We start from the raw sequence: 72,089 nt of genomic DNA, 5'->3' as shown, positions 1-72,089 counted from the left end.
TACTTGTGATTTTTTGAGTGAAAATACTCAAGGAGAGAATGGTTAAATACTCAGCCTCTGATCACACAGCTAATAAACAGTCCTGGGATTTGAACTCCAGTCTGACTCAACAGCCTGCAGTGTTGACTCTGTTATTGCCACCACATCAGAGAAGGAGGGCTGCTTATCCCTGTGTGTGCTGAGTGACAAGGTCTCAAGGGCAGTGGTGTGAGGAGGGTAAGAAAGAGTGAGGGAGCTAGAACCAGGGAGATAACATGTGTGGGCTCAGTGTGGGATCCAACCATTTAAAATCTATGTCTCAAACCCACTACTTGGTGAAAGTTATTTAATGCTAAAGGGTTTCATTTGCCTGGAACCCGGGGAGTACCGTTTTCCTAAAAAGAAGGTTGTAAAGGGATCATTGAATGCACCACACCTCGAAGGCCCAACATGTGTGTCATATGATATACTTTAAAATTTCTTCCTTAACATCTTTGAAGCTGATATTTAAACTCTGCACAAGAATCACTTAATCCATCACTGTATCCATGCTACATTTTGTATAGAACTCAAAAATTATTTTAAGTCACCTGACAATTCAATTTAAAGAGAGGGAAATTAAAGTTAATACTTACAAAAAAGATTCAAAAGTAATAACATATCCCCCTCAAAATGGACCTATTTACATTGTGTTCACAAGAGTACAGTAGAAAGCCCTGGGTAGTTTCTTAATATTTAAAGTTACCACTGAAATAAAATGATAAATTTAGTGCAAATCTTTTTAAACTTTTAAGAAATTTTTAAGACCAAAGAAAACTTGGTATTGGAGATGTTTTTGTTACCAGCAGAGGTATCCATTACATTGATCTAAGGACATGAAAATTATATCTAGATTTTTCTCTATGTCATAGAAAGTTCTTAAACGATTAACACATATATTATAGTAGATCCAAGGTTATAACTTAAACAGATTGTGATACTGTAGCACATTTATGAAAATTTAGAATCCATATAGTGGCTAAAAGATCTGAAATTCCTAGGGGGTATCAGAAATTCATTTGCTGTTTCACAAATCCAATGCTGGGTTTTACATTGGGATCTCTGGATTACCATAGTTGGAGAATATTCAGAGCATTCAATGACAAAAGTCTCTGTGTTGTCTCTATAGTTGCCTGGTGTATGTTCAATAGCTGAGATAGTGTTAGATGAGGTGGTATATTATGATGGTTGGAAGTGCAGACTCCGTGTTCTCACATACCTTAGATCATATGTAAGACTTAATACTTGTTAATTATGTGACTCTGAGCAAGTTCTTTATTCTATGCTGTAGTTTCTCCATATGTTCAAAGTGAATGGTTATAGGACCTACTCATTTGATTGTAAGGATGAAATAAAATAATCAACAGCAGCACTTGGTGCTGTGTGTAACTAACAGCACTCAATGGAGAGAAACCATTATTATTTCAAGGAGTATCATAGTGAGTGTTGCCAGACTAAGCAAATAAAAATAAAGGATTCCCGGCTAAACTTGAATTTCAAATAAACCACAGATAAATTTTAGTGTAATTCTGCCCTATGCAATATTGAAAACATACACTAAAATATTATTTATGGTTGAAATTTTATCTGGCAATTCTAATCATAATGCTGATGATAGTAGCTTTCAGTGGTTTTATTTAAACATTTTTGTTTGAATATGGGAATGAAACTATTGACTGAAATTTTTTGAAGTGGCCAAATATTGATACATTTAAATTTATTAATTTTGCTACATAGACTAACCTTCAATCTGAGTGTATTCTTATTCAAGAATAACTAGAAATCATTTATTCAACTAATAGTATAGAAGCTACTAGGTACCTGGTTTTGTTGGTATATTGATGAGACATGCAAACAAGAAGGAAAGAGTCATAGAGATCTAAATTACAAGTCAATAAAAGACTACAAATCAATATGGAACAGATACAGAGAGAAGGTCCATGTACCATGGGCTACAGGTCTTTGAGAAACATCCAGCAAATAATGTTCCAGATATAATTGTTCCATGGGTGGGATGGGTCCACAATGCTGAAGCCCAAACAGGTAGATGATGTGATAATCATACAGATAAATGTAAATTACAACTGTAATAAGTACACTGAAGGTGGGGTAAGTATATGATGCTATAAAAGCATATATTAAGAAGTTTGACTGTGCTTAGAAAAATGAGGAAAGTCTTCTCTGAGGAAGCAATAATAGGATTGAGATCTAAAGAATAAAAAGGAGTTAAGTAGGGAAAGAGAGATAAAAGAATAACATTTTAGGCAGAGAGAATAGCAAGCACAGAGATCCCATGTCAGGAGGGAGCATGATGTTCCAGTGAACCAAAAAGAGGACGACTGTGGCCGGAGTGCTAGAGAGGGAAGGGAAGAGGCTGAAAGGGTAAATAGTGGCTAACCCATCGGGCTTCAAGATGTTAGTATTTATCCTAAGTGCCAATGAAATAATTTAAGTAGACAGAAGGGATGATGGATATGTGTTTTTAAAGGTCATTTGGGCCACTTTGTGGAGAACGGCTTGGAGGAGCCAATGGGAACCCTGAGTGGAATTAGTAAAAAGTTTTCTAAAATAATAGAGTTTAAGATATGTCTTGGAGGGCTTCCCTGGTGGCGCAGTGGTTGAGAGTCCGCCCGCCAATGCAGGGGACACGGGTTCGTGCCCCGGTCCGGGAAGATCCTACATGCCACGGAGCGGCTGGGCCCATGAGCCATGGCTGCTGAGCCTGTGTGTCTGGAGCCTGTGCTCCGTAATGGGAGAGGCCACAACAGTGAGAGGCCCGGGTATTGCAAAAAAAAAAAAAAAAAAAAAAAAAAGATATGTCTTGGAGGATTTAAAATGAAGAGAAAAATGGGGTGCAAAGGAGAAAGAAATATCTGTTGTCAATTCTGGATCAAGGAGTATACCCATGTGATTGGAAGAGAGTGTCCATTCAGTGGAGTATGGTAGGTGTTTGTAATGGCAGAAGTGGCAGAGGAGGGAATTCAAGAGCCAGCAGAAGAACCTTGTGAACAAAGTTGAGTTGGTTAGATTAGCCCTTGAGTAATGAGTTGTTACTGAAGGTTTTTAGTAGAAACATAATATGAGTGTATTGTTATTTTTTTTAAAAAGTCATACAGGATCAAGAATACATAATTTAGGCTAGGGGGTATAAATTGGACACTGTGAGTCTAGTTAAACGTCTACTGTAGTACAATTACTGTGAAGAGGAAGACGTGTGATTTAAAGACTTAGTTTTGGAGAGAATGGCAGTAGGAAGATGATCCAATGATGAAGGATCAAAGAAGAGGTTGGGAATGAAAGGCAGTCATATATCAAGCCCAAGGGAGTAAAGAAAGACGTTCAAAGAAGTGACTTTCAAATGTAACCTGAAGTTAAGTAGTTTCTGAGGTTTATCAGTCAGTTTTGCTCGTTTATGCTGAGGTCACAAACTCAAAGCCTCCATTTTGTACAACAGCAAATGTTGATTTCTCACTCAGGTTATATGCAGGCTGCGGGGTGACTGTGGCTCTGTGCTAGGCATCCTCTTCCCTAGATCCTGGCTTTAGGAGCAGCCCTCCTGAGGACATGTGGTTCTCCTGATAGAGGGAAAAGCATGAGGAAGAATCATGCATTGTTCCTTCAAACTTCTACTCAGAAGCTGTACAGGTGCTTTTGCTCACATTTTATTGACTAAAGAAGTCACACGGAGAACCCTGATATCGAAGGGTGGGTATAATCTACTTACAGTGAGAGGCAGTAAAGAAATGTTTAAATGAAATTAAACATTCATTAGCATTGTGACTCAGCAATCCCACTCCTAGTTACTTACCCAAGAGAAACGCAGACATAAAGCCACACAAATCTGTATGCTAATGTTTATAGCAACTTTATTCCTGATTATCAAGAATGGAAACAATCCAAATAGGTATCAACTAGTGAATGGAGAAACACTCCGGTACATCCATACAACAGAGTAATGAAAACTTTTTATTGCTGGATAGCAATAACAAATCAGCAAACTATTAATGATACATGTAACAACATGGGTGAATATCAAAGGCATTATGCTAAGTGAAAGAAGCCAGATTTAAATGGTTACATACCATATTACTTCATTTACATGACATTCTGGAAAGGACAAAACTGTGGAAAAAGAAAACAGACCAGTGGTTGGCAGAGCCTGGTGGTGGGGGGAGGACACTGACGATAATTAGGAACAAGGACATTTTTGGAGGGATGAAGGGAGTATTCTATATTTTAACTGTGATGGTGGTTACACAACTGTATGTTTGTCAAAACTCAAGAAACTATACTCCTAAAGGGAGAAATTTTATTGTATGCAAATTATGCCTCAATATATGTTAGTTAATAGGAAATCATATTTACTTCCATGAGTTACTTCATACTTAAATTACTTAATACATAATTTAAAAACTAATAGATACCTAAAAATATGTAATCAAATTAACAGAGGCAAAGCAAGCAAAGCATTCATTTATATACAGGTTTTTTTGGAGGGGTATAGTAATTCATGAATTTAGATATAGTTTCTAATAACTGTAACTTAAATATTAAATTTTACAATTAAGAAATGTAATTTTTATTTTCCTTTTAAGGAAATGACTCTCAGCATGTAATGCATATCATGGAGTTTATGGCCTGTGAGCTTTACAAGAGAAGCGGGCTTCGGTAAATAATTATAAAATGCTTTTGAGTCATTTCCATTCCCTAAGAAATACTGCATAATCTAAATAAGAAATGCTGAATTTTAATGGACATAATATTTTAATTTGGTAGTTACACAAAACTGTATTCTGGCAGCTTATAAATTATATGAACATGTGCACATTCAACTGACATGCATTATTCAAGAATGAATAATTGTCCAGAAAGATGAGCAGAGAAAACAGAATGAAATATAATCTCTCTCTCTCTTTCTCATTTCAAGATAGCATAGTAAATAAAGAAAAATAGGTAAAAGATTACGTTGTTATTTCCACTAACGATCCAGTAAACAGTAAAAAATTAGCTATGATAGTATTGGGGGAAAATAGTTCAAATCTTTGTTTCTGTTCAAAAGAGTCTTACATGATTTAAGTAATTCAGTTGAAGAACGGCTAAATTAAGATAAATATCCAGATTAATTTTTAACTAAGTATTTTAAAACAAAACCAAACCAAATCACGTTGATTGCATATAGGTGTTTTCTGGGAGGGGGAGGAGGTTAAGACACTTGTACTGCAATGTATTGGACACTCCCATGTGGTCTGATCTACAAAGGATCTTTTTACATAAAGAGCTTATTGATAATCAAAATTCTTGATCTCCTTTTGTGAATCCCAAGATAGCAGAGTAATGCTATAGTTCTGCATCTTTTGATTGCTAAGGACTGGAGACAGTCAGAGGGGATGCACTTTATGCTGTCTTTATCTTGATTCTGTAATCCTGTGTAGAATTTTGGTGGGAAGAGTCTTATTCTGTTGGAAATCTGAATTGAAATGAGATTCCCTATTGGTGCAGCGTCATGACCCTTCCTGTCTAACCATTCAACATTCCCTAGGCATCTTTAATAAGGAGCATTGCCAACTATTTCATGCCTAATTGTGTGTGCATTACAAAGGCACTGTAGCCTTTTGTCCCCTCACTTTCACTTCTTTAGTCACAAACCTGTTGAGAACCAAAGAAGTTGATAAGAAAGGTATTTAGAGTAATCAAAAATCTACTTTTATCCAAGTACTCAGCTATTCTCTCAGAAAAAAATGATAGCAAAAAACAAGATCAATTTTTATATTCTTTTCAGATTCTTTTCCACTACAGGTTATTATGAGATATTCAATATAGTTTCCTGTGCTATACAGTAGGTCCTTGTTTATCTATTTTATATATAGTAGTGTGTTTATGTTAATCCCAAACTCCTAATGTATCCCCCCATTCTGCTATCCCCTTTGGTAACCATAAGTTGTTTTCTATATCTGTGAGTCTATTTCTGTTTTGTAAAGAAGTTAATTTGTATCATTTTTAAATTCCACATATAAGTGATATCATATGATATTTATCTTTCTCTCTGACTGACTTACTTCACCTAGTATGATAATCTCTAGGTCCATCCATGTTCTGCAAATGGCATTATTTCATTCATTTTTATGGTTGAGTAATATTCCATTGTATAGCTATATACCATATCTTCTTTACCCATTCATCTGTCGATAGACATTTAGTTGTTTCTGCGTCTTACCTATTGTAAATAATGCTGCAGAGAACATTGGGGTGCATGTAAAAAAAATCATTTTTAAAAATAGTGAGCAATTGTATATATTTAAGTGTCTCCAGTCCTGTTTGGCATATTTTGTATATATAGGTTTCATCCTGCCCCCAATTATAGATTCACATTTCTTCCCAATAATAAGTGATGTGTAATCCATCAGCATACAAATATCCTGGCAATTTTTGAGCAATCAACCTCATGGAGTAACCAAATAATGTTCCCTGGGAAGACAGGAATGATGTGTGCAGGTCGTTGCTCTCAGTTACCCCAAGCCTAAGTCAGTAGCAGGCAAGGGAGATATTTCCATCATGTAGTGACTGGACAGTTGGCTGAAGTTGGGTTTCTTGTCCAGTGCAGCTCCTGGACATTAGAATTGTGCTTCTTATAAGATCTTTGTTCCCACCTCCTTGGCCTTGGAGTTTCTAAAAGCAGATCCACAATAAGACCATGCTTAGAGGCATTTGGCCTTTGGTTTCTACAGGGCTCTAACTTTTCCCAACTTCCCAATTTCCCCAAGAATTTTCACCCACACCGTTTTGCTCTCTCATAAATAAATGCACAAATTGTTTTTCTACCTCTTCTTCTCTCATAATAGGTCTTTCAGACTCTTGGAGAGGAACATAGTCATCTGTTAGAACAGACCCTTAAATCCATTAGCAAGTAAAAAGAAATTATTTAGCCTTCCTTAAGAATTGAGGGAACTTTGTCTTAAGAAACCCAATGTTCATGGCTGGCTCAACTCCCACAGGGAAAAGGGGATGCTTCACTTTGTCCTGGGAAGCAGGACCCCCAAAGAAGAGATTGAATGGCTTCATCTAATGTAATGAAAAGGAAGCTTTAATTTTCATATCAAAAACACAAGTTTAAGCTTTATATATTGTTACAAATTAAAGAAGAAAATCTTAATTCACTCAATTTCCTTTTAAATTGTTATTTCATTCTATTTTCCTTTTTTTTTTTCTTCTTTTCCCTTCCCATTGCACATTTACATAGAGTATGTGCTGTAAAGCAGTTCAGAAAAATTATTAAGATCCCAGGTCAAAGGAAAAAATAAAATTAAAGAAAAGCATCTACTGGTTTCCTCTTTCCTCCAAAAAGATGAAAGACTTTTAGAGTTTTTCAAAGGTTGCTATAAAATGTCCAAATACTCACCAAGGTGAGTAGGCAGTAAACTATAGCTGAAAGAATACCTGAATGGAAATATTATACTATTTTAATGATTTGGTCAAGTTTTTCAATTTTTTTTCGTTCTCAGCTTCTTTATCTGAAAATGAAATAAGTCTACTAGATCTTACAATTATAGCAATCTATGAACCTACCCCATCCCCAGCTTTTTCTTACCCTTAGGCATTATAACAGTTTAATGACGTATAAAAATCACTCCTATTTATTGACTCCAGACAAATAAAATGTTTTACTAACAAGATTCAAACCTGCTACCTCTACCCAGCCAACTACACACATGCTTGCACTTGGACAGAATTCTTTAATGTCAGATAATCCCATACCAGGTATTTCACAGTAATGATAAAACAAGGAATAACATATGTAGAGAGAGGGAAATGTACTTGCCTTCATTTATGCATAGGGTACAGTGGTCACCCCTGGCCTCCTGGTTTCTTCTTTTCTCACTATCAAGTCTGCTCTTTTCTTATTTGTTCTTATAAAGATGTGGATGATTGTAGATATGCGAGATATTAGTATTGCAGTGGTATGTACATTTTAAAAGAGAACAGAGATGGAACTCTAACCTCGATATTTCAACTATCAGTTACGGATGAAGGAGATTGCGAGGTCATCACTCTTTGAGACCTGTGAAATCATTCAGTGATGATTCTGCTGGCAGAAAATTCAGTGTGTTGAATGAGACTCTTGGACAAAACAAGAACAGAATGGTGTCCAAAGGTGGCACAAGTCCACGGGAAATATAAGCTGAAAGAATATACTTGTATAAAACATGGAGGAAAAATCAATCTGTCGAGATGTTCATTATGGGGTTATTTGCTAAACAGCCAAAACATGAAAACAACAAATATAGCAACCACAGAAAAGTAGTTTAAATCATTAGCTATTCAGGTAAGAGAATTCAGTCCTTAAAAGTGATGGTTATAAAAGCCAAAGAGTAACATGAGAAAATGTTTTTATATTTAAAAAGTAGTTTTCAAAATTTGATATATACTACCTAAAAATCCATCTCTAGAATGATACAGCAGGAATATTTGTCTGTTTCATTTTGGGCACCCCTATATCCCAGGCCTCTAAAACAGTATCTGGCACATAGTAGGTGCTCAATAAATATGTGTTGTGTGACTTTATTGATGAATCATTTAAAGTAAATATTGGAAGATAATACACAAATTAATGCAACAATGGATTTATATTGGGGTGTGGCATTATGAGTACATATTTTTCCTGATTTTCTGAACTTCTTCCTCTCTTCTCCCACCTTGCTCTCCATATATATTCTATTTATATGCAGTAATACATGTTTTTCAGTCTCCTTCTACCTCAGTACATATCAATTTATGTTTACAATCTGGGCAAAAGAGATAATTTTATGAAGAGGGAAATTAGAAATTTAACAAAAGACAGATTACATTTTTTTTTTAAAAAAATCAAGACATAATATGGTATGTACTTTGTGTAGCTATATTCCTGTCTACACCCAGGGACAGTACATAGCACAGAAATGACTTCTCTCTGTTTCAGTCATGAGCTAGTTTTTCCATTGTACATTTATTCCACAGTTAATAAAACAGCAATTCTACTTGTCTTTAATGTTCTGCCAATGAACATACTGCTAAGAACAATAAGTATAAAATAAATTCTCCTAGTTTTTCAGAGAGAAATTGTCTTTTACCATGAAGTTTGGCCAAGTCAGGCAAATTAAATCTAGACAATAAACCTTCAATTAGACATGTTATAGCACAGACTTATGTGTAGAATCTCTGAGCAGATTGCAGTTACAGAAATCAACAGATATATAACAATATGCATTAGCCTCTGATTTTAGTTGAGTTTTAGTAGCATGTGAAGCCTGGGACAAACTGCACTGTATTCAAACTCAAAATTGCAACCCAGTACATAGCTTGATATATATCATTGCAGATGCTTCTTTTCTGTTTCAAAGTTATTTTTCCATCCATTCACTCAGTTTACTTCCTTAAGAAATGCACTTGCTAGCCATATGATCTTAGATGAGTTGCTAAACTCTTTTGGCTTCAGTTTCCTCATATGTAAAGTGCAGGTAATATTTGTCACTGTCTTATAGTTGCTGGGATTGAGTTAACACGTGCAACGTTTAAAAAGTCCTGTTATATGATAAGACCTCAACAAGTGTTAGCTCCTTTTACTGTGCCCCAGGCACTCTGCTAGTTATTGAAGGTATGGTGATGAAAAAGGATGGGCTTAGTTCTGGTTCATGGCAGCTTGTAATCTAGTGGGTATGTTTATTGGAAGACAATTTTCTATGGACCTCTAGAGTTTCTTCATGGCTTGTCAGCAGAAGCACTGACATCCTTTTGTCCTGATTATCTTTTCAGGGATGTTTATATGGAGAACAACCTTGGAAGATATAGTGTATCCCCCTAGAGCAGAGAGCTGTTCATTTGTTATCCATCATAAAAAGAAAAACAATAAAATAATGCCTCTCTTTGGGACAAAGTGTGGGCAGGCTTGCTTGCAGCCAGTTCTGAACGACTGACATTTCCTAAATTTGAGATTCCTTTTCTGCAACCCATTTCATGTGCATGTGTCACCTAGGTCTTGTCATTCCTCCTTGTAGGAATTGGGGACTCAGTGCAAATTCTGCTATTTTAGATACAGCCATGCTGTGAATAATAAATATCTTTTGTTTCTGATGCAGGACTTCTTTGCCTTCTATTAGCATCCAAGTTAACTTGTTAACTTGCAAGTTGGATAAAATCTCAGATTCTTCACAATTCCTAACAATCATTAGGTGAATTATGAGAAGTGTAAAACATATCTGTATAAACAGAAAAATGCACATATACATATATTCTCGTGTATGTAGAAAAATTGAGGATGGCTAAATGTTATAGGAACATTGTACAGTAGGATGCAGTTTGTAGTTAATTTATTGAATTGACACTAAAAACCTTAGAATTAGAAGCAAACACGAGAATCATGTGATCAAAACTACTAGCTAGGGCTTCCCTGGTGGCGCAGTGGTTGAGAGTCCGCCTGCCGATGCATGGGACACGGGTTCGTGCCCCGGTCCGGGAAGATCCCACATACTGCAGAGCAGCTGGGCCCGTGAGCCATGGCCGCTGAGCCTGCGCGTCCGGAGCCTGCGCTCCGCAACGGGAGAGGCCACAACAGTGAGAGGCCCGCGTACCGCAAAACAAAAAACAAAAAACAAAAAACAAACTACTAGCTAATGCTGAAAGGTTATGCTGATCTTGCCTACTACTTTTTCTCTAGTGCATAATAGAATAACCGGCACATAGTATGTGCTCATTGGATATATTTAATAAATGAATAGGTAACTTATGAATACATTTATTAATAAATGTGTTCTTTTTACTGCTTGCCAATTTCCATAATAGGCAATGGGAAATTTCTTCTGCATGGGAAATCCAGTCCATTGCTAAACGTCTTTCCTTGGAAGTTCTTCCTTACTGTATTAGTTAAGCTTCCTTACTATATTATGTTGTGATGATATAAAAATCACAAAATAGTAGTGAACGGTATTATGTAATAAAAAGTTTATTTCTCTTCTCATACCATCATTCAATATGGATGAGGAAGCTCACCTTCCTAGTGGCTTTCTCTTTCGAGTAATGTGTCAGGAATTGGGGCTCTTCTGTAACATTGTTCCATCTCGGGATATAATGAAAATGGCAGTGTTGTCTCTGGCATACTTAATTTGAACTAAAATTTGATTTCTTAAACTAAGTTCATTGATTCCAATTCCTCCCTTGGAGCAAAACAAAACAACAACAACAGCAACAACAAAAGTTTGTTCTTTTCCACATGATATGATAGACATTCAAATACTGATTTCCCCTTGGTCTCTACTTTTTCTAGCCTAAATTATCATAGTTTCTGTAATCATGTCTCAAATGAAATCATCCTCAGCTACCTTACCATTTTGACTATTTTCCTATGGACATCCCTTAGGTTGTCGATAACATTTAAAGCATATCACTGAGTACTGAATCCATCTGAATATATTCAGATGTTGTCAGACAAACAGATTAGAAAGAGCCTAATTTCCCATGAGTTAAACTCTAGAAAGGCCAGTGCCTCTAGTCTTTCACATTATTTCATGAAATTATGGGACACCAGGAAGGATAATATTTTTCAGTATTAGTGGATGCCGGCCTACCTCATTCCACTTTACCTGGTCACCTCTCCTCCCTTTAGGGCACGAGACTTCAGGCAGGCATTGCCTCAAGGAGGAATAGCAGCTATAGAAACTGGACAACAAAGATATCAAATTCTTGACTTCTAAGCTTTGTAAAAAGCTAGAAACTAGAAGATCAAGTTTTTCCTGACTCCAATAAGAACTCTCTGGGCTAGAAGAAACAGGGAAATGTTGTAGAAGAAGCTAGAACATTAGACACTGGTGAAGACATAGGAGAGCAAGTTTCGGGTGCCCTGTCCACTCTCCTCCCACCCTCACCTTCAAAGTCAGTTCTAGAAAAGGGAGAAAGAGCAACAGAAGTCAGTCATAAGTGCAACTGGAAAAGATAGAATACCCAGGCCCTTGCCCCCTCTCTGGCATGCTGAGAGGCGGCAGACTTCCAGGAATGTCGCCATAGCAGGGGGAATGAGTGGAGATGGCTAAGTGGGTGTCAGGACTGAGAAGCCCAGGCAGCCATGGGCTCCCCTGCATGGCATAGTGCCGCAGATGCACTGCTCCCCTGTCCCTTATCCCAACCCACTCCCAATAGCCTAATATCACTTCAGGCAGGAGTAGAAGCGGAAAATCGAAAGTGGCCAGTTTAATCTGAAATCATTGAATGTATCCAGAAAAAGCTGAAAAAATCCTGAAGTGAATGAATTTACTGGTATCTGACTATTATTACCTTTTCTGCCTTTAGGAGGACCAAAGGCAGAGTTACAATAGGAAATATGTTATGTCTTAACAAAATACAGGCAACACTTTTGCATTTCTAAGGACCCAACTTAAAAGTGTTTTGACAACTATAGATGGTTTGTTGTGAATGGACAAGGTACTGGATTTGGATTTAGAAGATCTAGGTTTAGGTCACCTTCTCTATGTATTTGACCCAGGAGAATTTCTCTCTTAGCAACAGTTTTATCATGAAAAAACATGTACATATTCTAACTTTCTCATAGGCAGAATGAGGATATGAAATGATGTGAATGTCTGGAACATGATTTTGTAATATATAAACTGCCATAGAGAAACACTCCAGTTTGGTGCTTCTCATGTTTAACACACATAGAAATCACCTTGAAGATCTTATCACAGTGCAGTTTCAGATTCAGCAGGTTTGGGCCGAGGCCTGAGGTTTTCTCCTTCTAACAAGCTCCCAGATGATAATGATCCTGCTGGACTACACTTTGAGGAGCAATGCTGTAGTTAATGACTAGGTTTTGCACACTTCCTGAGCTGGAAGTAACAATTAATATTCAATATTGCATCTCACATTGCCCAAGAATAGCTTTATCTCTCCCATCTGTTCATATCAAGTTCTTCATATTTGTAGCATATCTGAAGTTGATTACGTCATGACCTGATTATCAAATGCTCTGAGATTACTTTTAGATTTTTAAAAATATTTGTTATTATCCATAAAGAACATGGTGTGCTTCCAGAGAAAGTATAAACAAACAGTTCAGTCCTTGAGAATTTATGAGATTTAATCCTACAAAGTTGGCAGCAGATATGCCAATATTTCAGTTATTCACTTTTACGAAAGAATAAAATTTATGTCTGGATGCTATAAGTAAGAAAACAGGACAAGTATTAAGGCAGCAGAGGTACTGTTTTATTTTCGTTGGTTTGTGTGTGTCCTTATCTCCTCAAGATTCCAGGTTGATATATACAGGGACAGGTTATCACTCATGCTTTTGTCCCTCTGGTGAAGACCACTGCTATCTAGAGCACAGAATATCATTGTAGGCATTAGAGATGAATGTCGTCTGTTCAACTATACGAAAAAATTGTAGACAAGAGACTGTGGCTTCCTATGGTAGAATGGATAAAATTATTCAGAACTGCCAAAATTACATGTCAACTTTCTTCAATACCCCTTTGAGACAGATTGCCTGGGTGATTACTTAACCACTTGATTTCCTAATCTATTGTGAGGATTAATGAATTATTATATGTAAAGTGCTTAAGACATGCCAGACACATAGCAGGCACTACATAAAGGTTAACTATGATTATTACTGGTGTTATTATTAGTATTATTGCTAATATTACTGTTACTTAATTTCCTTATCTTGGTTTCTGCTATAACTGGATAATTTCAGGAAGTCTATCCCTAACTATACTGCCAGGATGGAGTTGATTTTGCAGTCTCTCTGGACACTAACATATGAAGGATAAACTACTATAATTTATAGTTACTGGAGATGATATATATCTCCTGAAATCTCAGTTGTACTACAGTTTTACTATACTAAAGAGACTGCTTATGTTAAAATCCTTAGAAAATGAAAAAAAAATATTTTCAAAAGTATTACTCATCATACCCAACATTTTGACACTATTTTAAAGAAAATATGAAAATTAAGCTAAAAATAATGAAAGATATATTTTCTAATAGTCACATAAAAAGTCCTTAGCATTTGTGTTCTTCCTATATGGTGTTTAAAGAGACCAAAGCAAGGCCATTTATATATCAACAATCCACAACATTCTCTGATCACAGCAACAGTCATTCAATTCAAATTAACCTAAGCAGGGTTACACTGTACCCACTTTTTGTGCTGTGCGAACCACCAAAGAAATATCTAACTCTTCCTCTTCCCTCATGGAATTTGTCTTTTGAATCTTTTCATGAGGAAGGAAGTTATGATCATTGAAATGATCAGAGCAAAATAAAGAACAACAATAATAATTGCATATAATCAAGTCACCAAATATAAGGTGCAAGCAACACAAATTATAATAGTATAAAGGAATTTTCAAATGTTAAGATATGCTTCCTAAAATAAGTGCTGCTTATAGTCTGCCTTGGAAGTAGGAGGGATTTTGAATATATTCCAGGCATCCGTAGCCACAGGGACAATAATGTGAAGACAACCTCTCCAGTGACCTATCTATACAATAAGAAAGAAGTGGGCAGCTGGGATGCAACTAAATTACTTTTAGGACTTGAAGATGTATGCATATCTTTGGACACATGGAACAAACACAATGCATGACAATCTGGCAAAAAACAAGCAACAAAACAGAGGAGTAATTTTTTTGTTTCATAAAAGCTATTGGCCTTCAATGTGGTCCAAAAAGTTTTCCTTAAATACAAAGACTCTTTTGTGCTTATTAAGAAAAAATTACCTATAAAAATCATGATTTGCCTTCAGTGTTCCAGGTTTACACCTCTTGTCCAAGGGAGAGCGCAGCCTACAGTGTCCCTTTGTGCCCAGTGTTTGTGGGAAGTGGTGGGACACAGCGTTTCCTCTCTGCCTTCTCTCTTCTGAATGATAGCAACATGGGACTTTGGCTTCATTTACCCTAAAATACTTAAATAAAATTAGAAAACTAATGTATTAAAAATGAGAAACAAATTCAAACCAGATTATGCTGGCTGCTGTGATTTATTAGTCCATTTGGTCTTTGTCTGTGGGTTATTAGCCCGGTGGGTTAGAACACAGTGCTAATGATGCCAAGATCAAGGCTTTAGTCCCTCCTGGCCTATTTAGCTTTGTTCCATTCCAAGGACGGAGCTGCACCCATACCAGGCCAGACTTCATGTGAATATATTCCACTTGTCAGAGGCTGACAGAGAGAATGTAGTTAGATTAGCCCAGATCAGCCATTACTACCAGGAAAGCTAGCAAAGCAACAAACAACCAACTCAAAGTACACATTGAACTAATGGTTTGTCATTATCTTCCACGAGAACAAATGATCCTATTTCTCGGTGAAGTACATACTCTGTGCTGATTTGTTGATGCAGGCTAAAAGTGTCTTGGTATCTCTTCATCTCATCTCACTGTTTCCCAACTTGGATTCCTTTATTATTAAATCTTCATAAAATATATAAATAAAGAGTACTATAAAATCTTATAATTCCAGCCAAAATTACTAGAGGAGAAAAAAATTCAACAGACTCTACAGAAAGAGCATGCTGACTGTTTCGGGAATATATTCTAATAGTAAACAGAGGTACTAAGAGAGAGAGTTGCGATGAACCTCCAATGAGTGAGAAATTGGTGAAGCAGGTGATGTTATTTGCTGTATGTCTCTGCTGGGTCCACTGGAGATACTTAAAGTCTCACTTTTTATTAAACAAATCAAACTAGGAGGATTAAGAATAGCCTCCTTATTAAATTGTAAATAGACGAAACTTCATCCTCGGAGTCTTTACATGAGATCTTCAGCTTGTAATGAGCACCATGTGCTCTGACCTAAACACATCATAAGAGAAGTAAATAAGACAGAGAAGTGGCACGTTACTAGATGTTGAAAATCATCAGGAAAAAAAATAGCGTCTTGAATCAGAGTACAAATAATATCTCTGTAAAAAAAACCTTGCCTAAGAAATTCTTGCATGAATGTTTTTAAAACATTCTGCAGGGAGAACATGCTGACTCTTATAAGCTTGCCCATTAAATCTCACCAGGCTGAAGAGAATAGAATAATGCAAAACACAACAGGCATGCGCCATGCACAGCTCTCACATGTTGTGTGCCTAGACTGTCCTTGAATTCACAGGACTGGATGTTTGGCTTGTGCGTTTTTAGAACAGAGCTCTTAAAAAGACCCCCAAATTATATTTTTTTAAAGTATTTAGTTATTTTATGATAGGTCTTGTTCCATATACAGTATGAAATTTGTCTGTTTCACAACTTGCTGAGGGAGGTTTGTGATAGGGAAATAAACGCACATTTTGAAGTTCAGCATGGGTCAGGTTCTCCCCTATGAGCTTTACGTGTATTATTTATTAATCCTCACAGAAACCTTATAAATATAACTATCTCCACTTAGACATGAGAACACTGAAGTTCAGAGTTTTGTCTGGAGCTAAGGTTTGTGCTCTTTTCATTCTTCATGTGAGTATCTGAAGGACCCATTTTTTTTTTTTTTTTTTTTTTGCGGTACGCGGGCCTCTCACTGTTGTGCCTCTCCCATTGCGGAGCACAGGCTCCGGACACGCAGGCTCAGCGGCCATGGCTCACGGGCCCAGCCGCTCCGCGGCATGTGGGATCTTCCCAGACCGGGGCGTGAACCCGTGTACCCTGCATCGGCAGGCGGACTCTCAACCACTGCGCCACCAGGGAAGCCCTGAAGGACACTTTTGACTCTGATTTTACTAGTCACCCCACAGCACAGCCAGCCCCTGCCCTCTTGGTAAAGAGCTCAACCACCTGGTAACTTCCCTAATCACTGTCCTCTACATGGCTTGCTGTCCTGTCCACCTGCCTACTCTGGCCACTCTACCTTATTCCATTCAAAGTCTCTGTTTCCTGAAACTAAGGCCACATTTCTGGTAATATCAAAAGCTATTCAAATTTTTTCTCCAGTTTTATTGAAATATAATTGACATAAAACTGTATAAGTTTTGAGAAAAAGGAACCCTCCTACACTGTTGGTGGGAATGTAAATTAGTGCAGCCACTGTGGAGAACATTATGGATGTTCCCTAAAAAAGTAAAAATAGATTCTGCAATCCCATTCCTGGGCACATATCCAGAGAAAATGCTAATCTGAAAGGATACATGCACACCAATATTCATAGCAGCACTATTTGCAATAGCCAAGATGTGGTAGCAACCTAAGTGTCTATCGACAGATGAATAGATAAAAAATGATGTGGTATATATACACAATGGAATATTATGCAGCCATAAAAAAGAATGAAATAATGCCATTTGCAGCCACATGGATAGACCTAGAGATAATCATATTAAGTGAAGTCAGACAAATATCTGAGAAAGACAAATATCATATGATATCACTCATATGTGAAAAATAGACTCAAAGACATAGGAAACAACCTTATGTTTACCAAAGGGGAGGGGGAAGGAATAAATTAGGAGTTTGGGATTAAAATATACACACTACTATATATAAAATTAGATAACCAACATAAAGGACCTACTGTATAGCACAGGGAACCATACTCAATGTTTTGTAATGAATGTAAAAAAAGAATATATATATATATATATATATATATATATATATAACTGAATCACTTTACTGTACACCTGAAACTAGCACAACATTGTAAATGAACTATACTTCAATTTAAAACATGATTAAAAAACTGTATAAGTTTAAAGTGTACAATGTAATGATATGACTTACGTACAGCATGAAATGTTTACCATGGTAGGTTTAGTGAACATCCATGATCTCATATAGGTACGGCATTAAAGAAATTGGAAAAAAATGCTTTCCTTGTGATGAGACCTCTTAGGATTTACTATCTTAACAACTTTCATAGATAATGTACAACAGTGTCAATCATCTTTAGAACGTTGTACATTACATTGCTAGTACTTAATTATCTTATAACTGGGAGTTTGTACCTTTTGACCACCTTCATCTAATCCCACCTACCACAACCCCTGCCTCTGTTAACCACAAATCTGATGCTATTCAATTTTTGATAGATTATGAAAGGAACCGAATAGAAGAGAAAAAATTAAACATAGAAGTACTTTTGAGAAAAGAACTTCTCAATTCTACCCAAAGAGAAAATTTTGAAGCTACTTCTGTGATCCCTAGCAATCAGTTTTTCCACTGAACTTGAGAATTTTCAGGAGCTCCCTATCCACTTCTTTCCAAACTAGCTCTTAAAGCCAGAAACTTAGGCTCAGCAGGAAATTTTAATTAAATTGACCCACTAGACAAATAATTGATCTAAGAAATTTTTATGAGGCTTATCAATTCCTTGGTGAAACTATCTTTTTAACTCTTTCACACAAACGCATGAAGTTAAATATATATGTAGGCCATTTCATTAGACTTAGTGCTCAGTAATTATTATATAATATATGGTATAATAATACTTTTTTTAAAAATACAAGTGTTTTGGAATCAGACCTGGGGTCAAATCCTGGCTCAGCCACTCACCAGCTAGGTGATCTTTAAAATATTTAATTTCTCTGACCCTTAGCTTTTTCATATCTAAAATGGTAATACCAACTACTTCATGGGATTATTGTGAAAATTAAATGAGTGAGAGAAAAGGAATCAGTGTAAATGCCTGGTCCATTGCAGATGCTCATAAAATGTGAGTTCCCTTTATCATCATCTTGCCCATGAAAACAGAAAAATCATAAACACCGGATCCATTTTACCCCCCTTCATTATTCTTCATCCTCTCATAAGACACATGTTTGAAATCACCTAACAAGTCTATAACCTACATTTTGGGTGGCGAAACATCTACCTTTAAACAAAGCCTATCCCTACAACTGTGACCATGTTGAACCCAAAAGGAAATTATCCTTTAATAAAGCATAAAATCATTACTTCATTGAATAAGTATGATATAGTAATGAGTATGAATAAAACATATATACTTTATCCCTTCATGGATCATAATGAGGAGACAGAAATAAAAGGTTAAGAAAAAGCCTATATTTCAAGATAGGATACATACTAGGAAGGGGGTGTGGGCAGGATGTTTTTGAGAGAGTAGTGGGGGCAGAATTGGGGTGTACTCTAAATTTGAAAGTGTCTTTGAGGAAACATGTTTAAGCTGAGCCCTAAGACAGTAAACAGACCAAGTAGGGGGAAGAATTTTCCAAGTAAATAGTGCATGCAAAGACTGAGGAAGAGGGTTCATTGGACTGAAGCAAGTGGATGCATGACATGTGCTGGAACAAATTTGCAGAGTGGACAGGAGAAAATGGATAGGAGGCTGTGGAGGTAAGCTGGCAGAGGCAGAGAGAGAAGAGAAACAGAGAGAAAAAGAGAAAGAGAAAGAGAGGGGAAGAGAGAATTTATGATAAAGAAGCATTGTCTTCACCAGTGTGTTAAAACTTAGTAGAACTAGCCCAGAGTTAAGAGTAAGATGGGAGATATGAATCTATTATTCCTTGAGTCTAAATCCCCACATGACTCTCTTACATTATGCATATACCTTGCCAATTTGAGTATGATTTTAGCATTTGAAGATTAGTGTATTTTAAAAAAAGATATGGCTCCGAAACATGGACCAATTTTTCACCTGGTTGTCAACCCAAGAAAAGGCAGTCTTTTCAATGCTGGAGGTTAAATTGTCTGTGTCGCACTTACTGAGACACAGTATATGTGATCCAGTTCATTGTGGGGCTTTGAAGAAATTGTCAATAATAATTTGGACCATGCATGGTTTCATTTGCTTTATTTATTAACTTTAGGACCTCATATAAGATATATCTCCAATCTGTAAGTCTTCGACTCTGGGCTGGATGCTAATTTTTGTAAGTTACTTGCATATAGAAGTGATGTGAAGATGGATGAGATCTCTTAGGATGAGAGGATAGAGTAAGATGAGAAAAAGGCCCAGGAAAAGACTAAGGAGCTCTATATTTAGAGTTTAAGTAGAGGGGGATTTGATAAAGGAAACTGAGAAAGCGTAGCCAAAGTGTAAGGAGACAGATTAGCAAAGAGGGACGTCATGATAGGATGTCAAGAGAAGAGGTAATTTGAAGGAGGGATTAATCCACAGTGTCAGAATTTACAAAGCATCAGTTAGGATGAAGTTAAAGACAGACTTTGAACTTGTTAACATGACCATTACTGGTGACCTTAATACATTTTGGTGGGGTGATGAGGCAGAAATCTGATTGCATCCGGGTGGAAGAGTGAGTAGAAAAGTAGAAAGTGGAGAGTGTGGTTTTGCGGGATTTGAGAATGGTGAAGAAGACAGGAGACAGTAGTCACAGGAGGATGGGGGTAAGCATAGAGGAACACAGTAAAGTTGCTGGGCATTGAGGAGGGCCCACTGAAGGCAGGTGATCCTAAATGACAACTGCCAAAAGTGGTTTTACTGCTTTGCATGTGAGTTTTGACCTTCTGTTTTTCCATCTATTCCATTAGTATTATTAGAACCACTCTTAGATCCAGGCAGCCAGAGTCCCTCCCTGGCCCCTGAGCTTCAGAGAACCTCTCACTGGTTCTCCTCCTATTGTGCCTCTCCTCCAAGGAATCTGTAGGGCAAAGGGGGACATGCTCACCCAAGTTCTCCCTTCTAGCACCCCTTCCCCCACTAAATTGTTGATTCGTTTCCTATTGCTGCTATAACAACTCACCACAAACTCAATGACTTAAAGCGATGCAAATTTATTATCTTACAGTTTTGGAGGTCTGAAGTCCAAAATGGTTTTGTTGGCTGGGCTGCATTCCTTCTGGAGGTTCTAGGTGAGCCCACTCCGTGCGTTTTCTAGCTTCTAGAGGCTGCCTGTACTTCTTGGCTTGCGGTTCCTTTCCATCTTCCAAGTCAGTGATGGCTGGAGAGTCGTTTTCACTTCACATCAATATGACACTGACTCTTCTGCTTCCTGTCTCCCCTCTTAAAAGGACCCTTGCGATTACACACACTGGGCTCACCCAGATAATCGGGGATAATTTTTCTATCTTAAAATCTACTCATTAGTAACCTTAATTCCATCTTCAATGTTAATTCTCTTTTGCTATACGATAAACATATTCATAGGCATTATTCTGCCTACAACAACCATGTGTATGTACTCAAGACTTGGGAATTTTCTGAGCAGATGAACCAAGTCCACTTGCTCAGAGCGGTAATTCCTAGAGCAGGCTGCGTTATCAGCTGGCCAGAGTGCTGGCCAAGAATCAGCTGTTTGGTGGCCTGGGAAGAGAGTTTGGATACACATGCTGATATGTCCAGCACAGGCACTGCAGGTTCCATGTGTTCTCTTACACTAAGACCCTAAGTTAAAGACAAGCATGGTTGTCATCTCTCAAAAACAAAAAGCTGCCCCCCTCTTTGCCCTATCTTACTCCAAGAAATATTGGGAAAACCTACTTCAAGTTACCCCTCCAAATAAAACTGGCCTGGGGGGCTTCCCTGGTGGCGCAGTGGTTGAGAGTCCGCCTGCCGATGCAGGGGACACAGGTTCATGTCCCGGTCTGGGAAGATCCCACATGCCGCAGAGCGGCTGGGCCCGTGAGCCATGGTCGCTGAGCCTGCGCGTCTGGAGCCTGTGCTCCGCAATGGGAGAGGTCACAACAGTGAGAGGCCCGCGTACCGCAAAAACAAACAAACAAACAAAAACACAAAAAAACCTGGCCTGGGTAGTTCACCCCACTAAATTCCAGCTGGAAAATTTGGAAATATTCTGGGAAAGTTGGTAGGTGAGCCCAAAAATATAATGACTGTAAACTTCTGACTCAGAAGAGTTGGGAACATTTAAGGTCATCTAAGTATTCTATTAAAACTATGGTGGCTGGGATAGAAAAGAGTAGGAGGATAAACACTGGATGGGTAGGCTTGAGTTCCACATCACTCAACCAGAAGATCAGTGGTGGAAACTGAGAGAAGAAAAAGAAGGTAAATGAGTAATTTTTGAGGAACTTGAGCTCAGAAGTGCAAATTATCAAGTTCCATCCCATCACTGAGTTATTCCAAGTAATTGTGACACCCACCTCTGCATGACAGATATGAAAATGAGTACACCAGTGGTTAGATCAAATTCTCTGGTGTGGGTGACTCATTATTGTCAAATATAATCGGCCCACATTTCCCCTCACTCCTTTTCCACAACTCAAGGTTCGCCAAAGGATAATCTCATCTAAAACCTCTTCTTATATGCATAGATGGATATGCACGAATAGGTACACGTACGCACACCCACATATAATGTATGCATGCATGTAGATTTACATATGTGTTTGTTTATAAATATTACTGTGGGTGATAAAGAACTGAACTAAGAGTCCAGAGACCTGGACACTTTGGTTTTAGTTCTGCCTTCATTTCCCTAGGAGATTTTAATCTGACCACTTGTTTGCTTACCTTTGAAAGAAGATGTTTTAGACTAGGTGATCTTTGTGATTCTTTTCTATTCTAAAACCCTAAATATCTACCGGGGGGAAGTAAGGCACATCTGTTCTCCTATCAGAACTCCAAATTAGCTCTCCTTAACAGGAATGATCCTACTTTTTATTAATGAGCAAACAAAGACTCCACCCTTTGACGGGTTATTTTCTCCTTCTGTTCTGTCTATGCTTCTTCTAGATTCTAATTCTGTCTAGGCAGAATTTATCTTCATTTTCTCATTTTCTTCCATCGCTGCAATGTGGAAATGAAGGGAGGTATCAAAACAAAGATATTGCATTATAGAAAGATTTTGCCAAATACCTCCAGACTTTTGAGTCCATGACTTACTAGGATCTGAGAACTACGTCTTTGTCATACAGTAAATATTTGCAGCATACTAGATAGAGGCTCTACGGGGCACAGGGAAGATACAGAAATTGGGGTATGAACATGTTCGATCTAGTTCTGCCTTTATTTTCTAAGTCAACAAATATAGCCTGAACACCTTTTAAATGTTAGATGTACAAGATATAAATGGTCTCAGCAATTGTCTAGTGGAGGAGACATATTGAGCACATAATTGTACAAAAAAAAATCAGTTACAGATATATTAAATTATCTGAAGATGAAGTTAGTGGTGTTAAGCGACCACACTTCTTCCTAGAAAGGGAGGTCTCAATTCAAATGGCTGAATGGACAGTTGGAGGAGATGGTGACATAGGTAGGGGCCAAAATTTGAATGTTAAAGAGTAGGGACTGTGGACTGTGGAGAGCTGCTGGGAAATTGGTTTTAAAAGAGGGTCAAGCATCATTACTTTGTTGGATTTGCAGGGGCTGGGCTGGAAAAGAATAGGAGGACAATTCGTGAAAAATGGATCAGAAGAGGGTTGAACTTGGGGCCTGGAAATCAGGTAGGTGCCTCTTGCGGGATTCTGGGTGAGAGATGCTGAGTGAACTAAGGATCATAGCAGCAGAGATAAGGAGATGAGCGGAGTCACTAGAAAGGTAAAAGTGTGGATGAAATGGACTCCAGGACCAAATGTGGGGACTGTGATGTTGGATGATTCCCAGATTTCCAGCTCAGCAACTAGGGTGGGAGTTTCAATACCTGAAATGGGGATTAAAAGAGGAGGATCGGGTTGGGGCTATGGGGAAAATATTAGTGCTACTACGACTGAGGTTCCTAATGAATATCTATGTGGAGCCATCCAGACAGAAACAGAATAGACGAATCTGGAACACAGAAGATGAGTATGACCAGTGGTTGTCAACTTGTGAAAAGGCAGTAAAATCATTTTAAATAAACTTGTATGTCTCTTACTGATTGGAATACTCCTCCATTACAAAGAGTACAAAGTCTAAACTGTGAAAGCTCTTAATAAATATTTTTTTTAAATTTTCAGTGGATGAAAGAATGAGTGAGTGAATAGGAGCTGCTGTGAGTAGCCAAGAGTTCCTATCCAATTACTATGGTTTGTATATTTGAGTGTATGAGTGAGGGCATGTGTGAGCGTATATGCATTTATATATTTGTGTGTCTGTGTGGTTATACATAGCCACATACACATTCATATAAAGTTTAACAATACAAACAATATATTAGTACTGTACATCTGCGTTAGTCTGCTAGGGCCACCATAACAAAATACCACAGGCTGGGTGGCTTAAACACAGAAATTATTTTGTCACAGTTTTGGAGGCTAAAAATCCAAGATCAAAGTATCCTCAGAGTTAATTTCTGGTGAGGCCTCTCTTCCTGGCTTGTAGACTGAGGCTTCTCACTGGGTGTCACAAGGCTTTTCCTCTGTGCCAAAGCAGACAGATCTGTGGCGTCTCTTCCTCAAAGACACCAGTCCTAGATTAGGGCCCCATCTTTATGACCTCATTTAACCTTAATTACCTTCTGATAGGTTTTGTCTCCAAATACAGTCTCAATGGGGGTTTGGCTTCAACACGTGAATTTTAGGGGGAACGCAAGCCTGTCCATTAACAACATCAGAACGTTTAACATCTAGATTAACTTCTCCTCAAAGGATAGTCTCTGTGAAAACAAAAGAGATTGTTCTGTGTCATATATAGGGGGAGAGATTCACTTGGTCAGAGAGTTTGCTTATTTATAAAATAAGTATAAATCTTTTCTGCTTTACCTCATTATATTGAAATACAATTATATTCCTAGGAACGAACTTTTCATTTCCGAGAGGATTGTAAACCACGTGCAAATAAACCTTTAAATAATAGCTGGATGGGTTTAATCGACTGTCACTGTCTGTTGCTCTATGGAAACCGGGCTGAAAAAGCCAGAAGAGGTTGACGTCCCGCAAGGGGGTCATACCATGAAGGTGTTAACTTAAAGCGGAGATTGCTTACGGAAAACCGCGTCGCATTCTTGGCACGTGCGCGCTTGCAATGAAGTTAACTTTCACTTACGGTTATATTAAATGTAGGAACCAATTCCAGCTCATTTTGCGCCTGCACTGTTTTACCTCCTAGTGCACTTGGCCTTCCTGTAGCCTTGGCCTCTAGTTTGGTGTTCCTTGTAAAAGCTCCTTGGGGCTGGGAAGCCCTCGCCCCAGCGCCCAGGTGACAGGAGATGGGGTGGGAACCCGCGGAGCTTTCAGGGCGTGGAACCTCTCTCATACCATTCCTTCCCTCCCACCACCACCCCACTGCCGGGAGGCGGAGAGAGCTTGCAACTTCTCTCCAATCCGCGGCCGGCCCTCCCCGAGGTCCCCCTGCTGGGCGACCGGGCCGCCACCGACCGAGTTGGAGGAACTTCGCGGAGCTCCGCGTCAGAGCCGGGAGAGGCGAGATGCTCCCCCTCCTCCCCTGCCGGCCCCCTCACTCTGCCCCCGCCTCCCGGTCCTCGCCCAGCCGGGAGCGCCGGTGATAGGACGAGCCCCGGGCGTGCATTGTGTATATGCAAACCAGAGCCCGGTTCCCCAGGTCTGTCCGACCCCGGCCGGGGCTGCGGCTGCGGCTGGCGCTGCCGTGGGCGCCGCTGCCCTCGCCCTCGCCCCGCACTGCCATGCTCCCGCCGCGCGGCGGGCCAATGCGTCCCCGAGTCGCTATATAAGCGCAGGCCAGGGGACACCCGGAGGGGCTGAAGATGAGGGTGCCCGCGCATGGGCCACCGCCGATTGCCAACCCCTCCCGAGCCCGCGCCCCGCGCGGAGCCCACGGCCGCCGAGGACCCGCCTTCGCCACAGTAGCAGCTGGGGCTGCGACAGAGGCGGAAGCTGCGGCGGCGCCTGTCGCACGAGCGCGTAGAGCAGCGGCCGCAGCTCCGGGGCCGCCGCTGCCCCGGCTGCCATGAGTTGTGCGGAGGTGATGTATCACCCCCAGCCGTATGGAGCGCCCCAGTATCTGCCCAACCCCGTGGCAGCTGCAACCTGCCCCACAGCCTATTACCACCCGGCGCCCCAACCTGGCCAGCAGGTGAGTCACCGACCGGGCAGCCTGCCGGGGGCGGGGGCGAGGGGCAGCGAGAGTATCGGTCTGGGGCTCCCAAGACGTCCCTCTGGGACGGGTGGCGCGGAGGATGCTCTGAGACTTGCGGGAGCGCCCTTGAACAGAAAGCCATCAGAAGAGAAGAGACGAGGCTTCGGGAAGGACGAGCTGCCAGGTGGACGGGTGGGGATTCCAAGCGAGGCATTACCTGGCTGGGGGCTTCAGTGAGCTCTTGTCACCGGCTCAGAAGCTATTCCTCATAGCCACCCTAGCTCTTAGGGCTCAGTTCTCTGAAGTTCACCAAGGGCATCTGTCTTAGGAGTATGTGAGTAAACTTCCTTTAAACCAAATATTTTGTTTCCTTTGAAACAGTGGAGTGTTTCAGGGTTTTCTTGATTAGGAGGATGAAATGTGTCACTGACATAGGGGAGGCTACCTGGACAGTGAGCCCATGGAATGACTTTTCTGGAATTTTTATGGTGGAACATGGGTCTTGTGTAATATCTGTCCAATGTTACTAGAAGTTCTCTGCAAAGTCTGTCATCTTCCATACTTAGGTGACAGAGATTATTCCCCAAATTCCTCATTCATTTTTAATTCCATCAAAGCACAGAGATGTTATGGTTCAGTCTGTTGGACAGAAGAACCCTCTCCTTTCCCAGCTAAGAGGTAACCTTGGGTCACTGGATGCTGAGTCTCCGCCATGCCAAGAGTGACTGAATGCTGTTTGATAAAAAGGATTCAGGAACTAGGGAGATGATAAAGTTCCTTTAGAAGGGAGAGTGGGGTTCTGGGGAATTAAGCACTAGGTACCCCTGGACGTTCCTCCCTGTTCGCCCGCAGTGTGTCAAGGCTTAGTTAGCGCTACCTAAAACACATATGTGAGCATGTGGCCAGGGGCTGTACCAAAATAGGGTCCTGAGACCCTGGGAATTAGGGTGGGTTGATTTAGTGAGACTTAAAAAAATATACATACACTGAGGTAGAGACACCTATCAGGGATCTAGATATGGTTCCGAAACTAACATCCACAGAATTTATTGATTGACATTTTTTTTTTTTTTTAGTTTCTTAAAAAACATATATTTTATTGTGGTCTTCAGGGTTTGGCTCTTTAATTAATCTGGCCATTTAATTTATTTCCCCTACCCCTGTCTCTTTACTAGATTTATTGTGCTACTCTTTGGAAAGAAATTATAACTTCTGTTTAGAATTTAGGGACTGAAATTCAGCTGATTCTGGAAGAGTACGTACTCTAGATTTATCTGCTGAACAGTATGAGCTTAACCAGGACAACTAGGGCAAAAGAGGAAGGAGTCCCACTTTCTAGCTATCTTTTTTTTTTTTTTTTTCTTCATCATCTTCAGCATTTCAAAGCAAGATTACTTTTAGGGAGGGGGATGGGAAAACATTTTGTAATTTGTGAGCATGGGTGACAGGTTAAAACATTTTATTTTGGTTATGCTCTTTTTCTTTGGTTTTAATATAAAAGATATAAGTAATGGAGGAAACCATTTAAGTCCAAGTCAGGCAAGTGATGCAAAGAGACGCTGGATATCAATTTTCTGTGTTTTATGAACACTGTGTCCCAGATGAACCACCCTTTTCTTCTTTACTTTCTTCCATCTCAGAGACTGTAGAGGCCTTAAATTATCAATTGGAATGTGGACGAGCAACAGCCTCAAACTTTACTAAACATTCAGAAAGGTATTTTTCCCCTTCAAAAATAACTTTAGCAGAATAGTTGTGAATAAGGTTTTATTTTCCAGAGTTGTGAAAATAGTTCCATTCAAATACGAATCGCTAGTGGGGGTTAGGATTGGAATACTTTTTTGAGCTAGAAAATAAAATTCGGTATCAGAAACATTATAAATAACTAATCATGAAATTTAGCTTTCAATGAAAAATAACTCCAATACCTTACCTAACTTTTGCAGTTGCCCCGAAACTCAGTTGCCAAATCGCATTCCTTTGCTAAGACCGTCAACAAACCAAAAAATGAGCTTTTCTTTTTCACCTGAATTGTCCACCTCGATGAGTGGCACCTATTTGTAAATAGTGATCAATTTCTGCTATCCTTTGAGCTTCTGTAGATATTGTTTAAGTAGATGTTAGGCTGAGTTGAACTGAAGAACTTAGTTGAGAAGTGTGCTGGAAATTTTCATGTTGCTTTTACTACACTGGCTTGTTGGAGATTGCTTTTTTGTCAGGTAAAGCAACTATTTGACTATATAACTGGCTATAGCAAAATAAAAAGACAGGAGTGTAACTACTGTACTTTTACTGTCAGGGGTTTATTTTGATGCCCTATATTTTCTGTTGGAAAACAGAGTAAATCAGGAAATTCTTATCAGGCTGACAGCATTTTTAGACTATGTGGTGCGTGGGTGAAGTGGGACTAATATTGACTTGGCCCCAACGTAGTCATCTGAGAATACATATTTTGGTTGTTTTCGCATTCCATAAGGTTTTATCATTATTATCCATGAAGATTGTTTTCTCCGTACGTGGGAAGTGACCCCTAATAGCATCTTGCCTGGGAGACAAAAACAAGGGCTACGAGTCCTACTGTATTTGAAAAATTGACTTGTTGAGGACAGGAAGCAGAAAAAGTGATAGAGTTACAAAGTTTAATGGTCATTTAGAAAATGTTAGAAAAGAGAGCATTAAAGTTTTGTATCACTTCTGTATTTTCAATTATTGTAGTGTATCTTTGAACTGATTTTTTCCTCAAGTCCATATAGCTCTATAGTCCTTGTAAATTATTATCTCATAGTGGTTTATTATGATAGATTTTAAACATAGGTATATTTTCCTCTTAATGCATGATTATACACCAGAAGTTCTTTTTTAAATAGTAGAACTTAATGCTCCAGGCACATGTATTCGCAGCTTTCCACCTAAAAGTACAATGTGATTTTGTGTAATTACAAGTGTAAAAGGCACTTGGAATTTTGTTTCATTTTTTAATTGAACATATTATAAATCATAGGTGGGTAATAGGTTAGTACCTTAAAAACAGTGAACTGTGTATACATCAGGCTGCATTGCAGTGTGTTACTTAAGCATACAGTAGGCTAAGTGAATAAAAGTAAAATATAAATATACCTAAAGAGTCAGTTTTAGAGTCCCTGACGTTAATTCCTAGAAATTGCGTGGCTGTGCATAAATCTAACAGTGTGCTTTATAGAGCCAGGATTTGCTTAGGGATCTAAGGTCTCTGGTCCCTGTGCCCACCATCTCTTCATTGCTTGAATGCATCAGTCCCTACCCACTCCTCAGGAGAACTCTCGACTTAGTCTCTCAGCACGTGCTCCAAAGGCATGATGACACTGCAGAACGTGTACAGAAAGGAATGCGTTTGTATCCCAACAGTGACAGTAGGAAAAAAAGAGAAAAAAAATTCAAAATATGTGTCAGGAAAAATTGAGGGAAACAATCATAAATTCGCTTCATACCCCATAGATTCCTCATCTTAAATGCAGACAATCTGTCATCTAAAATCTCCCTCCCCCCATATTTTCATAATGTTAACATTAGGGAGATACTTAAAGCAAAGCTTTCAGAACTGGATGAGCTCTTAGGTGAGGTGATGAAAGCAGAGGAGAACAATCGCCCCTTCTCTCATTGTGCATAGGAGTTTTTAACAATCACACTTCGGGCTTCATATAAGTTAGAGCATATTGACGCTGCTCTCTTCAAGGGTGACAGCTGGGTGAATATGCATGCATGCTTTCACTTAAGAGAATTAAAAGTCCTGGGAGGCAGAACTTCAGTTCTAACTTTGTAAGGAGTTTTTCGAACTCTTTGTCTGGACTCTGCCACCTTGGTTAGGTCATAAAATCTGAGATTCTGTTTGTTAGGAAAAAACCCTGGGAAAACATACTTCAACCCCTCCTTTTACAGATGGGGAAATGCATGTTTATAGGGCTGAAATGCCTGGCTAAAGATTTCAAAGCTAATTGGTGACAAAATTAGGACCACTGGATCCCCTGCTCCCCAGCAGAGCATCTTTCCACCATACCATGCCGTCTCCCAAGATTTTTTTTTTTTTTGCTATTGCACAATAGGCTTATTTCTGTCTTTAGTGCTCCAAATCAACTTTTTGATAAAGAAGATTAATATGCAGTAGATTCTTTGGCCTTGGAGCTTGAAATTCTTTCCAAGTCCTTGGTAGTGTACGTTTTTAGTTTAGGCATTCCAAAGTTGTTTTGCAAGCATTTGTATTATGCTAATGACTTTTGCTATCCGTGTTGCATCCTTTGCTGATGAAGCAGAATATCCACTTAGCAAATGAACATGTATTTATTTGAAAATAATATGCAGGAAGTGGTATTAACAGTCAGCTTTAAGTGCCTCATATATCATTGCTGTTCCAACATAAGTTTAGATTTATTAAGAGGAAAACATACAATTACATTCTAAATAGTTTCAATACACAGTCCACTTATTTAAGTTGGAGGATATAATTTTCTTGCAACTGTAAGCAAGGACTTAAGTAGATTTATAAGAATTCATACAGGACTTCTTTGAGAGAGAACAGCCCCTCTGATTCCAAACTACACAAAGTAACTTGACTGTAGAGACTTAGAAGCTTCAAGTGCCCCAGAGCTTTATGCTCCCAATAACTTTCCAGCCAGAAAATTCAAAGCTAGAAGGAAAATTAAACTTTGAAATAACTAAACTGAACTGTTGTCTCTGGCAGTCAACCAGAATGGAGATTACAATACGGATAGTAAGGGCAGGCTTGAAATCCATAAAATCATGTGCAGTGAGGCTACATTCACCAGAAAAACCAAATGCCGGGACAAGGAAGCATTCTGTGGAAATTTAAGTGAAGGATATTTTCATTCAACGCAAGGAAGTCCTACTTCACTTAGCGCTTGGTAAAGTCTCACATCTCAGAGTTGGAGATGATGGGAACATGACTCATAACAGTGGAAATGAGAGGGATCAGTGGGTAGAACGATCCTGCACGGTGCTTCCTTGGACAACTACAGAAGAGATGCTGTGTTGACCCGGTTGGGCAGTATGTACATTTCTGTCTTGTGTTTTTCTGTGCAAAGGGGATTGTCAATAAGACTAAAAATATTATGCGCAAGATGCCTAACGCAGATTCTAAGGCGAACTCGAGAGTTAAGTGACTGCCATTCTAAAACCCGGCCACTTAACTTGAATCCCATCAGCCCTATTTCCAACTGGCTTTAAAAAGAAATCTCAAAACTGATACATCTAGTAATACATAACAATTTAAGGTATTGTCTCTAGAAAAACATTTTCATTCAAGAAACAAAAACTCTCCAATACTTGAATTTCAGACTCTGGCAGAGATAGTGGAGGAAATAATTTTGGTCAAAACTTTGCACTGACTCTTTTAAAAAGCACGTCTTTCAGCAGCTGGTTTTCTGCTTTAACTATTCATTTAGGAAGACCCTAATAGTGACTTGAACCATTAGACCCAAACGTCTGTTGCTAGAAGCAAGTCATGAATGCCATATTTATAGATATTTCAGTGGATACCAGATTTATTTCAGTAATTTACAAGTATGGTCTGAAACGGGATAACTGAACTATTTTTCACTTGTCTCATACTTCAGTAGAGAAAAAAGAAAAAAGAAAAAAAAGAAAACAAAGAAAAAGGAAAGAAAAGAAAGGAAGAAGGGCCTAAACCGAACAGGTGTCCTTTCCTCTTAAAACTATGTTGTTTTAGTGTGCAAAAACACTTGTCCTTGGGGGATGGGGTGGGGATATTTGAAGGATGCCTCCTTTCTGGTTACTGTGAAGATAGCTAAAGGAAGTACCCAAACTAGTTCCTAGGAATTGGGCTAGATGACCTATGTCTGAAAATAAATTAGTCTTCAATGATCTGTAGGGTTTTTTTGACCAGTGTCCTGACAAATCAGAAAAGGCAGCCAACGTAAGAAACAAAATTAAGTGTGAGTTTGTCTAGAGCTCCAGCATGTTGCTTATTAGCCTACAGAGTTGGACGAGACCTCTGAGATAATGAAGTCAGAATTCCTCATCTTCAGAAGAGAAAGCTGAGGGCCAAAGGTTTCGGTGCCTTACCCAGATTCATGGACTAGTTTTGGTCAAATCCCCTTAACCATTCCAGTTCTCTTTCTACTGTGTTCCCTTTCCATCTGGGCTTCTTTAGAAGCAACAAAAGCAATTAGTAACTCACCTAGTGTTACCCTCTTACTTTTCTCATTTTAAAATTTTTGAATATTAGCTACTTGGAGAAATTAGACAATTAGCCATGTGGATAAACCTGGAGGTTCTCTTTCTTTACCATTTTCCTTACAAGCCTCTCTCAACTGCTTCGACTTTCATTTTTGTACCTCCGAGCCTTTGCACAATGACTGACACAAAATAAGAATTAACTGGCAATTCGATGACTAACAGATAAATTTTAAAAAGTGAAATCATACCCTAAATCTAGTAATAGGATTATGTAAACATACCAGAAATTTATACATCAGAAACTGTTGTTTCATTCAAAGCAGTCAGTTTGAGAGAGAACACATACCCTCATGATGCGATCATTGCTTAAAACATTTTGGGAATGCAAATTTTGAAATTCTCAGCCTGTGGCACATTTTTTTTAACATCCTCAAAACTGGAAAAATTTCATCCTTTGAGGGGATGGGTTTGATTTCTTTTTTGATAATGACCAGAATCATTGAGTGGCAGGTGTGCTCAAAAATAGCTAATATTATTTTTGGTTTGCTTTTCCTACTGTTAAGAAAAATAAAAAAAACAAAAAAAAGCAAACAAACACAGAATCTCGAGGTCTGAGTGTGTCTAGTAAATTGGCTCCACTCACATTTCCAGAATAGGATTTCCAGAAAAATTGTATTTTGTATCTGACTTGCCAAGGGGACAACACATTTCTAGATATAGAAGGGCAGGTTCATCTAGATATACATATATTTTGAAGAGCACTGCATTATTTAATAGCCATATCTTCGATATGTTTACATCCCTAGTTTTTAAGTGTTATAAATAACTTTAGACTTTCTTTAGTTAGCATATGATGCCACGCTGACTGTGGGCTTCTATTTGTTTATACAGTTAAACTAAGTATTATATAGAGACTCATTTTCTTTAGTCTGTTTTCTTGTCAGATGCTTTGTTGTCAGACAGAAAGAGGTTCTAATCCCATCCTTGCCATTTACTAGTTAGATGATGTGGCCAAGTAAATCAGTTTTTGCATATATACATTGAGAATAATTATTTGGACAAAATATTTGTGTATGTGTGACAGTTAGTGAAATAAAATATATCAAAGGTCTGTGAACTATCTTCCTTATCCTGACCCACCTTCCCGCAACCTGATTCCTCCTCCTCCAAATAGGCCAAGGACCAAAACTTCAAGTCTCTCTGGGATAGATTTAAAAATCTGTTATTCGGGCTTCCCTGGTGGCGCAGTGGTTGAGAGTCCGCCTGCCGATGCAGGGGACACAGGTTCATGCCCCGGTCCGGGAAGATCCCACATGCCGCGGAGCGGCTGGGCCCGTGAGCCATGGCCGCTGAGCCTGCGCGTCCGGAGCCTGTGCTCCGCAACGGGAGAGGCCACAACAGTGAGAGGCCCGCGTACCGAAAAAAAAAAAAAAATCTGTTATTCAAGTAAATTCGGAAAAATAGGATCAAAGAGTAACACACTGCTTTATGGGCTTTATAGTTTTGAAACATTGACTATGGGCTAGTGGTCCTTTCTTACAGGCTCTAACCATGTCTCTCGGGATGAAAGAATCATTGCATTTAGAAAAGATAGCCAGTAGAAAAAAAAAAAAAAAAGCTGTTTCCAAATATCCAATGATTCATTAAAATACTTTTTTTTCCTTAGAAAAAAAGTTTCCACATATGCACAGTAATCATTTGGCATTTTCTAGGCTTAAGCCTTGGGAAGTTAGTGGTATTTGGCTCCTGACATGGAAGTCTTTCTCTTGTCAGACAAATCCTTTCCCCGGCACATTCCTGTGCGAGTTTGTTTCTGTTGTGCCTGATGGCAGGCTGTGAGGTGTTTGGGCATGGTTCGCACTGCCTAGGCTAGGCAGACTCCTTCACACTGCTACTTTCAAGTCTTTCTGAGTTAATTTTAACTCTGTGCCTGTTAACTCGGTCACTGTTTCATCTAACTCAAGGGTTCTTTTACCTGAAGGAAATTTGTCATTACTCTGCCATGGAGGATGAGCCAGTTAAGGTGCATTCAATAAACCAAATTGTAGTCTTTGAAATTCCTTCTGATGACTTCTTTTTGTTAATAATTCGTAAGTGTCTAGTAAGAAAAATATGAATACTTCTGACAGATTGGGCTATTTTTAGGGTGTGATAGTGCATTTTGAGAAAAATATGAACCACATTGCTTTTCAGCATTGGTTCAGGAAATCTGGGTTCTGATGATTTGAGGTTTATTTTCAAGTTTTAAATTTTATATATTACTTTCAAGAATGAAGATAACACTAGGGAAGTTTCATTCCAAGGAGCAAACACCAAGTAAATACAGAATATGGCAACAGTGTACATAAATAACATACTTAGTTTTTTTTTGAAAAAAGGCAAAGGATTGATTTACAGTCACAAAAGCACAGATAACAGAAGGCAGTCGAGGCTTAAGAGTCATTGGGGAAGGAGATTAGGATAGTGTGAATGTTAGCATATGGATCAATTGCTGTTTAAATTGTGTGTTCCCATTTTCTTCATGCTCACACTTGATGTTTAAAAAATGTATGTAAATTCAGTGTTGCCATTTTAGAAGGCTATCAGGCTGTTTGGATGCTTTAGAATTCTTATTTTAACCAGTGATGTTGATGGTGTGGTCATAAATGCTCCTGTGTGTTGTAAACGTAAATATTTAAATGGGTACGCTAAAATTTGTGAAAATTGATGCAAAATGCAAGAGGGGGGTGAGAAATATGCTTTATATCCTGCCCATTGGTAGCTATATCATAGGCTCCTTTTTTATTTTATTTTTTTGATGGTCTCCAGCAAATTTATTTAACTAGTAGAAGACCTGCCTCAAAGAGCTGGGAGAGAGAAAAAAAAGTATATTTTATAAGCATCCTCCCAAAATGTATTTAAATAGAGGAGTCAATATAGATATTTTTATAGTACCACGGGTATTTGAAAGGACTATTTCAATATATACTTATATAAATGCATATGTGTATATATAGATATATATTACATATATAGGAAATATAAAGATTATAGGGAATCAGTGCATCCGTTGACAGAATTGACATTTAGAAAATAGACTCATAAAAGGTATTTTGACACAATGGAAGATTTTGCTTAATTTTTTCCCCATTTCATAGTGAAAAATGTATAACTTATTTGTATCCAACTACTCAGCAATTGGTTAAAAAAGAATAACATAAAATTATATAGCATTTAGAAAATTGTGTAATCTTAAATTGACTGAAAATCTATGGTTTAAATTCAACTGCCATAATGTAAAAATTAAGAAATTTTATTGATACCATTATTGATCATAATACTATGCTACATTTGCATACAAATGGAGGCTATATTTGCATTTGATTTGCAGTTCTCAAATCTTTCACATATATATAACTTTAATTTTATTTTATCTAAGAATCAATTGCTAATTGGGATAAAATAAAAAAATTGTCTTTCTTTGGATAATTAACATAGCCAAGGCTCTTTCATTTAAGGAATAAGCATTAAAATTAAACAAATTAAACAAGTAGATGCAAAGCCTGACGCTCACAAACTGATGCTGCACTGGACGTTAATGAGAAAAAAGAAATCGGTTTAATAGATAATACTTAACACTTAAGGCAGTGAAGCCACTCTGTAGATCAGTTTTAATCTTTTTCCCAAATAAAAACAGTGCTTCTTTCTAATATGCCTGAATATTCGGCAGAGTGTGTGTATTTGCTTAAAATGGTATAACTTCGGTAAATGCACATGTGCCTGGAGAAGCAGTACTGTGATTTGACTAATAAATAGTAATATTCATGTAACTTTATAATGGAATTTAAAGCCAGGAGTAACTGTAGAGGTCAGTTAGTTCAATCTTTTCATTTTATACATAACGTATATTACTACGGTGTTTTTTACTATTGAAGTTAAACATAACCATGTTCAAATCTGAGCAGAACAGATTGTAAGAATTTTATAACCACTCAGTCATTACAATCACCTATTCATCAGCAAGGCATATTCACTCACAGGGAATGAATCATCTATTCATCAAGAAGCGATAACCATACTGACACAGATTTCAAATAAAAAGGGAGATACATATAGTGTGTGTGTATATATAGCAGCCCTAAATAATAAGCAGCAGCTTGTAATGTGCCTGAACATTTCAGACCCTACCTCACACAAGAACAACATATTCATTGCTGGGGTTCAGTTTTCCGAATGAGGCATTTATAATTTGGGGCTACAGATTTGGGGGCTAGTAATTACCACTAGAAACATTGAGTCTTGGTTATGTGTTTTGATAACATTTGCCAAACTATGTGCTTACTGACTATTCTAGAATGATTTATTTTTTTCTACTGACATTCACTTTCCAACATGCAGTTTTTTCTGAAATAAGAAAAATGGTCTGACAAAGGGTCAGGTTTTGTAGGTATACAGATGATAGGATGCTCATTTTGTCATTAAGATAATGAGTTTTATAGCTTTTTAGCATTATTTTCTTATATATAATTTGCACTAAAGTTGTTGATTATAAAAATGATATGGGCTCTACGAAAAATATTTGGAAATATTGAAAATAGGAATAAGAAAATAACAACCAACTACAAGCTTACTACCCAGAAAAAGAACACAAAGCATAACATTTTGGTGATTTTTTTTTTCCGCACTAGATATCCCTCCCCTGCCCTCCTCTGACACATACATGTACACACATATGTACATTTGTGTATTTTTATTATGCATTCTGGGTCCATCACTTATAAGCTCTGTGACCTTTGGCAAGTTACTTCACTCCTCTGTGCCTCACTTCTTCATATTTAAAATATGGAGAGTAATGATAACCACATTATAGAATTGTAAAGATTACATGGGGTAATAAAGAGTATCAGTCATAATATAAACTATTACTAGAGCTACGATTTTATGTTTTGAAAACATTTTAAAATTACCAAACCTTTTTCATTTTGATTTAAAAGCCATCCTAGCCATTGCTAGTATCTTGTATTATTTTCAGCAAGTCATCATAATACCTTTTTTTCCCCTTTTATGATAATGGTGGTAAGTGGAACATCTGAAAAATATGTTCCATGCAAAATGGATCTTCACACAGACTTATTTTGTCATTTTAGTTTGATTTTTGAGAAATGAGTTCAGCACATCTGCCAAATCCTTTTATAAGATGCTACATTCCTGTTTTTATTTTAGTGTATTTCATTTATGAAAAAATCTTTTCTTCTCCACCCCTCCCCCAGACAGTTAGGCCTACCATCTCCATTCCTCCCTGTCCCGAACTATAATGTTGCTGTACATTAAATCTGTAAAATAGAAAAGGGAACAAAAATGGAAGGGCTGTGTCACTTTCTTTTTTTTTTTTTAAAGTCATTCTCCTTTTGGTATATCTAAATTAAGCAAAAAAAAAAAAAAAGCCTGCCTTTCACAGTCTGAGAATATACCATTGGATAATGGACATTTTTTTTTTTTGCCAAATTTGAAATAGCAAAGTCTTTTTTTTCAGGGTGGGAAGCAGAAGGCTGGTTTGGGGAAGGGGAAGGTGGAGTAAAGCAAATGAAGAAGAATCAGTTTGTGAACATATGTTAATGTTTAGTTTTTTTTTTTTTTTTTAGTGAAAAGTTAACTCGTTAATGCTTTTTGTACAAACTGTCTTTGATACTGTGTTTTGTTTATTCCATCCCAGAAGAAGTTAGCGGTATACAGCAAGATGCAGGACTCTCTGGAAGTCACCCTTCCCAGCAAACAAGAGGAGGAGGAGGAGGAGGAGGAGGAGGAGGAGGAGGAGGAGAAAGACCAGCCTGCCGAGATGGAGTACCTTAACTCTCGCTGTGTCCTTTTCACTTATTTCCAGGGAGACATTGGGTCAGTAGTGGATGAACACTTCTCAAGAGCTTTGGGCCAAGCCAGCACCCTTCATCCAGAATCTGCCATTTCAAAAAGCAAGATGGGGCTAACCCCCTTATGGCGAGGTAAGAATTCCAAAGCAGATGCTCTCCAGGGCACTGGCTCTGTTTCGCAACCGTCTGTACCAGGTTCCAGCTGGAGACTTGCCCCTGGAGGACGGATATCCACTCGCTTTTTAATTTTTAAGGACAGCAAGGAATTTCTTTCAGACAAACAGCTGGATCAGTTTTGTCACATGTGGAATGCAGGGTTGGAAAGGATGCAGTCACACCCCTTAAATTCCTCGTGGAAAGTAGTGATGCAACTGGCCTGAGTTCATAGTGGCAGGATTGAGCTGCGAAGCACCATTCCTTAAGCCCCAATGGCCCAATTTGGATCTCTAAATAATAGGCGTGCCTGGATCAGTGTTTAAAAATTAGCTCTTGCTCATTCCACGAGGTGCTACGTGATGACATAGCAGAGGTCTGAGTCTGACCCAGGAATACATACTTTGAAAGCCTTTTGTGTTCTCTTGATGGCTTTCTCTGTCCTGCTTTGTTGTGATGTTAACTCTTTGTAGTGTACAACCCAGACATTATTGACTGTATCTCCCTGGTTTAAGCTATTTTTTTTTTAACTCAGTAAAGCAAAGCAGTAGATTGGGCTTCCTCTTCTTTATTTCCCTCTATATAGAGGTCACAGAGAGGTGTGTTTGAATCTGATTTCTGACTCACAGAAAATGGTCTGATGACAACTTAATTGAGATAATTACAACATTAGAGAAAAAACAATCCATCATTCCAATGGTAGTTTTAAAGAAATATGAATGTTTCTTCTGAACTCACCTGGTTCTAAGAAGAATCTAGTAAAATGGTTCTCAAAGTGTGGTTTCCAGGACCAGGAACATGTGCATCACATGGGAGTTGTTAGAAATGCAAATTCGTGGTCCGAGCCCCACACCTACTGAATCAGAAACTCACAGGTAGAGTACCTTGTGTTTTAACCAGCCCTCCCAGGGATGCAGGTGCAGGCTCAAGTTTGATAATTGTTGATCTAGTGCTGCTAAAAATCACAGATTGCAGCCCCCTTATTTGGACCTTCGAATCAGACAGAGGCTCCAGAGGGAGGCTCTGGGAATCACTGTAATAAGTGCCCCATGTGATCCTATGGTGAGGAGAGGCTGGCCACCAGTGATAGGTCACCTGTGGTAGGTCACCTGTGGTAGGGGGCAAGTGAGAGGTGATGAGTGGTCGGTCCCCTCTCAGCATCAGAAGAATGGTTCTTTCTTGTCTGCCTGCCTTTCCTTCCCTTTTCTCTCCTCCCCTCCCCTTCTCTCTTTTCACCATCCCTCCCTTCTCTTCTCCTTTCTGATAAGAAATATGAACAACATTGACATACACAGTGACTTTAAAGAGGAAGGTGGAATCCATATTCAAGTGACCTAGACCTTGGTAGAGGTGAATTGGGAAGCATACTGCTTATTTGATTAGTAATTATGGACTTCCCACAAGAACTGAGAACTTAGTCCTCGAAACCCTAAGATGCTAATAGAACCAACAATGTCCTATTTGATAGCACATTGTGAATACTTTTAATAGCTTGTGGAGGGTGAAAATAGGAAAACTTCAGTGAATTAGCTGGCTTTAATAAATAGTTTGATATATCAATAATAAATCCTATCATGACAATCAGTCCCAGGAGAGTAATAAATGCAATGCCTAATTCTTTTAGCATACTAGCATATGCAACCCAGTGATCATTTAACTTGGAATATAGGAGCAAAAGCCCCAAATTATAGAAAGATGTAAGAGTGATTGTCTAAAGTATCATAACCATAATAGTTTTAAGTGAGGTGTTGTGTAAATGCAAAAACTCTACATGTCAGTGTTTTTCCTATAATCTGCCTGACTGAGTGGAGAGGATCTTTGGAAGGCTGTCAAATTTCAGTATAGAAAGTGTGGATAATGGTAACGTTTTAGTAAGTATTATTAGAATTTTCTTGGCATTATCTTACATCTGGCCTTCAAATCTATCTCCCGTTTCATTCATTGACTTATGCAGCGAATATTTATTAAGGTCCTACTATGTTCTAGGTAGTGGGAATATAGCAGTGGACAGGAGAGTCTAAGCTTCTATACTCAATGGAGCTTGCTAGTGAAAGAGACAGGCAATATATATATAATGAGATGCAAGGTATTATTTTACTTAGAGTGATAACAGATGGTCTCTCTAAGACTTACATTTGAGCACAGACCCGAAGGAAATAAGAGCGCTTCTTATCACACAAATATCTAGGGGGAAATTATTTAAGGCAGAGGGAACAGCCAGTGCAAAGGCCCTGAGGAAGAATTGAACTTGAGTGTTCAACGAGAAGCTGAAATACTAGTGTGAATGGAATGAAAAGAAGAGGTGTAAGTAGAGACCAGAATTTTTAGAGCTTTGTTTGTTAGTTTATCAGAGTAGCCCAGGCAAACACAGCATGCTTTTCAATTTCCATCTCTTCCTTTTCCACTGAGACTGTATATATCCTATCTAGTTAACTCACATCGTTTTCCCCAATACTCAGGATAATGCATTTCTATGTGAAAAATATGGAATATGAATTGAATGATCAAGTGATTAAATTAGATGAACCAAGTTCATACTATGTACCCAGGATTAGAAAATAAAAAATGTCCTTAATAGACTTAATAGAGAATTTATTAGTAATAAGTTGTATGCAATCTTTGGGTACAGTTTTCTTATTTATAAAATAAGGGGGTTGAATTAAGTGGTTGTTGAAATCTTTTTTTTTTTCTGTGAAGTTCTATGATTTCAAATGTATTACTTACTTTCCACTTGTGAATAAAACTTTGCCATAGTTGTTTCTAATTGTGAATTAGTGTTTTTAGTTAAGTATACATAAGTTGGATAAGATTCATATGAAATCTACAAAATGTAATTAAGGATTTAGCAACTATTGAATATGTTAAAAAGAAGTATAATAAATTGAGATTCCCATGTCTAGTTAAGAGAGTTGCTGGAAATATTGTATTAATTGCCAAAGCAACACAGGTTTGCATAATGCAGTCTTTGGTTGGCTTATGTTTGTTTTGGGTTCAAGTTTTGACCTTATTACTGCCTGGTTGCAATGTTATCTTTGAGTAATTCTCAAAGTCTCCCTGAGATTAACTTCAACTATAATATGTGTTGATTAATACCCATCTCCTAGGGTTGTTGTAAAGATATTTTGATAATATATATGAATTATTTGGCATAGGGCTTGATGCAAGGCACTGACTGAAGGTCAGATGCCTTTTCTCTCTTCCTTAAGTAAGTTTCCATTCATTTGGCACATAGAAAACCAACCTTGGATCTTTATTCAGAAAACTGTTTTCTGGGAGTTTGTATTCCTGGCAAAAATACAGTGTTTTGGACATACTAAGTACTCAAGGCTATTGACAATGTTGATGGCCGTGGCAATAATACTTTAGGAGGAGCTGCTGACCAGCTGTATTAAATTAAAGGGTCTAATTTATGGCATGAGGTTTTTACAGTGCTACACAAGTGCTACAGTACTTCAAAGGAATTTAAAACTGAATTATGTTTGGTTGCAGAATGTATTTCCACAGTAAATCTTTAGGCAAATGATAGAGTGTCAGCTAATGATGGAACAGCGGTCATACGTTGCGTCTGTATCTTGATGGAGTTAGGAAAGTTCTCTTTAAACATTTTGCAGCTTTGAGGCAAGCAGTTGACAGTAAATATTTGTACTTTATTTGACATGACATCACAACGACTACCTCTTCTCGCATTATATCTCCTCATGGATTGAGTAGGGCTTCTCAATTAAGAAAACCTAATGAATCTGACTGTCTCCTTATCCCATCCAATAGAAGCATCGGCTTCAAATATGTCTATTCACTGACCTCAGTGCTTAAGTGTTATTACAGAAAGTGTGTGTGTGTGTGTGTGTGTGTGTGTGTGTGTGTGTGTGTGTGTGTGTATGTAGGGAAAGCGAGTAGTTAAGTCAAGACATAGACAAATATGTCACTGGCTTGAAAACTATGCTGAGTGGTAAACTTGATATACTTTTTCTTCTTGTAGTTGAAAAGTAAATGTTTTCTGCATGACTGATCTATATCTGTCTTCTTGGAGCAACATTCTCCTAAGAAAGCCCTCTCAAAATGAGCATTAAACTTAGCAAAGAGGAGGAAGGGGAGAGAGGGCCTATCTCCTGGGCCGACTGAGACAGGGACGGAGAGAGTTGGGCGGCATCTCTAAGAGGCACTGGAAGTAATCGCTGCTGGGAAGCTTAGAACAAACACGTGGGAGGAAATTGAGGCCTGGTTTATCTCATTGTCCTGCCTCCAAGGAGTAGGGCAGCTGACAGCACCCCTTGAAACTCTCACTTTAGAGTCACAAGGCCCATTTTTGAGCAACTCTAGAACAAAATACCTGGAGGGCAGTCTTTTGATACAATGGTAATGCTTAATGCCTGAGTGACAGAAAACACTGGAACACGTATCGTTTCACCTCTGACCCAATGAGTTATTTTTATGGGAAACAGAACAAGAGGAAGGGAATTAAAATTAGAGCGAGGGCCCTCTAGGTTGAGAATGGAGTAGCAGTTTTTTTCACTGAGGTTAATAAAAAGGTGAATGTTATCTTTTAACATGGATGTTTTCAATCAGTATTTATTCTAAGAATATGTTTTCTGGAGATTTTTAAGATGACTTAAGATAGAGGTTCTACAACATTTTATGGTCCTATTTTTCCTTTTAATATAGTTTTCTTTTTTTTTGTCAAAATTAGGTAACAAAATATTTATTTTTTAAAATTATATGTTGAATTTTCTCTTGCATAAAGTGTTTGCCCTTAGGTTGTTTTTCAGAGGCATTGAAGTTTAATGTCAAAAGTATCCCAGCTACTGTGAAATTGAAAGAACCACCTGATGATCCATGTTAAAGTCTTTTATGTCTCTAAGACACATTTCTGCTAAAAACCATGCCAGTGGGATTACTGGGTATGCTTTGAGTGGATTGTATGAGACAATTTCTTTTTTTCTTTTTTTGTTGTTGTTTAGAAATAAGGGTGTGTATGCATGTGTAATATTCTTTAATCCCAAATGCAAACTGAACCAAAGTATATTTAGACTTTTTGTACATGTTAGACTCAGTGTTAACGTCATCCAAATATCCAGTATCATTGAGCCCAGAGTCACCACAGAGTGTGAATATCGCGTAGTTCTGAATTGCTAAAAAGTAATATTGCATGGAAATAGCGTGTGCAGTTTTTCATAAGCTTTTTCATCCAAAAAAATGTGGCTGTGATTAAATACTTGTAAGCAAAGAGTCATGTAATGAAAAAATTTACACACATATGAAATAAGCACACTGATTCCCAGGCATGAAACAAAGACTATCATCTGTTTCTTTGTATCAAGAATTTCTTTTTTAACAATCAAGATACCAGATAGTGGTTTTGAAATGTAGACTTGTCCATAAACATTTTCTGTTCAATATAGTTTCATTTACTTGTAGACTGCAACATTATTTTTGAAAAGAGCTGCATAGATCTCTGCAAACTTTGTTAATCTCAGGAGACATACTGACTGGGAAAATATTAAGTTGCTTCTAATTTGATTTTTCCCTGGGGCATTTTAAAGCTTTGTTCAGCCTCTATGGGGTGCATTTTTTAGAATAGATTTCTACTTTCAATGCTAATGTGTTCACTAATCACAATACAATACGTCATAAGTAGGATAATATTTTTGGTAAGGAATTTTTTCATTATTCATATTTCTGCACGCATATCCAAAATGCGTAAGCATCTGTAAAATAAAATTAGGTCCGTGGACATACAAATGGAAAGAAACAAAAGGAAAGCATCCAGGGAAATGACATATACTCTCTGTACTTTTGACATTTTAATGGGGGATATTAATAAAGAGAACTGTCTGTCTCTGGCACACACCTGTGGGTTGAGTTCAGCTGTTTTTATAATGAGATTCTGGCCCCGCAAGAGATACAAATTATGAGCAGAATGAAGGGTTTGCCACCAAAGATTGGATCTGTGAGAACAAAGGAGCAGATTGGTGGTGGCAAAGCTGCACTGTATAATATAAGGAGCCTCTATAAACTCTTTGTATGAGTTTTAAACTTTAAACGTCAACAGCTTTCTACTGTGGGTATGATAGAAATATTCTACAAATGGCCATCATTTAAGGCAAATTGAATTTTCTTCCTACAGCTTACACAATTTTCCTTCTTGTCATTAGCAGCCATGTTTCATATGTCAAAGGAAGACCATTCTTAAATAGAACATATTTGCCTCAATGCCAGTAAGTGACTTTAAGTGCTACTTTAGGATAGATTGTGATTGTGACAAAACTAAGCCATTCAAGTAAAAGTTTGCCAGGACTGTTGGAAGGTTTGAAGAAGAGTTTGTCCTTTCATCCTTTGCCTCTTGAAGAACATCATCGCTTAGATTTCCTCAAGGGTTTTGAGATCCATGGAGATCCTGAGCAGGGGATGGGAGGAAACTTGAACTGAGACACTGAATAGCCATCTGTCTGTGGATGGGGTGGATGATAGCGCTGCTGTAGGGCTGATGGGGAGAGAGAGGAAGAGCTCGCAGTGTTAGTGCCACAGCCTTTAGGGAAGCTAGAGAAAGGAAATGTTTGAACAACCCGGTGATAATCATAATTACGTTCATCAAATTACACATGTAAGGGTTGAGTCAAGTTATATAAGCTTTCCCTGAGGCAAGAAAACTATGTCCTGGAAGTTTATGACGTGAGAACGTGAACATGTCAGACTTCTGAACACTTTTATTTCACAGTACTTCTTAGGATATCTTTTATTCCATGGAAAGATCTAGCAAGGTTCATTTATGTGGAACCCAGTAAAAAATACTATTTTACTGTACTTGCATGACTAATGTACTAAGCAAGCTTATCATTATCTATAGATACAAATCCTCCATAGGACATGTCACAGAATGGTTAGAGGTATGGGGACAGAAGATATTTGAAATTAAATGAGCTCAAATCCTCACATTTGATTGGAGGACACTGAGCCACAGATCATTTGGGGTCCTACAATGAGACAGGGTAATTGCTGGGTGTCAGCTTTCTGGCTGAGCACCCCAGACTCCCAGGCCCGTGCTTGCTTAGTTACCCTGCACTGGAGGCACCTGGCTCTCACTGGAGGTATCGAGCTTTCTAAACACAGTTCTGACTATAACGCTCCCTAGATTAAAACCCTTTTAAGCTCACTGGATCTCCTCAGGACAGCGCCCACACTTAGTGCATGGCTCATAAAAACATACCCATGTGGGTCCTTCTTAGACCATAGTCTGTTTGCCACCATCTGCCCACTGAACTCTTTTTTTGTCCCTCAAATGCTATTTGCGTGTGTATGTGTAATTTTTGGCCTTTTTTTCACATACTTTTTCATTAGCCTGAAACAGCAGTCCCCAACCTTTATGGCACCTGGGACCTTTTCGTGGAAGACAATTTTTCTACAGAGGAGGTGGGTAGGGGGGAGGGTTTCGAGATGATTCAAGTGCATTACATTTATTGGGCCTTTATTTCTATTATTATTACATTGTAATATAATGAAATAATTATACAGCTCACCATAATGCTGACAGGGGGCAGAGCTCAGGGGGTAATGCGAACGGTAGGCAGCAGCTGTAAATACAGAGGAAGCTTCGTTCGCTCTCCCGCTGCTTACCTCCTGCTGTGTGGCCTGGTTCTGAACAGGCCACGGACCGTAGTGGTCCGTGGCCCGGGGGTTGGAGACCCCTGGCCTAAAACACTCTTCCCTACCTCTTCACAAGGCTAGCCCTCCCGACCCTTTCTATTTAGCTATTACTTTCTTAGGCAGTTTTAGTGCCCTCTCCCTGTATTTCCCCTTATGAGAGCACAAACCAAATTACATTGCTCATGCCTATTTACTTATCCGTCCCCTGCCAGATTGTGATTAAAGGTGATATCTGTCCGGTCATCCCTAGTCGCCCCATGTTTCACACATAGCAGATCATCTGTATAAACATGTCAAGACCATTGAGTGGAGAAATTGAATTGAAGCAAAGTCGAGGACGGGCCTCCCTCTTGCTTACTTATCTCCAAGTGCTATTCTCTGATATAATTTCCCCTTCCCTAAACATCTCCTCAAATCCGTTACCCCAGTTGAGTCTCCTCCACTCATGATTTCCACAGAATCTTCACCAAATTCTAGATGTTCAGGTTATAGTTACAAATGTGCTGTCCTGTGGCACAGGTATGTTGAGAGCCAGCCATCCAGGCAGGCTACCTGTCTTCAAAGCCCAGTCTCCCACTTGCCAGCTGTGACTCTTGAGCTTCTTCCCTGCCTCAGTTTCCACATCTCTAAAATGGGGATAATAACAGTAACTACCTCATAAGGTTGGAGTGAGTATCCAGTGAGATCAAATTCATGCAAAGCTCCTGGCCTAGTATTGGGCATTTGGTCACTGACATTAAATGTGAACTATTATTATTTTCAGTTTAGAAACTCCCAGACCTGTACAGAAAAAATAAGCTTGGAACATACTCTTCTTGATGGAAAATGGGTGTTGGCAAGCATCACTGTGATCTTACTTCCATCTGTTACTTTCAGCGTTAAAATGCTTAGTTTGGGTGAAAATTGTATTTTCCTTTAAAAGAAATTGGTAAACATCATCGTTTCCAACCTACCTGAATCGCGTCTATGGCATAAGCTTTTCTTACCTGAGACTTATATACCTGTGACCTGTGCTCAGACTTGATGGCAGCAAGACACGCAGGAGGAAACGAAGCTTTCCAGTCCCAGACTTGCCGACCTCAGCCTAGACTGTGACAGCCTAAGCTAAGCAAACAAAGCAGGGGACTCGTTCAGCACCTGGACCCCTGAGTACTGACCTGGCATGGCAACTCAGAGGCTTACCTGGTATCTATTCACCTCTGTGTGGGGAGAAAAAGAGTGTATGCTAATTAGCCTGCTTGTAAAAAATTGGACAAGTAGAGGCAAGTCTATCCCAGAACTGAATCTTATGTAAATAATGTATTTTTCTGTCTTCTCAGACAGCTCAGCTCTCTCAAGCCAGCGGAGTAGTTTCCCGACTTCCTTTTGGACCAGCTCTTACCAGCCCCCATCTGCACCCTGTTTGGGGGGAGTTCATCCTGACTTCCAGGTCACTGCACCCCCTGGCACCTTTACTGCCGCTGACCCCAGCCCCTGGTCAGGACATGGGCTGCATCAGACTGGCCCCGCCCCTCCCCCTCCCGTGTCCGAGTCCTGGCACTACCCTTTGGCATCTCAGGTGAGCCCGTCCTACAGCCACATGCATGACATGTACATGCGGCATCACCACCCCCACATGCACCACCGCCACCACCACCACCACCACCACCATCACCACCACCCTTCTGCTGGCTCTGCCCTGGATCCATCCTATGGGCCCCTGCTGATGCCGTCTGTGCGTGCGGCCAGGATTCCCGCTCCCCCGTGTGACATCACAAAAACAGATCCGACTACAGTCACCACTGCTACCTCAGCGTGGGCCGGAGCCTTTCACGGAACCGTGGACTTAGTGCCAAGTGTGGGGTTTGATACAGGTGAGCCCGGTGATTTCCTCCTTTCCATAAAAGAAGAAAAATTAATGAAATAAATACAGAAAAATGGAGGATGTTTTAAATACCTGGAAAACTTTTTTTCTCTTCCGTGGAAAGTTCAGCTTTGCCCATATGTTTATAGAACTAACCATTTTTCAAGAATTCCTGCATTCCTGCAGAAACTGGTATGACTGCGTGAGAGAGGTCTCAGAACTTTTCTCCCATTTCTTAAGCTAGTAATCTGTTTCTTTGAACTGGAATCTCTGGCACCTTATATTTACAAAGATTTAAACACATTCTTTAACTCTCCCATGTCTCTGTGCTCTCTACCAGTGATGTGTAATGCCTAACAGAATTCAGAAATAGTATGTTTCAGTAATTTTTCCTTCTCCCTTTTTTGTCAGGTCTTATTTATTATTTATAAACCAAACTGCTTTCTGGAGTATAATCCATGTAATATAATCATGGTCTTTAAAAAGAATTATGGAACGTATTTTAAAGGAATGGATTTCTCTTCCCTTTCTTCTCCTTCCCTTCCTTTTCCTTCATTTGCCTTTTGTTATTTTCCTCCTCCCTCCCTCCCTTTCTTCCTTCTTTCCTTCCTCTTCTCATCCTCCTTATTCTCCTTCCTTTCTGTTTCTTTCCCTCTCTCTCTCGTTTTAAAGCATCAGACTTGAGATTACTCTAAAGTCTATGTTCAACAGATTTAGAAAAAAATTGGTAAGGGAAATATTTCTTCACAGAGCATTCAGCTCCTTCTGGAATTCACTAGTTCCGAAGGTCATGGTGTTAAATGTTTGAGCTTGATTTTTGGACCAGATTACACATATTAATAGTGTTAGTAGTTCTGAGTTCACAAAATCACAAGCATCACAGGCTAAGTAGACAAATCAGGTCAGTGATTATATCCCCGGAATCTACGTTCCAAAGGCAGCCACCTCCACCTCCAATCCCAGGTTCTTTTCCTGGAACACTTTGTGACAAATTAGAATTTTCTTTCCAGAAGTTTAAGGAAACTCACTGTTTTCTTTTTTTTAAATAAATTTTAGTTCTTTATTTTTTCCTTGTGATTAGAAAACTCACTCTTTTCATAGTTTTTCTTAGATCTTTAATCTGAATGCTGGTCACAGCAGAGAAATCCCCAGAGTAATAAATACTGAGCATCAAGTTGCGTTCACCCTGACATAAGTGAAACATTCTTATCTTGGTTAACTTATTCTTTACTGAGCTTTCCAATGTTGGTCATTGCCTAACCTTACCCATTTCAGCTTCCTACTTAGACTCTGGGTTCAAGCTGGTTTTCTAAACTCTCAGGGGACTTGGTTCTCCCTCTCTATGAGAAGAGAATATGATGGGGCTAACCACCACAGGCTTCCCTCCTTCCTTTGCCACACACTAACAGTATGAAGGCAACTCTTGAGTTGTTTGATGCCTGGGGCCAAATCTAATGAGAGCCCCAGTTTGGTAGCTGCCATCATTGGCAGCCAGTCTCTGCAGGCTCTCACTTTCCAGGTACCTGCATGGCCAGAGTTAACAATGCTCTTAGCAGGCAAATGGAACATTTTCTTCTTTCTTAGTTTGGGCTTCTTCAACAGGATACCATACACTGGGTGGGCTAAACAACAAACATTTAGTTCTCACAGTTCTGGAGCCTGGGAAATCCAAGACCAAGGTGCCAACACATTCAGTGTCTGGTGCGGGCCCACTTCCTGTTTCATAGATACTGTCTTTTCAGTGTGTCCTCACTTGGGGAAGGGACAAGAGAGTTCTCTGGGATCTCATTATGAGGGCACTAATCCCATTCATGAGGGCTCCACCCCATGACTTAATTGCCTCCCAAAGGCCTCACCTGTTAATACCATCACATTTGGGATTAGGATCTAACATGAACTTTGCGGGGACACAAACATTCAGTCTGTAGCATCCAACCTTTGCATTTTATAACATAAAGTGGAAGGTGGATGTGATTGCCTTTGCTCCCTGTTTCTCTCTGTCACTTATTACCTACTTTTGTACTTGTTAATTTTGGTGTGACCCTGATTCCTTGACTCACTGTCCAGAATTTTGGCTTGAAACAGTCTCTTCGGAATGAAAAGTCATCCTACTACCTTTAGGAAGTAGAAAAGAGGGGCTTTTTGTTCTCTCTGAAGAATCTAGAGAGCACCCATATGGGTATACTATATAATAGTTCTTAATACTTGCTGAGCTATGAATAAATATGTATTGAATACCCACTATATAAGGTATTGCCAGAGATAGTTTATATATATATTTTTTGCTTTTAATCCTTAAACCAAATCTGAGATGGATCTTCTCTGATTCAGTTATTGATAAGGACACAGCTCAGTTTTCCTATTTGAAAACTGCTTCCTAAATCACAAATGCTCAAGGTGGATTTGAACTAAGACCTGCCCCAATCTAAAGAGTTGCTGGGGTAGCATCTCCCTGTTTATATAGGTAAAAGAGACTATTAATTAAAACTGTTAAATTAGACTGTAAATGGTTAATATTGAGGAATGAAGGTTTACCTTTTGGATGTATGTAGTGCTCTTCTTTGTCAGTGTGGGTTTAGGATGATGATCATGATTCTTTCCTGTCCCATAGTTTTAACCCAACTGAACAAAGACAAAGGAATCAAGCAGATAAAGATCAAATCATTAGCATAATTATTGATCAGGCCAAATTGGAGATCTTAGATTAGGCTTACTACCATAATTGAATTTCCTGGAATCCTCAGCTAAGTTTAGATTTTGGGAGATCCAATCCTAGGGAAAATCTAGTCTTCAGAGAAGATTCCCATAGACAACTTCCTTGTCACACAGTTTAGAGCCTTGTTACTGTGAAAAGAGATGATGGTTGGTCAGATTTGCCTCAGAAAAGCATAGTCTGAGACATGACTTACCATACAAAGGCAGCAGGAGGAGCATGCACCTCCCTGCATGGGGGTGGCCCCAAAAAGAGAGAGTTGAAGGGGCTAAGCCACAGGGACTCATTTTCCTCTCCTATTCTCAGGCATCATGTCAAATATCACCTCTCTCTTCCTTTAGGAAGAGTTAGGAGTGTTTTAGGTCAGTTTCCCCAAGAAACAGACTCTCTGATGCAGTTTTGGTTGTAGGAAATATACGCAGTAGTGTTCTCAGGGCAACATCTTTGTGCAATGGGAGAAGAATTGAACAGGAGAAGTCTCACAATGAATAAGTTCAACTGAACCTCAGTGGATTCTACAGGGAGATCTAGATCTGGGATGGCCTTTTATAATTGTCTTGCCTTAAGTCAAGGTGGATGGGCTTTTATATTCCCACACTGATCAGTTGCTGGATGGATTTGCCCCTGGAAGGAAGGTCATGACATTAGGCAAGGTAGCCTTGTTCAGCTGAAAGCAATTCCCAAAGCGAAACAACTGAAGGTCATGAGCTGCCAACAGCAGGAGAATGAATATCTCAACACAGAATAGTGAGGGACCTGACAGCCCACCACAGTATCCACTACAGAGGGACAAAAAAAGAGCGGTAGCTACTCTTCCACTTTTCTAACTACTTGTAAAAGAAGTTTCTGTATAATAGACCCAAGCAGGGAAGGTAAGATTGTTGAGAAGAATGAGAGGTGAGTCCCTCTATGTAATCTGTGCAAAGCTGACCTGACCGTGCAGCCCAAAACAGCTCAGAACTCAACATCTTTGTTAGGTGACTATTGAGCAACTGTGAAAAGAGCCTGCATTCAGGTGAGACAAGCCCGAAACTTCCCAAAGACCAGGTACTTAGGCCACCAAAATGTAAGTCATTTTTACATTAGGAGGTAAATAAATTAATCCAACCATTTGGAGAGAAATTTGGTAAAGAATATGCCCTTTTCGTCAATAGGGGGAAGGTTGAATAATTTTAGGTGCATTTTAATTTTGCAGCCATTTAATGAAATTAAGAAGTCTGAGAGGTTCAACATGATATAATGTTTAGTGACCTAAGAAAGTTTTAGAGTATCTTGTATGGTATAATCCAAGGGTCAGCAAATTTTTTCTGTAAATGGCCTGATAGGAATATTTAATGCTTTGTGGGGGTCACACTGTCTGTGGCCACCACTCAACTCTGCTTTTGTACTGTAGAAGCCCATCGCAGACAAAAAAATAAATGAGCTGGCGGTGTCCCAATAAAATTTCTATTGATACTAAAATTTGAATTTTATATGCTTTTTGTGTGTCATGAAATGATACTCTTCGTTTTTCATTCCTTCTTTCTCAACCATTTAAAAATATAAAATCCATTCTTAGCTCATGGATTATGTATAAACAGATGGTGGGCCTGATTTGGTCTATGGGCTATAGTTTGCTGACCTCTAGTATGTATAGTCCCATGCGAATACTTGTTATCTGTCGACACACATACATATGCATGTGTGTGCCTAGAAGTATATACCCCAACTTTTAATGGCCATTACTCCTAGTAATTAGTGTGCAATGTGAGCTTTTAAGCTAGATGGCCTGGTTTTATAAGCCCAGCTCTGTCCCTTGCTAGCTACAGGGCTTTGGGCAAATTTTTTAACCTGCTTGGTGCCTCAACTTCCTTATCTTTCAAAGATGTTTCATTGGGTGGTTTCAAGGATTAAATGAGTTAATGAAGTAAAACATTTACAGATGTGCCCTGCACATAGTAGATACACTATAAATTCTGGCTACATAAGGGAAAGTGATCAGACCTTCACTCATTTTAGCTTTAAAAAATTTATTATTGAACAATATTTCATATATCATACACTTTAGCATTTTAAAGCATACAATTCAGTGGGTTTTAGTATGTTGACAATGTTCTACAACCATCTCCACTGTCTAAGTATAGAACATTCCCATCACCTCCAAAAGAAATTCCATACTTCCTCCTTCCACTATTACCTGGCAACCACTAATCTACTTTCTGCCTCTATGGATTTTCCTACTGTAGACATTTCATATAGATAGAGTCATACAATATGTGACCTTTTGTGTCTGCCTTCTTTCTCCTGGTCTGTGTTTTCAAGATTCATCCATATAGGATGTATCAGAACTTCATTCCTTTTTAGGGTGGATACTATTCCATTGTATGAATAAACCACATTTTGTTTATTCATTCTTTCAGTATTTGGTTTGTTTCTACTTTTTGGCTAATAAGCATAATGTAATGAACACTCATATACAAGTTTGTGGGTGAACATATGTTTTCAGTTCTCTTGGCTATGTACCTAGTAGAACTATGGGGTTGAGAGAATCTCACTTTTTATTTTATATACCTCTCTATTTCTTGAAAATATTTCAAAGAGCATTTACTATAGCCATAATTAATTTTTTAAAAATTTAATTACAGAGTATCATAATACAGTAATAGAATAGGGTTCTGGGGTTTAGTAGACAAAATTCTTCTACAAGCATGAGGAGAGATGGTCCATCTTTTCTGAAGGGCCCAAGCTAGGGTGAGGAGAGTGAGGTGCTTCAACTCAAAATTTAAAGAGATACTCACTTTCCAAGACGTGCAAGTACATACCTCCTTAAATTTTACCTCACCCTGCCCTGGCCCTGCTTTCCTGCCTTGCCTGATCTGCTGTCACTTATTGCTCCCTCTGTTGAATGGATACTTCATATACATCGCTCAGAACGATCAGTGTGTTGATATGATTGTAGGACATCTGTATCTGCCCTCCTTGTGCAAACAGCAATACTCTGTTAAGAAACCTGGAAAAAATATTTTTGAGCTCTTAAATTTTGATAGTGAATAGGGAGCACTGGGCAACAATAGGGAAGTCAGGAGTTCACAAATGTCCTTCTTTTATTTTTTTCTTCATAGACACTATGTGTCTGATAATATCATAAAAGTAGAATCACCTTAGATAGTTTTCTGAATTTTTTATGATATAAGGCCTATAAGCTATATATATATTTATATATGTATAAATGTATGTATTCATAGTTCTACATATATATTTATAGTTATATATATAAATCTGATTTAATCTGAATCTTCTAATCTGAATATTTTGTGAAAGAGACGTCTTTCATAAATGACCCAAAATGCATTTTAATGCAATCTAAGTTGTAATTATTATCGCTTAAAGTTATTATACAGTGTTCCCTTTGAAATAGGCTAATTAAACTCCTTCATTGGTTAAGATCAGTCTTGCTTAATACTATATGGATGCTTTACATTGAAATCCATTAGAAGTATAAATATCTTTGTTTTATCAAATATAGGAAATAAAAGAGTGGGGTAAAAATAGCTCACATACTAGAGCAGCAAATGGAGAAGCAGTTTCTCTCCATGAAAGAGAAATGGATATAAAGTCACCACTTGCTTTTCCATCCAGCCTGTAAGTTACCATCTCTCTAGATCACCTCTCAAGACCCATGCTTTCTTGTAGGTGGTCTGGTGCTGACAAGCTTTGGAATTTTATTTGGAATACTAAGGGTATCAAAATCATGGAGCTTTGCATACAGTAACTTCTTGGAAATCATTTCTCTCTCTAAACATATACATTTACAATAAAAGACCAAAGGAAACCAACCTAAGACATTTGAATATTTACCTGATAGCCTAGTGCTCCAATTCCAGGCTTTATAATGAAAGATAAATATGCTAAATTTGGAGAGAGATCATTGAGAGCCACAGTAATAATTAACAGGATAGTATGAGCTCTAAAAAATATTAAAACACCAAGATATTTTTCAGCATAGAGAAGAGAAGGCATCAAAGCAAAACATATGATAAGGGCTCAACTACAAACAGTTTCTCTCTTTTCCATTTCACCACTTCTTTGGAACATATATACTAGTCATTTAATATATATATGAAGGTCATGGGGTTGGTGATTCATTGAAGTCTTTCCTGACGTTATTAATGATTTTTATAAATGAAGAAGTTAAGGAATTTTATTTAATAGTGTCATAAAATAGAATAGACACAGAAGCTTACTTCTAATCATTTGATTTCAGCAGGGAGACACATTAAATGGCATTTTAATATAGAAGCCATCCCTAGGACTATGTGATTTTTCAATGACAGTCACTCTGGTCGATAGAGATTTATAGATTTCTGGGTACTTACCTTGAGGGCCTTATCTCAATTAAAATAGTTAAAATGTCACAAAGAAATAGTTGTGTGCTAAAAAAAATACTAGGAAGAATGTTTATAAAGTAATACTTCCTGTGGACTTTTTTTACAGTTTATTATGATTTGGTGACAGTAAAGACTTCAGTAATTAACAGCTGATTGCTTCACACTTTCTGTAATCCTTTTTCTTTTTCTTTGGCCTATGGCATAAGTCTATTTTCCACTGAGAGGAAAAATAAAAGAAAAAACACCAAAGGTATGTTACAGTATTTACACACTCTTGAATGGTGTTAGTTGTACAAGGCACATGTCCAGAATGACAGTTTCGTGACCAGAAGAAGATGGAAACCATCTTTGAGATGCATGCAAAAGGCCAGGAGATCCCAGCCAGAGAGTGAAATCTGCATGAAAAGTAGCAGGATGGTAAACCAGAGGGAGAAATGCATTCCAGAGCACTGCTGTCAGTTTTGAGTATCCAGGGCTGGATTCTGCAGGGCCTTAATGAAACTCCCCTGCTCTCCCAGGGCCATGTAGACCTTGCCCATGCTCTCTCCCAGCCCTTCATCCTTAGAATGGTGCCGTAATGTCACAATGCCCGAAACCTGGGAATTTCTTCCCACAGATCCTCCTCTGACCTTATAGGACAAATACAGAAGCCTTCTGAGAGGATTCTGAATGTTTTAGGATGCATTTGCATAATAATACAAATAATTGCCTGTGTGGTATGTGTGTGTGGATCCTTGTGAAAGACATGTTAGCTAAGGGAAAATGCTATTTTTCATACATTGCTGGTAGAAAATTAAAGAATTGTAAGATTTTAAAAAGTGAACTAGAAAATGTATTACAGTTAAAAATTCTCATAACCTTTGGCACAGTATTCTTCCTCTTATGAGTCTATGCCACACAAATACAAGCAGCAGCATATGAGGATAGAGGTACAAAAATGTTTATTGTGACAACATTCATAGTAGCAAAAAAGTGGAATCAGGTGACCGCCGTCAAGAGGGTAATGTATGAGTGAAGTATGTTTTGTGTGGTATTGCTGACTGAAACAAAAAAAGAGATGAAGAAGTGCCTATATATGCCCTTTTTATAAAAAAGGGATGGCAAGAAATCCTGCATATGTGTACATGTACTTACAATTCAGTGAAAGCAGTGAAGACTAGTTTGTCCATTTGTGTTTCCATTTGGGGCTGAAGGTATTGGGGTCACTAATATGAGTTTAAGGAGGAGAGAATAAGAGAAAAATATGTATGTATGTATGTGCATATGTGTATGTAAGAGAAAGAGACAAGGAAAAAGAGAGGAGAAAGATTGATTTTATCAACAATTTACTCTTTCCCCCAAACTAAGGGGCTCATAAAATTATGGTAAACACAGGAATGTTAATCTTTGCAGAGACGTTTATGGAAAAAGCAGAGGTCCAAAAAATAGATTCCAGGACCCATATGTTCACTTAGCTATATTATGCTGAGCAAGCCTCTCTACCTCTCTGATCCTCTTCCTTAGATGCAAAATGGAGATGATACTCCCTACTCTGACACAACTAGGAGATTCCAATGAACTAATGAATGTGGTTGTGTTTTCTAGATGGTGACACATGGTGCAGAGCTAAAACTCTCATTATTCTTAATAAATATGGTGCATTTCAAACAGAAAAGGTCACACTGGAGATGTGAAGCATCATGCATAATTGAGATGCAAACTTTAAATGCCTCTATCACTTTGACTATTTCTAATTTAATTTGTTTCTGTTCTTGAAGAATAGCTGTGATATTTATTGGAGTCAAATTTCCCAGTAGTGGTGTTTGCTGGTATTGGCCATACCTTGAAAACTGGGTGCTTTGGTATTGGTTGGGCAGATTATGAGGGAAGGGCAGATAAAGAATCCAGAAGATAAAGATTTGAAGGGTCAACAGAATATACATCTTTGACATTTTTAAACATAGTGTTCTCCATCTAAACACTCTACCATGCGGTAGAGGTTACTAAAACAGTATATCCTATCCCATTGTGCTTATGGATGGTTGAGATATTTGTTCCTGACACTCACATAGATCAAAAGGAAATTTTATGTGCAGAATAAGGAAGTTAGACTATGCATATAATTAGATTCACCAAAACTCCATTAATACATGCTAATCTTCTAAGTTGTGAACTAAAAACAGATTCATTTTCCATTCTAGTATTAATTTTGTGAACAAGTTGCTGTCAGTAGCTATATAAATTGGGTGGCATCTCTTGCTTTCTGAAATGTTCTCTTAAAAATTGCAAGCAAAATTGGGCAACACCATTTTCTTTTTTTTCCTTTTTTTTTTTTTTTTTTTTTGTGGTACATGGGCCTCTGACTGTTGTGACCTCTCCCGTTGAGGAGCACAGGCTCCGGACGCGCAGGCCCAGTGGCCAAGGCTCACGGGCCCAGCTGCTCCACGGCATGTGGGATCTTCCCGGACCGGGGCACGAACCTGTGTCCCCTGCATTGGCAGGCAGACTCTCAACCACTGTGCCACCAGGGAAGCCCAACACCATTATCTTGATTATTTTCTTGAAGGAGTTGTCATCAACTACCTGTCGTTGATTGGGGTTGGGAATTGACGATGTTGTCAAAGTACACAGTGTCTTCCCAAGAGAAGCTTATATGCTTGCCTGAGAGGAGAGCTATAGAGGTTCAAAAAACTCATACTTAATTCTAACATGACTCTAATGGAGAACCACTCAAAGCATTAAAAGGCTTGTTTCAGGGGTCAGTGTATTTTGTACCAGCAAATTGTCTTTTCAGTAATGCTTTCCTATTTCCTGTATCACATACAGGCATGCATCTAAAAGAAACAGCTTGAATGAAGAAATCCATTTTAGAACTTGTCCCCAGGCAATTTCACATTGACTTTCAAATAGGCTACAAAGATTCTATACAAAATTTCTATACGGCCTGTGGAATTTACAGATACTTTTTATTCTCTTTCTGGCTGTTTAATCTTCTCTTATTGTTCTATTTATCAACAATACAAGGTTTCACAAACAGTTGTCTGTGGCCAACATGTTCTGAATTCCTTGGCAATAATGACCAAAAAAAGTCTTGCAAGAGACTGATGAGAAGCAAAATATGCCATTTTTTTTTGGTTACAGCCTGATATACTGGGCATTTAATTTTTGTCAACCACAAGCATGTGTTATAATGCTTATTTTCATAGCTGCCTTGTTTGAGCAGTATCAGGTGACATCTAGTATCTTCACAATCATTGAAGCCCTATTTATGTTTGCTTGGATTGGACAAACGTTTCTGGAAAATGTCAGAGAGTGAGCTTGTGCTCGTGTCACATAGAAGTGAGATGAAAAATCACTGATGTCAGTGTAGAATTGATCTATATATACCGTATCTCATTCTTACTGAATATTTTCCAATATGTTTTGATTTAATGGGAAGATTGATTACTTAAACTAAATGGGCATAAAAATTACATTGTATTTCTACAGTTCTGAAGTAAGTTTTAAAATTTTAGAGTTCTTAACTGACTCATAGTTTCAGGTAGAATATTTGCTGTATTGGTGTTGTGTCCCTAATTAAGGTTTTATGGGTAAGCAGTGGATCCAGATTAGCTCTTCCTTTGGTTGTATTATCTATTTTCTGGATCGTAAAGCTGTCACTGCATAACCTAGAAACCTCTTTAAAGATGGATGTTTGGCTGTATTTGTTATCCAGCAGATGTCTGGATAGTTAGAATCTCTTGAGAGTATTATAACTTGTGGTTTCAGTTACAATAAGTGATCCAGGCGTTTTTCTGGTCTTTCTCCTCTCCAGTTCTGGGAGAAAGTCTGTAGAAGAAATTACAGAGGATATTTCATTTCACTCTTCCCCATTCCTTTTTTGCTTTATTCTTTGTCTCTGTCTTCAAAGTTACTTTTTTTTCTTTTCTTTTCTTTTTCCTTCCTTTTTGCGGTACGCGGGCCTCTCACTGTTGTGGCCTCTCCCGTTGCGGAGTACAGGCTCCGGACGCGCAGGCTCAGCGGCCATGGCTCATGGGCCCAGCCGCTCTGTGGCATGTGGGATCTTCCCAGACCGGGGCACGAACCCATGTCCCCTGCATCGGCAGGCGGACTCTCAACCACTGCGCCACCAGGGAAGCCCTACTTTTTATCTGCTTTGAAATTGAGGTCGCTAACTTGGGGAGAGGTGTCTTCATGCCATATTGCACCTCCTGGTCCCCAGCTTCTCTCAGCCAAGAGGTTATCACACTGACACTGACATTTTGAACGTGGTAAATTGCTGCTGTGATCAAAAACTACCTAACTGTGATTTATATTATATATTTGTCCAAAAGGTCGGTTTCAGAATTGCTGGTCCAGATTTGTAATTCCATATCCTGATGCTTAAAGTACTTGCCAATTTCCCTTCCAGCTGGGCATTTAAAGTGCACAAGTCTAAGGTAGTGGATATCGCTAAAGGCAAAGGCTGGAGAGTCTGTGCATGAGTTTGTGGTTTTGGAGGAAGGAGAGGTCTGAGAGGGCAGGCAGACTAAGGGAGCTTGCCCTCTGGGCCAGCAGCAGTGGGAAACACCTGGCCACTGAACTGCTAGTCACCTGCAGTGTTGGCCTCAGGTGTGTGGGTGCCGTGCTTCTTAAAATAATGCAGTAAATTATGGTCTACCGGTAATGTCAGGTTCAGAGAGCTTTAAATTTCTCCTCCTCTTTTGAATCTGAATTAAAGATATTTTGGCAGGTTCAGACAGTTTTCACCTCATTGTTTCTGACAGTGTGGGGATTTTAAGCCAATTCTAAATGTACCCCGAGAAAATGTCTCTATACACTGAAAACCCTCCCTCTGCTAATCAATTATTACTTGGTCATAGTTAGGTATCTTTTATTATTGTTTTAATATGGAAGAGTTGTCATGATAAGTGAATAATTGTAATTCAAGTGTCATAATAAATTTAATTCTTGGTCTGGTTCAAGAATGCATCTTGTTTGTGATGACTTTTAAAAGAATTATTGTCCAAAATTTCAGTACTAAGTATAGAGGTAATTAGTGCTCATCAAATTGGCCAAAAATACATGTAATACATGAGAAAAAATGCTAATATACCTAATATACAAAAAGCATTTAGAAATCAATGAGGAAATTACTTTCTTAAAAGCATAGAAAATAGGTCAAAGATAAAACACAGAGGAAGAAATGCCATAATCTCAATAATGTTCAGCTTCATTAATATTGAAAGAAATGTAAATTGAAATTATTAGATACTTTTAATCTATAATAATGATAATAATAGTAAAAATATGAATATTGGTACAAACTTTCTGAAACACACCCCTCATGATGAAATATGTAAGCATAAATGTGGGTATATGCTTGGGTTCAGCAATTATACAAACATATTTTCAGGAATTTTTCTTATCTACCAAAATATTCACATAAGTAACAAATATAATTTTACACACATGTGTCTGTGTATCCAAATGATGCGTATCTGTAGAGTACTGGGTAATTTATGGTACAGGGAAGAATGAATATTGTGTAGCCCTTCAAAAGGGTTGATCTACATATACTGACATGAATGGTTTTCCAAGATAATATTGCTGGTGAAATAAGCATGTTGTAGCACAGGACAAACAGAGGTGTATGCATGTACATCCGAAGTATACTCAGCAAGTTGTGTGATGACAGGGGACATTACACAGAACTCTTACTTTTGAAATACTTTGTAACTTGATTTTTAAACAAGAAATCGATGATGTTTTAAAGTTTAAAAAAACAAAGATGTTTTAAAAACAAATAAAGGGAGGTCTCCATGGTGAGTAAACATGATCTATCTTGATATTCACCTGAAATGAAATCATAGTTTCCAAATTGGATAGCCCTCACTCTTATTTTTTTTTCCCTTCATTAGTGTTAAGGTGTTACCCCCATGTAGATCTTATTTAGAAATTCTTAACTAGCATTTAAACTGATTGCTCCGGGCCTCAGACAAACAAATGCAGTTGTGTGATCATTAGCAGTGATAATTTTATAAAGTAGGAGAAGATAATATGACTGTCTCTCACATCACATAGTTTGTGATCATTTGACAGTATGTCAGTGTTAGATGTCAGGTTGTTGGTGAAGGTTGGATATTTTGATATAGCATCCAATACAGTGTTGTATATATTTATATTTGTAAAAATTATAGCTTGGGCTTCCCTGGTGGCGCAGTGGTTGAGAGTCCACCTGCCGATGCAGGGGACATGGGTTCGTGCCCCGGTCCGGGAAGATCCCACATGCCGCGGAGCAGCTAGGCCCGTGAGCCATGGCCACTGAGCCTGCGCATCCGGAGCCTGTGCTGCACAACGGGAAAGGCCACAACAGTGAGAGGTCCGTGTACCACAAAAAAAAAAAAAAAATTATAGCTTTTCTTTATTAAAGCAAGGATGAAGCAGGGATTCATTTTTTTTTTTAATGTAGAAATAAGCTACCAGCTTCTTTTAGTCTAATAGCAAGCATTCTGATCCACAAGGGTTTTCTAGACTCTTAATATCTATGAACTGACAAGTTCATTTAAGTATTTTCTTTACTTTTCAGTCATAAAATATTCTACCTGCACATCTAGGTTTTATGTTCCTATTTTTCTTCTCTTTTTATCAACAGCATGTTCACCAGTGCATGGTTACCACATTACCTCTTTTATCTCCAGCAATAAAATTAATTGGAAGCATATTCACCTTACTTATGAGCGATAGTCAATGATGTTGTCAAGTGATTATGCCTCCTTAGAAGTAGGATATGCTTTTCTAGTGGATATGACTCTGATAATCACATAGTCCCTAAAACTCAGGTGTGCTGGAGTGTAACATTTTCAGTAAACCAACTTATTATTTATTTCTGCCCCATAAAAGAAAATTTAACTTCATCAATACTTTTTTTTAATTTACTTTATTCAAGTATAGCTGATTTACAGTGTTGTGTTAATTTCTTCTGTACAGCAAAATGATTCAGTTATACATATATATATATATATATATATATACACACACACACACACACATATTCTTTCTCATATTCTTTTCCATTATGGTTTATCATAGGATACTGAATATAGTTCCCTGTGCTATATAGTAATTTCATCAATTCTGAGTATTCATGGTCCAGCTCATTGATATCTTCATTGCTCAGTTTTTTAAAACACTGTCCCACTTAGAGTTGAAACCTCTTCTCAGATGCTTCCCTCATGCTCTCCCTAGGGATTGCTTCACATTGCATCACATTGTTTGTCACATTGTGAACGTTGTTGATTAAGAGGTTGCTCTCTGCTCTTGGCCTTGTCATTTCATTCCTATCTTGGCCTTTGTTTGCAAACTTATCCCCTCCCCACACTGTTTCTCTGTGCATTCTCCATACAGTGCTCCCCAGACAATGACTAATTACTTCGAGTTCAGCTTCCTAATATTTGTGACCATCCCTCCAAGGTGCTCACTGGGGTGGCTCGTGCCATTTCTTCTGCCATGGGGTACCCACATCTTCTGCCATGGGATACCCACATCTTCTGCCATGGGGTACCCACATCTTCTGCCATGGGATACCCACATCTTCTGCCATGGGGTACCCACATCTTCTGCCATGAGGTACCCACATCTTCTGCCATGGGGTACCCACATCTTCTTCCATGGGATACCCACATCTTCTGCCATGGGGTGCCCACTACTATGGAATGTAATAGCAGGCCTGCCAGAAATCTCTCTGAACTAACTTCTATATCATTGTTGCAGGGGCCCATGGGAACTTTAAGATCTTTTCATCAGACACATTGGAGTTGAAGGAAACTAGGGAGGGGGAAGTTTCTAGGCTTTCTATGCTTAGACACACCCTGTTGCCATCTCTACTTCCTTATTCCCAGAGCCTTTTGCAAGAGATGAATCTGTGAAGCAACAGCCTCCCAAAAATCTCAGCTAGAAAATGAGTTATGATACCTTGATATATAGTCAGATTCTTCAAATTTTAAAGGGAAATCCTATTATGATCTTCTGTGACCAAGACTTCTCTCCTGCTACTAATTATTCTATATTTCTTTCTTATGTTCGTACTTCCTTTGTTCTATTCCTGGGTCTGGGTTTTTTTTCCCTTTTCTTTTGGTGGTCAGGTGGTGGTGGTGGTGGAACTGAAGGGAGGAACTGGGTCTGTGGGCTTGCATTTCCTTTCAGGCTTTTCTCCTAATTCCATCCCAGACTCAGACTCTGAAGCCAACAATGTGATGTCTTTGTTCTTTGGTCCCATTTCTGACAACCACCTCATGAGTCAAATGGCCACCCTATGTCTTCAGTGTTCACACTGCGGAGGTCTTTGGGGGGCAGGAGGAGTGGTTATATTAAAGATACATATCAAAAAAACACATCAGTTAATAAAACATGTCCATTACACGATTGGAGTAGTCTTCATCTGAGGTATAACAAACTACTCTGTAATCATTTGCTGTGTCTTGGGAAAAGCTTTTCAAATGTATAGTTTAAAAAAACACAGTAGGAGAGCTATTTTGTTAACACTGGTATCAGTTCTGTTAAATCAGGGTGTTTCTAAACAGTGCAAAAAGGAATAAAGCAGAAACTAACACACCATTGTAAAGCAAGTATACTCCAATAAATGTGTTAAGAAAAATGTATTGACTTTTCTTCAAATTAATTTAATGAAAGGACTTTGACTCAGGGAGTTGCAGTATAGGCTAGTGTCACAGCCTACAGACAATATAGTCCACATAGGGGGAGCCATATACATTGTGGTTAAGACTATTGACTCCGATATCAGACCACCTATTTTCAGTCCTGGCTCTACCACTTAATAGTTAACATAACCTCTCTTACTCTCAGTTTTCTCATTTGTAAAATGGATATATATATATATATATATATATATATATATATATATATATAGCATAGTTGGAAGCATTAAATGAGATATTTCACATAAAGCAGCACAACGTCTGGCATATTCAGCCCTAAGAAAGTGTTTCCTAACATTATTGTTATGATGTTTATTTTCCTTTCACGGAAAATCTCACAGCTGAAACAATAAAACTAAAACTGAGTTACTAACATCAAGAGAAAAACACGGATGATTTCAGCTAGCCAGTGGGCAGATTTCAGAATGTGTTATAAACTAATTTCATATAGGTTTGAGTTGAGAAGGCAACAAAAAGCCTGAATAGGAACAACATAATAGCAGAGCTGATTTTGTGTTCTGGTACGAAAATTTGGGGAAACCCCAAGTAACTGTAGATCATGTAAGGATCATGGATTAAAGATATGTATAGACCACATAAGGATCATGGGTTAATGACTTTGTCCCCTTTCACCCTTACTTGGAAAACTAAGTGTACTGGCTGATCCTTAAATATTCTGATCTTCCTTCAACAAGTGTTTAACAGGAAAGATCATAGTCCTGCTTTCCTGTTACAACTTACTAGTAGTAGGGTCTTTTGCCTGTGGTTGTTCATTTTCTTGTGCTTTACTTATACCTATTTTGAAACTTACAGGTATAGATACCTAGTAATCAAAGTAAAAATTTTATTTATGTCCCATCACTAAGAAGCAGCTAAGCCAAAAGGACAACATTAGCTATTTAATATGTTTCAGGGCGTAGATGAATTGATTTTTTTAAGGTTTGCTTGGGAGTAATGCAAAGCTTTAGAAACAGAACAACTGAAGAGACAAAGTTATAATGAAAGTTATTCCAACCAGTTATTCTGGTTAGAATATTTAGGGCTCTGTTAAGTAATGTAATCCTTGTCCACAGAAAAAGGCTAACGTGCTTTTGACGGAGTCATCTGTCTTTGCAAGGCAAACTGAGGATTGCTTTTATTTAAGAAGAAAAAAAAGACACTCAAACCACTTGATAATTCCAACACTATTCATGACTTGCAGTGCTGACATTCTATAGATTGATGTAGTCTTCAAGTGTGGAAAATACTGAGTCATACAGAAGATGAGACATTTTAATAATGAAAAAAATATTCATGCAGTCAGCAGATTGTCAGTTAAGGTGGTTTAGATTATAAAAGTCACCCAACGGAGACTTTGTCAGGTTGCAAATTATTCTGACCACAAAATTATATGAATAAAGCAAACTTAGAGTGAATTGGTACCTCCCAGATCCTTTTATTTCTTTTTCCTGCTTCTCTTTATCCTTCTCTTCTTCTTTTGAAAAGGGAAAGGAAAACTATTGACTCTGAATCTGAACATAATGCTGGTATACATGAAAAAAAACTTAAGATGGAGCTAATCTTTTGGCATTCTAGAAGTGCTGCTTTTTCCCAGGATACAAATGCTATAAACCAGAGATTGTGTCTTGTGGCTCTATGAGGTGCTTCTCTGACTCCTTTTATTTGTTCTTCCTCCCTTTATGTAATCTGTTTTGTAGATTGTCTTAATGTCTCCTATCAATGACTGACTAATTGTATCTTTTATAATGACACACATTGTTTTATAAAATTCTTTAACAAGTTGAAGGACAAGCAATGAAATCACTATAGCTGTTTTAGTGACAATTACATTGAAAACCATACTGGCTCATTTAACCATTCAATTTCTGACATCCAGCCCAGACTTAAAACAGGTTTAGATTAAAAATCAAGAAGACAGGGCTTCCCTGGTGGCGCAGTGGTTGAGAGTCCGCCTGCTGACGCAGGGGATACAGGTTCATGCCCCGGTCCGGGAAGATCCCACATGCCGCGGAGAGGCTGGGCCCGTGAGCCATGACCACTGAGCCTGCGCGTCCGGAGCCTGTGCTCCTGAACGGGAGAGGCCACAACAGTGAGAGGCCCGCGTACCGCAAAAAAAAAAAAAAAAAAAAAAAAAAATCAAGAAGACAGCCTGGGATCCTAGCACCCACATAACAGCAGTCACACTGCATTTCTACTCACTTATTTAATAGCCTTCTCTTCATGTTTTGGTATTGGGTTTTAAATAACTTAAGAACAACCATTATTTGGAGTCTTCACTCTTCCAAACAGTTATGCCTCAGGACAAAAATAAAGTGATTCAAGTGAGTGTTAGCTGAAGATGCTGTGCTAATTGCCCGCATCAGAAATTAGTCAATTGACTACATTAGAACCAAATCAGTCATATATTCTGTTTCCTCTTTGATATACTTCGTCCTAATCATTCTAGCTTTGAGTTGGAATTCATACATGTTCACATATTTTCCTTTTGTACTACTATTTTTTTTATTTTATTTTTAAATAAAATAAAATGTGTTCAGTAGCTCATAGTCTCTCAACCACTGCGCCACCAGGGAAGCCCTGTACTACTATTTTTAAACTTACCTGTAAATTTCATTTTCTGGCTTTGAGATATGGATTTTTGTAAGCCATCTTAAGTAGTTTCTGAAAGAAAAGGCAATAAAAATAAGTAAATTTAGTCACTACCTTAGTCGAAAAGTGTCATTTGATGGTTGCTGAAAAGTATGAACGGAAGCGCTGCCTAAATGCCCAAAGACTAGTTCTATCATTTTCCCCCATATCAGTTCCTTTTGGGATTAGAAGGAAGAAATCTTGATTTATATTATTTTATTTATTATTCACACCTACTCTAGTAAGATAAAACCATGGTAAAGAATGTGTACCATGCAGATAGCACTGCTCTAGTCTAGAGTTTTTTTGTCACCTACTGTGTTGGTTGACTGTTTGTAAATTGTGAGCTCAATTGTCTTTTTGGTTTCTAGATGTAGATTTTGCCCATTTTTGAGTGCTACACATATTGATTCTCTTCTATTTCTCATTGTCACCTTTTCTAGGTCTACAGCATCAAGACAAGAGTAAGGACTCACCATGGTACTGAAACACACAGTATTAGCAAGTTAGATTGAAGCGTGAATCCATGGGCCCACTGGGAAAAGATGCTGCCAGGGTTTGTCATTCTGCAGTGGGACACAGTAGACATGGAAGGAAAAGAGGAAGTGTTATCCAGCTGACTTTGGTTTGGAGCCTTTTCTTGAGAAAGCAGAGTGGGTCATAGACATTGAAGAAAAGCATTTTTGTTTATTTTTTCCCTCATCTGAGCCTTTGCCAACTGTGCAACTCTCTTTTATTTTTTGTCTTGCTTTTAACAATACATGGTTTAATTTTTGTTTCAGTTCAACAATTTTTTTGAGTTTTTTTTTTTCTTTCTTTTTGAACCAACCACCTTGTCGGGAAAAGATGAACCACAAAGAAAATGATCATTCTTTCAGGAATACAATTTTGTAGCTCTATGTGCATCTATTTTTGTAAAAATACAGAAAGTTTGATTTAGCATTGATGGGCTATTTTTGAGGGATGTGGGGTTTTTTTTAATATTGTAACAATTGTTAAGTTCTGTTTAAAGAACTTGCTCTCAGAGAAGCACTGGCAAAAATGTTTAAAATGCTTGGCTTTAAGATGTCTGTGATGCGCTCTGTGCTTTCTAGCTTACCTCAGATGTTTGATAGTTTCTCCTTTTTACAAAAGTAGCACCATAGCCAAGCCAATATGGTATTATTTTACATTCAATCTCAGTGAAGATTTAATTCCATGCTAGCTCACTTAGCTCTGAGTTATATGTAAAGCTTGAAAAGGAAGTTTTTTAATGATCACACTAAAGAAAGGCTATTTCATTACTTTGATTTCTCCCAAAGACTGCTTGGAGGTTGACTAAGAAGAAAGTTGGCATAAACTTTCAATCAGATGGAGAGTTTGCCTAGAGTATACAATTATCCTTCTAGTCCATCTGACTTTGAAAAATGGAACCAGAATTTCTATCCAACTACTGGAAAAAAAAAATTAATCATGCTATCTTTGAGTGCCAGTGACTTATTTTTCTTGTTTATAATTATTCATTCATGGCAATTTTTTGCCATATTTTAAGTGAATTTTTTTTTCCTGAAGATAGTTTGAAGGGATAATATTTGGGAAGGTACTAGACACATCACAAAGCCTTTAATTCAATGGCTGTTTCTGAGAGTGTTACCCATCATTTTAAATTGAAAAATAATGTATTGCATATGTAATATTTTAAATCAGTTTTTGCATCTTTTTTGTCTGTTTAACTCTGGTTTTAGTTGATTTAGTTCTTTTTAAGAAAAAAATGGGAGCAAGATAAATTTAAATTGGGATTTATACTACAATTACTGAAATTAGGTTAATAAATTGACAACTTACCTGAAATTTATTACTGGGGACTCAGGATTCAACTTGACATGGCCCTCAGGATCTAAATAAGAAAAAGTTGGGATTATCATTAAAATGCTATTAGGAAAAGATTAGGTTTATAAAAGTAGCCGTTATTGGTATTTTAAGGACTTTCAATGTAAAGTCCATTCTTTCATTTGCTTCCAGAGATGGCTCATATCAAAAAGGTAGTATTATATAGAAGTTTTAGTTTGTTAAAAATGTTTCTCAATTTTTCCCATCTCTGTCTTCACCCATGTGAAATTAAATGTTTAGTGAAATACATTTTCCATCTTAAATAATGTATCTCATATGTGTGAACATTTTAGATATAAGAGCAACATAGTCTCTGCTTAGCTAGGCAGAGTTCTCACAGATAATTTTCAAATATTTCCCTTAACTCTATTTTTATGCCATAATCTTCTTTCCTGGTGCATCTTATCAGTTATGAATCTATACACTCTCTTGTATTTTCATCACTATATTGCTTCTTAACCAGACTACTCTTAACACAGTATATACATTTAATCTAATGTGAGGTCCAAACATAAGGAATCTTCCACTTACTAATGACATGAACTTAGATTTCTAGGGAGTGGCTTGGTTAAATTATCTACATTTTGATCTACAATTTGATTTGATACAATTATTTGTAATTTGCCTAAATCTGTGTAGCACAAGGTTGAATGAATCTATAAAATTTGTTTTACTTTGTGTCCTCCTGAATTCTCAAAGACCAGTGTTCAGTAGCTCCCATGGGATGACTCACTGGGGATATTTATTTTCCTCCTCTTCCCTTGGAACCTGTTAACTTCCTTTGCAGTTTCTCTTAGAGCAGTTTTGTACTCCAACTCATTCAGATCATTCAATTGGATTTTCCCAATTATGAGAAGAAACGTATTGACTTTCTGCCCGTTTCCTTACTCTCCACTGAATTGAATGTAAGGCAAGAGAGCTGACAATTAGATAGCTTCACCCTGAATTTAGGGTGACACTTTGCCCTGTGTCACTCCTGGTAACTATCTGATAAAACATTCCTTGGCTCAGAGGACCCAAGAAAAGTTGGGGATCTGAATTCTGCTGTACACAGGAGAGATTTGTGAGTGAGATCCCCCATTGAGAACAGGCCCAGGTGTTGCTTGGCACATCGCAGGGACTGGATCCTTGCCTATACAAGGAGTGGATCAAAATGTGAGTCAAAAAAGATGAGTGCCTGTCTCTGTAATTGTCTCACATCCCATTGCTACAATCATATTACTATTACCACCGAAGTCATAAAAGAGGATGAGTTGTAATTTAGTATGATTCTGAGTTTAAGTTTAAAATGCTGTCACTCTCTGGGTTGGTTTTCTCACACCAAAATGATACTGTTAATTTTGGAGGCTTCCAGACTGCTTTATTGAGGGCTACCATCTCCCTCCCCAATTTCATTTGTAACCACTCCACCTTTGGTTATTTTATAAATTAGGCTTTATTCAAGCTTTCTAAAGATCTGTGAGCTAGATCCTAGAAAATCATCTCATTGATTTGACATCTAATCTATGCTTCAACCACTAAACTATCATGAAATAAGAAACAACAAAATAGTGATTAGGTAGATCTTTACAGGTTATTTGGTTTTTCACTGTTTATTTGAAAAGCACCTCTGAAGGTAAAAATCAATGCTTCATCTTAAGAAGGTTAACCATCCCCTCCTAACTTTCCCCTTTAGCTTTTTTCCTCTCTCTTTCGTCTTAGAGTTATTTACATTACTATTTTAAGCAAAGATGGCTGGGATTGCTCTACATTTTGCAAATGATAACAAGTGGTTTGCAAATAATTGAGAAATTACTTTCTTCAACATTGTAAAAACCTTTTTTTAAAAAAAATTCTAGGCACTGGCATAAACTGTGCCCTTGAGGAGCTCGTTATTCATTATACAAATGGCAATCATAAACTATATTTTTAGACACTGCATTCTATCCCTTACTGAGTGCCCCTTGGTTATGTAATGTTTGCCAAATTAAGTCAATGGGGCAATGGTACTAAGAGGTAGAAGAGGCTAGTATTTATGTTACAGTTCAACTAGAGGATAAATAGAGAAGCAGAATGAATTAAGGAAAAAAAAAAACCAACAACATTGGCTTGGACATTAGGCCATTTTCTGAATTCTGGTTTAGCCATAATTAGATGTGTGTTTTGGTGTTTCATTTATTTATCTCATGAGTAAAGTGGGATAATAATACCTAACTGGCAGGCTGGAAATCGTATATATATACTCAATCATCTGGCTCATAGTAGACATTCAATAAATGACAGATACCACAAATACCTATCAGCTGAGTAAGTAAATCATAAAATTGAGCTCCCAAACATCACTTCTGTTTACTTTCCATACCCATTTCTGTAGCAATCAAATAGTTATGACTGCTTTTCTGTAAGAAATTGTTGCAAGAGAATCTTTGCCTTCTACTAGATGTTGAAGATAAAACATAAATTTCTAAATTATCTCTATTTTAGTGTGCTGTTTATGAAGGAAAATAAATTAACCTTTTAGTGGTATGTAGACCCAACTTTGAGTTTTCTTACATGTTCCAAACTTTTATTCATCCAGGACCCTGTGTATTATTGTCCCCAAAATTAAAGTGACAGTTTCATGAAATCACCAAAGTTTTAATTTTTTCATTATATTTTGGGCTTCCTTAGCACCTAGAATAAAAACATCTCTTTTGAAGTTTTCTCGTTTTTTTTTAACTTGGAGAAAAAATTGCAAAATATGGTGGAAAAAATGTTCTGCATGAAAAGAGGAGGGAAAAAAAACCCCAACCCTTTATGATCTCAGTCAGCAGATTTATTCTACTTGAGAAAAAAAGAAACAACTTCATTGGAAGCAGATGTTGACACTGTGTCAGTTATTGAAGATGGAAAGGGTTCACTTGAGCCATTGTGGTTACAAAGGGGTATCGATGGCTGTTAAAATTCCTGTGATTGAGCATCTTCACAGCAGACAGGACAGCAGAAAAGCTGAAACTGTGAGACCAAGACTGAAATCAGCCTGCCAATTTTAATGTACAGGACCCTAAGGACTCAGTTGTGGTTTTTTTTTTCCCTCCTTCAGGATAAAAGACATATCTTTCAAAAAATTTAAGGTGGTTTGAGAGAGAAATTAAAATGTATTCTCTAAAAACATAGCCCTAGAATCCTTTAAATCTATTATTAAGCATTAAAACTATTATTTAAGTCATTTTAGAAAAATCAGGGTAAAAATTTAGTTTAATAATATATGTTGAAGAAACAGACTCACAGACATAGAGAACAGAGTTGTGGTTGCTGAGGGAGAGGTGGGGTGGGAGGAGGAAGGACTGGAAGTTTGGGATTAGCAGATGCAAACTAGTATATATAGAGTGGATAAAAAACAAGGTCGTACTGTATAGCACAGGGAACTATATTCAATATCCTGTGATAAACCATAATGGAAAAGAACATGAGAAAGAATATATATATGTATAACTGAGTCACTTTGCTGTACCACTGAACCACAGAAATTAACACAACATTGTAAATCAACTATACTTCAATAAAATAAAAAAAAATAATGTATGTTGAAGAAGGATATGTAAACTACACACAAATGGAGAGTGGGGAACGGGTGAGGCCTGCAAGGGAGCCTCAGTTCTAATAGCTCCAAAATGTTAATTAATTGGTAACTTGGTCATGGAGATTGGGCACAGAACAGACTTTCAGAATTTTCAGTAGTAGGTTTTTTTCTTTTAGTGCTCACTGGGAATTTCCCTCTATACACTTTCCAAAGTATAGAAATAGTCATTATAATTAAAATATCATAATTTTCTTATCCCTTTTATTGTCCATTGTGCTTTATTGTCTGTTTGAAAAATATTTTTATAGTTTCAGATAATTGATCAAACTAATGTTCTCTCGAAAATACCAATTAATTTGATCCAATACAATTATCTAAATCTTCTTTTAAAGTTTCAAGAAATGATAATTGAGTTAAGTGTAATTTACCAATTCTTTTGTGTAAATAAACAATGACACCTAGAAAATGCCGCATCATCATCGATTAGCTTCCTTGTTAACAATTTCTGGACTACTAAATTTTGCCCTAAGAATAACTCTTTTAGAATACAAGATTCTTTAATTAGTTATTTTGGTATATGCATAAGATGTGAAGTTTTCTAATGGTATCTCTTACTGGTAAGAGATACTGATAGAGGTGTACATTTTTTTCTAGGCTGTGGCTAGGGCAAAAATTAATGATTATTTACACACTTGATTTAATTTCTTGACTATTTACAATCTTGGATATTGTATCTGATTTAAAATTACTATT

At 38.1% G+C, this 72,089-nt stretch overlaps 1 protein-coding gene across 3 annotated transcripts; it reads left to right on the top strand.

Moving 5' to 3' along the window:
• Positions 1–25,742: 25,742 nt before the first annotated feature.
• Positions 25,743–66,459, top strand: VGLL3 (vestigial like family member 3; the record flags this gene model as incomplete). 3 transcript variants are annotated; one of them, XM_082839315.1, is made up of 4 exons in its annotated part: positions 25,743–25,868; positions 37,921–38,038; positions 47,020–47,553; positions 66,370–66,459. In XM_082839315.1, the coding sequence occupies 4 exons, from the start codon at positions 25,743–25,745 to the stop codon at positions 66,411–66,413; spliced, it is 822 nt and encodes a 273-aa protein (XP_082695441.1). In that variant the 3' UTR covers positions 66,414–66,459. The 3 variants fall into 3 exon arrangements, with proteins under 3 accessions (XP_082695441.1, XP_082695440.1, XP_082695439.1); XM_082839314.1 differs by having other exon boundaries at positions 37,756–38,038; XM_082839313.1 differs by having other exon boundaries at positions 37,753–38,038.
• Positions 66,460–72,089: the final 5,630 nt, after the last annotated feature.

Source organism: Leucopleurus acutus, assembly GCF_964270905.1.
Source record: "Leucopleurus acutus genome assembly, chromosome: 5".
NCBI classification, from domain to species: domain Eukaryota; kingdom Metazoa; phylum Chordata; class Mammalia; order Artiodactyla; family Delphinidae; genus Leucopleurus; species Leucopleurus acutus.
The sequence above is the reverse complement of the archived record's forward strand: the minus strand, read 5'-3'. Positions and strand labels throughout refer to the sequence as shown.